The sequence below is a fragment of the Chiloscyllium plagiosum genome, unplaced genomic scaffold (assembly GCF_037043375.1).
Source record: "Chiloscyllium plagiosum isolate Xiang-an unplaced genomic scaffold, Cpla_swu_hap1 HiC_scaffold_34, whole genome shotgun sequence".
Classification (NCBI taxonomy): Eukaryota; Metazoa; Chordata; class Chondrichthyes; order Orectolobiformes; family Hemiscylliidae; genus Chiloscyllium; species Chiloscyllium plagiosum.
In genome coordinates, this window is record NW_028270172.1 from 13,170,732 (window position 1) to 13,237,284 (window position 66,553).

General features: G+C 43.7%; 1 long non-coding RNA gene across 1 annotated transcript; it reads right to left on the reverse strand.

Annotated features, from left to right (window-relative positions):
• Positions 1-19,973: 19,973 nt before the first annotated feature.
• On the reverse strand, positions 19,974-60,258 carry LOC148141122 (uncharacterized). The gene is made up of 3 exons (XR_015752811.1): positions 59,155-60,258; positions 54,864-54,928; positions 19,974-20,406 (listed from the first exon to the last, which is right to left on the reverse strand). It is a non-coding gene; the product is annotated as an uncharacterized LOC148141122 (long non-coding RNA).
• Between the last annotated feature and the right edge of the window lie 6,295 nt (positions 60,259-66,553).

Sequence of the window (66,553 nt, forward strand, 5' to 3'; positions counted from 1 at the left end):
AGTCAGCATAGTTTTGTGCCTCACAACCTTATTGAATTCTTTGAGAAGGTGACTAAGGAGGTAGACGAGGGTAAAGCGGTAGATGTGGTGCATATGGATTTTAGTAAGGCGTTTGATAAGGTTCCCCATAGTAGGTTACTGCAAAAAATACGGAGGTATGGCATTGAGGGTGAGTTGGAGGTTTGGATTAGGAGTTGGCTGGCTGGAAGAAGACAGAGGGTAGTAGTTGATGGTAAAGGTTCATCTTGGAGTGCAGTTACTAGCGGTGTTCCGCAAGGATCTGTTTTGGGACCATTGCTGTTTGTCATTTTTATAAATGACCTGGAGGAGGGGCTAGAAGGTTGGGTGAGCAAGTTTGCGGATGATACGAAAGTCGGTGGAGTTGTTGACAGTGAGGAAGGATGTGTCAGGTTACAGCGGGATATAGATAAGTTGCAGAGCTGGGCAGAAAGGTGGCAAATGGAGTTCAATGTAGGTAAGTGTGAGGTGATTCACTTTGGTAAGAGTAACAAAAAGACGGGGTACTGGGCTAATGGTCGGATACTTGGTAGTGTGGATGAGCAGAGGGATCTTGGTGTCCATGTACACAGATCTCTGAAAGTCAGGTAAATAGTGCGGTGAAGAAGGCATATGGCATACTGGCTTTTATTGGTAGAGGAATTGAGTTCCGGAGCCCTGAGGTCATGTTGCAGTTGTATAAGACTCTGGTGCGGCCGCATCTGGAGTATTGTGTGCAGTTTTGGTCACAATACTATAGGAAGGATGTGGAGGCACTGGAACGGGTGCAGAGGAGGTTTACCAGGATGTTGCCTGGTATGGTAGGAAGATCGTATGAGGAAAGGCTGAGGCACTTGGGGCTGTTTTCATTGGAGAAAAGAAGGTTTAGGGGTGACTTGATAGAGGTGTACAGATGATTAGGGGTTTAGATAGGGTTGACCATGAGAACCTTTTTCCATGTATAGAGTCAGCTATTACGAGGGGGCATAGCTTTAAATTAAGGGGTGGTAGGTATAGGACAGATGTTAGGGGTAGATTCTTTACTCAGCGAGTTGAGAGTTCATGGAATGCCCTGCCAGTAGCAGTGGTGGACTCTCCCTCTTTATGGGCATTTAAACGGGCATTGGATAGGCATATGGAGGATAGTGGGCTAGTGTAGGTTAGGTGGGCTTGGAACGGCGCAACATCGAGGGCCAAAGGGCCTGTACTGCTCTGTATTTTTCTATGTTCTACATCTATCGCTCTACCCACATCTACCAATTTTTTAAATTGGGGGAGGGGAAATTATACTACTATTAGACAGGAGCTGTGGAATATAAATTAGGGACCATAGTTCTATGGGAAAGGCTCAACAGAAATGTGGAGGCGGTTTAAGGAGCACTTGTTGCAAGTGTTGGAAACTTTGTCCCACTGAGACAGGCAAGGAGTGGAAAGGTGAAGTAGCCTTGGATGACAAGAGCAGAGGAGCTTTGCATCAAATGGAAGAAGGAAGCTTACTTAGGGTTGAGGAAGCAAGGATCTGGCACAGCTTTAGAGGATTACAGCGTAGCTAGGAAAGAACTCAAAAATGGACTGAGGAGAGCTAGGAGGGTGCACGAAGAAGTCTTGGCAGGAAGGATTCGAGAAAACCCAAAGTTGCTCTACATGCGTGATGAATAAGAGAATGATCAGAGAGAGGGTAGGGCCGAAAAGGAATAGTGGAGGGAACTTGTGCCTGGAGTCTGAAGATGTAGGGGAGGCACTAAATGAGATTTAACTTCAGTATTCACTAGCGAGAGGGACCTTGTTGATCGTGAGAACACCATGGACCAGATTAATAGGCTTGAACAGATTGATATTAAGGAAATGGACGTGCTGGAAATTCTGGGAAGCATCAAGACAGATAAGCCCCCAGGGCTGGACCAGATATATCCAAGGTTACTACGAGAAGCAAAGAATGAGATTGCTCCGCCTCTGGCTATGATCTTTGCATCCTCACTCTCCACGGGGGTCAGTATCGGATGATTGGAGGGAGGCGAATGTTGTTCCTCTGTTCAAGAAAGGGAAATCCCTGGGAATTACAGACCAGTCAGTCTTACGTCTGTGGTAAGCAGGGTACTGGAAAGGATTCTGAGAGATAGGACTTATGACTATTTGGAAAAGCATAGTTTGATTAAAGATAGTCAGCATGGTCTTGCCTCATAAGCCCCACTGAGTTCTTTGAGGATGTGACGAGACACATTGACGAAGGTTGAACAGTGGATGTTGTTACAACCATGGGGTAAACCCTCCTGCTTAATTTAAACCAGCAACACAGAAAAGATTTATCCCATGCAGTAATCTGTGAAAATTCGAGAGGCCAAGAACTATTTAAAGTATAAATTAACAACTTTACTTCTTAAAGTATAATTAACTAATAACTATTTACAACTCCTGTCTCTAACCTATCTTTTATCTTCCCCTTCTATAATACTAGTCCGATAAGACCCCCGATTAAGATTTATAAAACCAAACTTATCTCAAAATCTGGCAGCTTTCAGTTTTCTCTGTTTTCTTGTCTTCTTTTGTTCTTCTTGGGGATTCTGCTTCACAGGTTACTGATCGATGCCTTGAAGAGAGTTATTTTTCAGGGCAGTGTTCAGATGTCATTGGTTTGGCAGTTTTCCTCCCAACTATTCAATTTTCCTCAGTCTTATACCCCCAAAACATCAGATTGGGTCATTGGCTTTTAAGATTGTCAATATACTCAATTCAAACTGGATTGGAATTTGATATTTTGGGGTATATTTTAAACTGATTGGCCGAATTTGAATTTGTTTTTTCATCTCATAGCAACTCAGCCAGTTCTATCTGTTCTGAACCAAATGTTACATCGTATCTAATTGAAAACACGGTGCTGTGCTAGCTTTTAACTCTCTTAAAGGTACATACACCCACATCTTCATGACAATGTGGTGTATATGGATTTCAGTAAGGCATTTGATAAGGTTCCCCATGGTAGGCTTATTCAGAAAGTTAAGAGGTATGGGATACAGGGAAACTTGGCTGTCTGGATACAGAATTGGCTGGCCGAAAGAAGACAGCGAGAGTTAGTGGATGGAAAGTATTCTGCATGGAGGTCAGTGACCAGTGGAGTCCCACAGGGATCTGTTCTTGGGCTTCTGTTCTTTGTAGCTTTTATAAATGTCTTGGATGAGGAATTGGAAAGGTGGGTTAGTAAGTTTGCCGATGACACAAAGGCCGGTGGTGTTATAGATAGTATCGAGGGCTGTTGCAGGCTACAACAAGGCATTGACAGGATGCAGAGCTGGGCTGAGAAGTGGCAGATTGAATTCAACCTGGATAAATGCAAATTGATTCATTTTGCAAGGTTGAATTTGATTGCTGGATATTGGGTTAAAGACAGGATCCTTGGCAGTGTGAAGGAACAGTGGGATCTTGGGGTCCATGCTATCTAATCCTGTAGATTCTGTGCAGAATTCATAATTTTAGCAAAAAATGTGCACGGAGGAAAGGTGGTATGAACTTTTTAATTCAATCATGGGATCACTAGCTAGACCAGTATTGATTGCCAATCCCAAATTGACCAGAGTCAGAGTCAATCATATCACTGTGGGTCTGGAATCACATGTAGGGCCAGATCAAGTAAGAATGGAAGACCAGATGGGTTGTGAGCAGCAATCAACAGTGGTTGCAATTAGACCACCATCTGTCATTGTGGGATTTGGACCAGCATCCCCAGAGCATTTGCCTTAGGTGCTGAGCTATAAGGCCAAGACGTTACCACTACACCATACCACTACACCATAAAGTGAAGCAAACCAGAAAATGCTAGTGAAACCGAACAGGGCAGGTAACATGTGTCGAAGGAGAAAGAGAGTAAATCTTTCAACATGCTCCCACATCCCATGAAAGAATGCATTTAAAAACACTTCTCTGCAGGAGACCTATGGGTCATTTGAGACTTTCCTTTCTGCTTGTTTTTGTCTTGAATCATGAACGATGGATAACAGTCAATCTTTTCATTCTCTGAGCCATCTCGGTTATGTGACACTTATGGAATAGCTAAAGGCATCAGCTAGAGTTTGGTGTGCAGCTGTAATTTCAATACTGGCTTCCCTATCAATATTTAGAAAGAATAGTTTCCCGAGTCTGAGTCTATTGGCAGAGTGTCCATTCACTGGCATCACAGATCAGATATTCCGATAGTGACGATTAAAATGAGCAATTGGAAATCCAAGTCAGGCTGTTTCAAAACGCTGGTGTGTGAAGCTCCCTTGTACATGCTGCAGAAACTGAACATGACCTCCCTGTGTCATCCAAAGAGACTTTTAAAGTTGAAGCCAACTGAGTGACAAAATTGCATTTGGCAGGTAGTATGGACCAGAAGTAATTACTTCCGTTAATACGGATCAAACAATTTCTGCAGCTCCCATGGATCAAAATACATATGTATTGTTAAATAGTGAAACTTAATTTGAATTTTAATTGATTAGAAACAAAAAAAAATTCTGTTTCCTTTCTTGATTCATCCATGGGATGTGGGACAGCTTTTATTGCTCATCCCTTCAGGAGGAGGAGGTGGTGCCTTCTTGAACCGCTGCTCTCGATGTGCTGTCGGTGGACCCACAAAGCTGGTAAGGAGGGAATTCCAGGATTTTGACCCAGCAGCAGTGATGGATATATTTCCAAGTCAGTGATTTGGAGGAGAAATTGCAATTGGCTGTGTTCCCATATGGTTTCTGTATTGCTCACCTTGTTCTTCCAGGTATTAGAAGTTGCAGGTTTGGAAAGTGCTATTGAAGGAGCCTTGGTGAGATGCTAGAATGCACCTTGTAGTTTGTATGCACTGTGGTGGAGACATAAATGATTAGAGGTAGTGGTTGGTGTGCTAATCAAGCAGGTACCTTTTTCCTGCATGGTGCTAGATTTCCTTCCCTCAGAACAAGGAAAACATTTAGAAATGAAAAGGCTATCTACTCAAAATGTTAATTGTGCTTCTCTCTCCACAGAGACCTGACCTGCTGAAGATTGAGAATATTCTGTTCTTCCTTTCGCATACACAGAATTCTGTTTTTCATAGAATCCCTACTGTGTCAAAACAGGCTATTTGGTCCCTCAATTCCATATCGATCCTTTGAAGAGCATTCCGCCCAGACCCACCCCTCTACCTTGTCGCTGTAACCTGCGTTCCCTGTGGCTAATCCAGCTAACCTTCACATCTCTGGACACTATGGGTCAAACCCGGGTCTTCACATCTCTGCTGAGTTAACCACTGAGCCACAGTGCTGCCCTAGTTCAATTTGCAAATATTGTGAACTGCCCTTTCCAGGGCTTTAAAACTTAAATAACACAGGAATTCCGATTATCTCTTGGCCAAAGTCCAAGTCCAAACTGTAGTGAAATCCTATGGAATCCTCATTCATCCAAAAGCACCCCAAGACCACTGTCACCAGTGAGCAAAATCACAGGGATTAGGTACTCACTGATACCAGTGTTCAAATCTAAGGTTAATGTTTTTTCAGGAAATATTCAGAGGATGAATAGAATATTCTGGGCTGTTCCAGAATGATGAATCTGTGATAATATATCCACCCTGATGCCAAATCCCTTTATTCCCATCCCCAGGAGCCTGAAATGCAGTAACATTACCACTACATCACTATGGTTGCCATATGTACCAATTTGTAATGGCAAAACTATCAATGCAGTTTTTAAAGACTGAATAATAGAAATTATGTCCGATATAGTTTAGCAAACCTCTTTGCAGGAGATCAAACGATATTTAAGCTATAAAATAAAGTGCTGCTGTGCAACATTTTGGAATTACTGGTTAATCTAGCCATTGTACAAAAGCTGAAAATGTGTTGCTGGAAAAGCGCAGCAGGTCAGGCAGCAACCAGGGAACAGGAGAATCGACGTTTCGGGCATAAGCCCTTCTTCAGGTGAAGAAGGGCTTATGCCCGAAACGTCGATTCTCCTGATCCCTGGATGCTGCCTGACCTGCTGCGCTTTTCCAGCAACACATTTTCAGCTCTGATCTCCAGCATCTGCAGTCCTCACTTTCTCCCCATTGTACAAAAGGTCAGGTCTGCCAGTCAAGAGGATTGCTTGTCAATCTAAAAAAGGTAATCCACACAATTTCAACATTGCCATTCGATCAATCATCTCTGAAAGATTTTTTTTTGCATATATATTTCCTGTGCAGAACTGTTTCTGGGCTGTGAAAGAATGGGGTCATTACAAACTTGAGCTGACTTGTGGTTTGCCTCTTCTGTCAATCAATTTATAATAAACTGTTGCTGAGACACTGACTCAGAAGAATTAATCATGGTCTGGGATGAGAGATTTGCAATGATCCACACAGCTCAGTCAATCTGACTGATATCCTTGAAACCACTGAAAGATTATAGAACATTCCAGATGGCACCAACATTACCATCTGGAGCAGGTCTAAATAATCACCTGATGTACTTTACTTGCCACTTGTGATAACCATGGCTTTCTAATTAAAACAGAATGCTCTTAATTTTTTTGTTTGATGACCAGTATCTAATCTATCATTTATGGTCCATTTAAAATGCGCCACATTTTCTGATTGTACTGTCAGTTAGGTTCCTGAACTCTGGAAAAAGATTTATTTTCTCCAGTACTGAATCACCCAAACAGTTTGTGAGAAACCCTGATTGCAATGAATAACGAAGCAGCAGTCCAGTTACTCCACACGGGCCCTATTACTCCGCATGGATGTGTTACTCCACACCATGCTGTTATTCCGCATGGGTCCTGTTATTCCACATAAGGCTGTTACTCCAAATGGGTTCTGTTACTCTGCATGGCTCTTGTTACTCCACTCCAGGTCTTGTTACTCCACACGGGCCCTATTACTCTGCATGCACCCTATTACTCCACACGGGGCTTATTACTCCAAATGAGCCCTGTTGCTTTGCATGGGTCCTGTTACCACACACAGGCCTGTTACTCTGCATGGGCCCTGTTACTCCTCACCAGACCCTCTTACTTCAGGTGGGCCCTGTTACTCCACCTGGGCCTGTTACTCTTCATGGGCCTGTTACTTCTCACAGGGATTTGACTGCTGAATGTTTCTTTGTCTCATTGAAATTAAGTAGGTTAGTGTCAGAAGGTTGGAGTTTGCTAACAGGATCAGTTGTATAAGGTAATGGCTGCAAAGGGGTTAATGCTCATGTTACATTGGCTCCACCCATTATACAGATGTCACACATAGTCTGTGGGTGAGATAAGGAGTTCTACACTTACTTTCAGACAGAGCAGATGTATTTATACCAGCTCCTTAAGATTCTAGTAATTATGCCTGACCAAATGTCATTGTATTTATTGCCATTATGCAACAAGCCTTTCTTGTTATCAAAAAATAGTAACTCGTCTGTAGATACTCTCCGGTGGTGTATCCTCTACCATCAATCATTATTTGGGTTCAAAACAAAGAATAGTCAAATGAAGATTGAAGGCAGTGAATTATCTCAAACAACCTTTGCCCAGAACAACATGGGTGGCTAATACCACAAGGTATGAGGAGTGGTGATCTGGGAAAATACCACAAGGCTGACCAATCTCTCAGATCTGTAGGTCCTCTCCCAGACCATGGTGGAGCTGCAGTTGTATTCTTTCAAAGTGCTAATAGCTCTGTGGAAGTGAGGTGATTTTCCTACCCAGCCTTAATTTCCCAGAGCATCCCAAGACTGGCCCAGACTATCACCAGGATAGCAGATAGGATTGACCCAGCTCCAAGCGGCTGTGGTGTTCCTGGTGCCTGCGACACTCTGGGCAGTTTCTCATGGCTGGGTGAAGGAGGGCCGGTTCCCTTGATCAGTGTGGGGATGTCTTCCAAGTATCATCCCCCAATCTTGCTTCCAATGCCCCTACACCCCCCTCTCCCAATGACTCCCAACATCAGAACCCCAGGCTCCAATTCATTTACCTGGATCTTGAGTCTTCAGTGATTCTGGAAAGTTGTCTTTCCAACAGCAACCATCGCTCCTCCAGACATTTGATCACAAGATCTGCTGGCCTCTGATTGGCTGGCAACTGTCATTGGGTGGGGTCCTAATTCCAGGGGAAGGCCTTTCCCCTGCCTGATCAGCTTCTGGTCATGAAGTTTTCCCCAGAAAAGACAGCATGGGTGTGTGGAGGAGGCAGGTTCAACTGAGGCATTCAAGAGGTTGATTTGGACAGAAGTAGTGTGCAATAACACAGTGAGAAAGCACGAGATTGGCGCTGGGTAAAAGGGTGAGATGAATAGCCTCCTCCAGCACTGTAGCAGTTCTGTGACTCTGATGAGTCTCTCACCTGCTCTGCAGCCAGTGGGTGGAACGCTGATGTCGCTACCTGATCACATATCATTAAGAAGTTCCTGTTAATTTCTCAGGGCACCTTGAGAAACAACCGTGAATCAGCACAAACGAAAATCTGAAGGCAGGGGAAAGCTCATCCTAACAATCATTACCGGATGTGCATTTTAATGATCTTGGATCAAGTTTTTTTTGTCTGATTATGCCTCTATGAGTTGCCTTGAGATGCCTTTCCACAAAGCACAGTGTCAGTTCAAATTGTTTTTCTTTTGATATGCCAATACCTAATGAAGGGTTTATTATCTTCCCTTCTTAAATAGCTGACAGACCAACCATGTATTCCCAGCACTCTTGGTTTGTGAATGATGGCTCTGCTTCTGAGGATCAGCACTTGAAGACAGAAGAAATCACTGAGTAGGGATTTTGAACACAAGGAAACATTAGGCACGCAGTAAGGAGACAGGAACAATTACCTCCACTGCCTACAGCAGCCGAATGGGAGCAATAGACCCCGTGCCTCATACTGTGAATTGACAGAGACCATTATCTTAGATAACCCTCTGCTGGAGAGACAATCCTCTGGTTACTGACAACTGGAGAGTTTACTAAACTGATTCTGAACTTAATTGGAAGTTGGAGCATTTTTTTATTGGAGCTGCCAAATCAGGCTTGCAACTATAATAAAAGGCACAACATGAAGGAAGCAAATTAAGGAAGTGGCGATGAATTGGAATAAACATGACCACCATTCAACATGGAGAAGATGTAAGCATCGACAAGGACTAATACTCCAGAGCTTGATTTTTCCTATTGGATCTTTCACCCAGTTTTACCTCTAACATTGATAAAGGGTGGGGGGTGGGGGGGTGGTGTTAGGAGGAGTGTAGGGTATAAGGAGGGTTTAAGATACTTGCTGGGAATATAGTCAATTATAAGGCTCATAGCCAGAAATATGCTCACTTGCAGCAATATCTCTCAAATGTGTATACTAAAGAGTGATAACTATCGAACAAAAAATTAAAAATTAAAATAATGAAAGTGTATTTTGGCCAAAACAGAAAAAGGGTTAAACAATGTTGATTTTTTTTAAAGTTCTTAGAAACCAGCATTATATGGGTGCATGCACAGTCTGCAAAGAAAACTAAACATGAGCATATGAAATCGGTATAGAATTGTTAGGGTCAACACAATTTTTTTGTTCTTTACTCACCAAATCTCCCTAGACAGCACCTTCCAAACACACAACCACTTCCATCTAGATGGATAGGGGCAGCAGGTACATGGGAACATCACCCCCTGCAAGTTCCCCTGCAAGCCACTCACCATCCTGACTTGGAAATATACTGCAGTTTCTTCACTGTTGCTGGGTCAAAGTCCTTGAATTCCCTCCCTAACACCACGGTAAGTGTACATACACCAAATGTTCTGCAGTGTTTCCAGTTCACTGCCACCACTTGCTCCAGGGCAGTTAGGGATAGGCAATATTTGCTGGCCCAGCTAGCGACACCCACCTCCCATAAGTGATTTCTTTTTTAAATTTTTGGAAAAGTTATTTGACACAATTTTGAAAATGTAGGGAATTGGCATTTTATCAGGTAGTATGTCACAACTTTGGCTGAAATTTCTACTTGGGCTGAATCCTAGTGGGGATGAAATTTGATCAGAACAGGTATGTGTTCCTGACCCTGGAGAGTAAAGGAATTATATCTTTAAGGATATCTTTAAAGTACAGTGGCTCAGTAGTTAGCACTGCTGCCTCACAGCGCCAGGGACCTGGGTTTGATTCCACCCTCGGGCGAATTTGCACATTCTTCCCGTGACTGTGTGGGTTTCCTCCCACAGTCCAATGATGTGCAGGTCAGGGTGGATTGGCCACACTAAATTGTCTGTACTGTCCCGGGAGGTGCAGTCTAGGTGGATTGGCCCTGGGAAATGCACAAACACCGGGATAGCGTAAGGGGCTGAGTTTGGGTGGGAGATGCTCTTTGGAGGGTTAGTGCAGACATGATGGGCCGAATGATCTCTTTCTGCATTGTAGGGATTCTCAGATACCTGCGTGAAAGAACATGTCTTTGCACTTGGGTCTGTTAGGCTGGAGAAGATGTCCTCTTTTACCATCCTCTGCACGGTGCCTCTGGGTGGCACGATGGTACAGTGGTTAGCACTGCTGCCTCACAGCGCCAGAGACCCAGGTTCAATTCCTGCCTCAGGCAACTGTCTGTGTGGAGTTTGCACATTCTCCCTGTGTCTGCATGGGTTTGCTCCGGTTTCCTCCCACAGTCCAAAAATGTGCAGGTTAGGTGAATTGGCCATGCTAAATTGCCCGTAGTGTTAAGTGAAGGGGTAAATGTAGGGGAATGGGTCTGGGTGGGTTGCTCTTCAGAGGGTCGGTGTGGACTTGTTGGGCTGAAAGGTCTGTTTCCAGACTGTAAGTATTCTAATCTAATCTAATATTGTTACTCTCCATTGAACATGGTACTGTTCATTCACAAGAGTGTGGACCTCATGTTACTGCAGAGCTCAGCCTGTTTTCTGGAGCTTGGTGTATTCTATGGTGAAGCAGCTGCCCAGTCCTGAGCTGGAGGTCCCAGCCAGGAGTAAGAAGAACAGCCGTAATGGCCAGAGTTGCTTCTGAGTTGATCATACAGTGACCAACCTCCTGGTGAATTCACGTTGGGATAATCGTCTCCCAGAATAGGCAGCAATGTGGGTGTTCTTGTTCAGTGGTGTACTGTTGAAGGTTGTGCTGGTGAACAACACCATTGGCAGATGTGGTTGTATGCACGCCTGTGCATAATCAGAGGGTGGCTTTTAAACACACACCCAGCAACAACTCACTGAACATTTTAACTAAATATAAATGAGTTCACCTTGGTTCTAAAGAAACAAAAGTTTATTTGGGAGGCTCCATTTACCCCATCTCAACATTTTCAGTTTTAATTTTCTATCTGAAGGCTAGTTTCATTTGTGTTGATATCTTACCTTGCAGCAAATTATTGGCATTAAAGCTTTTCTGAGACAGGTTACAGCTATGCACATGTGGCCATTTTTAATGGTTGGGCCCTTTCTCCTGCATTGGGAATAAACAGCCAGAACATTTAAATTCCCCTGGAACTGACAGTCCTTGTGTTGTCGAGATGCAAATATGGGGAAAATGCATCTTCTGGTAATGACATCTAAGCAACTTCTCCTCACCCACAGTTGGCATGTGCATGATACAACTGATGCTACTTAAGTGAACTTACCACTGGCCTGATACCTTTTATACAGGGTGTCCCTGATTGACAAATATCTGACTTACAAACACTGGTCCTTGCGAATGAGCTGCCTTACAGATGTGTATTAATATTAATTTTAATGATCCAATACATGAAAATTTCCTTTGACCAACGAACGGCTATTTTGCATTTACCAATATTGCGTTCAGACATTTGTACGAACGAATTGACAAACATACTCAAGAAAGGAACCCATTTACACCCTGGGGATTAGATTAGATTAGATTACTTACAGTGTGGAAACAGGCCCTTCAGCCCAACAAGTCCACACCGACCCGCCGAAGTGCAACCCACCCATACCCCTACATTTACCCCTTACCTAACACTACGGGCAATTTAGCATGGCCAATTCACCTGACCTGCACATCTTTGGACTGTGGGAGGAAACTGGAGCACCCATAGGAAACCCACGCAGACACGGGGAGACTGTGCAAACTCCACACAGTCAGTCGCCTGAGGTGAGAATTGAACCCGGGTCTCCGGCGCTGTGAGGCAGCAGTGCTAACCACTGTGCCACCGTGCCGCCCACATGATGTCTTGCACCAAACTGTGGAGGCGTGTTACGACACACCTCTGGAGTAGGTGGGACTTGAACCTGGGCCTCCCGATCGCTCCTACCACTGCAAATTCCAAATCTCTCCACTAGGACAGCCTCAACAGAGAAAAAAAACACATTCCTTTTTACATCAGCACTTGCAGCAATTAATTTTCTTTACTGAAGGATATTTGTCTTTGTGTAGTTTATAAACAGCGTAAGATACATTATGAATATTGATGGTTATTCACCCTTAATGATAGCAGCCAACGATTGACCTCATTCTCTGATTGCAACAACCTAAATGAAATGGCCAGGTTTGGAAAGTGATTGGGAGCATAGGAATTGCTCGTCACTAAATTCTTGAAGGGGCCATTCACGCCTGGATGCAGAGGATATGTGTCAAGATCTCCCTCCAGGATGTAGCTGATTGGAAAGATTGTCGTGAAGATTCTTGTAACAGTAAAAGTTTACAGCAACAGCTTAAGCTGCGGTTTAAGAATGATGATGGGCAGAAAGAAGATGAGATGCAAATATTCTGTGTATTTAGAGTCTAATCCTTGACAAGGTTTCTAAAATCTTTGCATGTCAGGTAGAGACAAGGCAGAGGCAGTGCTAATTATCCCTCATGTTGCACCAATTACTGATCTAATTTCATCAATGTCAGACTGTCTATATTTGATGCCTGCCTCTTTACAGAAGAGGATTAGAAATCGAACTTTGAAATGAGTTGGACAGAGCGCTAGTGTTTTGATTCGTGTGGATATGGAGCCACGTATCAACAAGCTTCTTAATCAAAAAAATTAGTCCTTATGTTCCAATAACTTGCATGACATGATTTGCTTGGAGGTTTTAATCAACTTAATAGTCTGTACCAATCACTTAGCATTCCTATCCTGCTGCTTGGGCAGTCTATAAAAGTAAATTTACAAACCCTTCTTTGGCTTCCTGTTGGAGAAATGGGAGATCTTGCTGCCATGCCTTTCTGTATTGATTTCCATCCACACTTAAAAACATAAGAAATAAAAGGTGGAGTTAGCCGTTGCCTCGTTGAGCCTGTTTGACAATCCAGCAGGGTTATAGCTTGGATATTTTATGACTCAGACTCAGTGAGAGGTTTGCAAATGGGAGGTGGATGGGGGAGGGATTGTAATGTATCACAGGTACTGTGCCTATCACCTACCTCTCTACCCCATCCCTGATAGTGCCACCACTTTACCCAGCATCAAGGGGGCAATCAGATGGCCTGCACAGCCAAGGGCTAATTGCTGCCCTTAGGTGATCATGTCAAGACCACTTCAGGGTCTCAACAAGGGGAGGCGCCTACCTAGTGGTATTATCATTAGACTATTAATCCGGAGATTAAAAATGTGTTGTTGGAAAAGCGCAGCAGGTCAGGCACCTGGATTCAAATTCCACCATGGTTGATGGTGAAGTTTAAATTCAATAAAAATCTGGATTTAAGTGTGTCAAACAAAAATCACGAAACCATTGTCAATTGTGGGACAAACCCATGGTCCTTTAGCAAGGGAAACTGCCTTCCTTACCTAGTCTGCCCAACATGTGACTCCAGACACACAGGAATGTGTTCGACTCTTGACTGCTCTCTGGGCACTTCAGAATGAGTAATAAATACCAGCCTACCCTGGGATGTTCATGATGATTGGAAAATAATAAGCTGCCATGCAACAGACCCATACCAAGCCCTTGTTGGGCAGATTTCAAAGTACGTGTGAACAAGGCAAAGGGAGTGGGGATTGGTCTTGCTGAACAAGATCCTTGGCCTTTCTGAAGGCCATCTCAAGGAGTTCTCCTCCCCTCAACCTGTCTACCCTATTCACCACCCCATCCCCCACTCACCAGGACCTTCTGCCCTGACCATGACTATACATTCCAACCCTTTCAGCCCCATCCCCCATTTCCTTCTCATTCCAGCTCTGGCTTCAGCTCCTCAGTGATGGGGATTGTTGTAATCCCAGCAATGGCCAGTATATCCACTGGCGCTGCTGCTACTAGAGGGCTGCCAGGCAACTGATTGGATGGCATCTCTCTGAGGCAAAGTGGGGACGATAATTCTGTTTTCAACCAATTGACTCCCCTCTGAGCAACACATCCCTGGGCAGGGAAGAGCCAGTGTCATATAGTGAGGGCATCCCATCATTATCCCATTAAATCCAGGCCCATATCTAATCTACGTCCAGCCCACCTATGTGCTGTATCCCCATATCCCACAACTTTCAAAAATCTCATTTGGAAATACACAGTGGCTTAACAACCTCAACTTTCTGCATTGGATAATTCCAAAAGTTCCACTGTGTGCACTGGTACAGATAGATATTATATTTTTCAAAGTAGTCCACATTTATTTACTTACATTGACATCTCTTGGCTGCTGCAGGGTTGACTGGAAAACAATCTAGGGTGAGAAAGAGAGTGTGTGTGTGTGCGTCTGAGCTAATTTAATCCTGAACAGATTGTTTTTGATTCTATTATAAAATCTGAGTACAATGGGTAGGTCAGGTAAGTATCCCTCATTTTCATTGTCATCATTGTGAATCCCACAGAGGAAAATCTTTATTTTAAATGTTTACAGAGAATTAAGTCATCAGTGTTTTCCTAACAGGGGAGATCTATTGGGCAGAAGTTGGTCATGCCCTTTGTTTCGGGTGTCCTTGTATCGTGTGTGTTGACCATCTTGAAGTTTACTTTGCGAGAGCTCCTCATATACGATCCACTTGGGGGTTCGGCAATCATCCATATGAGGACTGCCCATCTAAACAGAGTTATCTGGAGGGCGGTGTCCTTCCTGGTGGGTCCACCATATGGCCGTAAGTTCCAACTCAATAAATATGATGGAGGTCTTCGTTATTTTATCCTGTCATTGAATTCTAATGATCGAAGCATTCTGGAATATCGATGGGATGCCTACAGCAGGCACAGGTAGATCTGGAATTGGAAGTCTAGTGTAACCATGTATCCATTATCGACTGTTGCAAAAACTCTTCAGGTCTGGTAATTTTCTTGAGAGAAGGAAATCTGCCATCCTCACCAGCTCTGGCCTACATGGAACTCCATACTCACAGCAATGTGGTTAATTCTTAACTATCTTCTGGGCAATTAGAGATCAGCAATAAATGCTGGGATAGCCAGTGACATCCAAATCTCATGAATTAATAAAAGAAAAAGATGCATTAGGGTGGTAAAGACAGTAAATGGATGGAGTTTAATTTTAGTCATCATCTTAATTCCATACTGCTCTTAGAGATGATCATGGAGTCCACCAAACACAGAACGTCTAATGGTCCAGATTATAGTTTAGGGCCTTACAGTAGTCTTTGTTCCTTCTCGGAATCCTAGGAAATGTACCATAGAGCCATAGAACTGTACAGCATGGAAACAAACCCTTCGGTCCAACTCATCTATGACAATCAGATATTCTAAATTGATCTAGTCCCATTTGACAGCACTTGGCCCATATCCCTCTGGACTCTTCTTATTCATATACCCATCTAGATGTCTTTTAAATGTTGTAATTGTACCAGCCTCCTCTGGCAGCTCATTCCATACATGCACAACCCTCTGTGTGAAAAAGTTGCCCCTTCGGTCTCTTTAATATCTTTCCCTCTCACTTTAAACCTATGCCCTTTACTTTTGGACTCCCCACCCCAGGGAAAAGACCTTGGCTGTTCACCCTATCCATGCCCGTCATGATTTTATAAACTTCTATAAGATCACCCCTCAGCATCCGATGCTCCAGGGAAAACAGCCCCAGCCTATTCAACCTCTCCTTATAGCTCAAACCGTCCAACCCTGGCAATATCCTTGTAAATCTTTTCTGAACCCTTTCAAGTTTCACGACATATTTCCTACAGCTGGGAGACAAGAATTGAACAGCGTATTTCAAAAGTGGCCTAATCAACATCCTGTACAGCTGCAACATAACATCTCAACTCCTCTTCGCCAACCAATAAAGGCAAGCATAATAACTGCCTTCTTCATTATCTTGTCTATTTGCAACTCCACTTTCAAGGAACTGAGGACAACCACAGCCAGAGCAGGTCTTTCAATCTTTCAGAGTGGTTACTGCCCCTTTCAGCCTCTCTGTGGATATTCTATCATAGCAGTAATCTTCCCTTTGGAACTTCCTCACTGGCTTGGACAGTCTCTTTCCCAAGTTTGTAATGGGCCAGGGTTGGGGGAGACCTAGTGGCGTGGATGCCAGTAGTTTAATTGCCTCAAGGAATACCCAAGACATTGAGTTTCAAGGAGGCATAAGAGGGAAAATCATGATTTCAGTGGCATTGGATTGGGTGCAGTAGAGGCAGGGGATACTGAGGAATTAGGTTGCCTTGGTGATAGACAGGATGTGGTATCCGAAGTACAGACAGAAGCTGACAAGCTGTTGAGTTCTGGACAGCCAGTCACAGCCTGAGTTCATGGTCAAGGGTTATGTTGGAGGGGAAGGAGTGGTTGATGATGAAAGCAGTGGCAGGAATCATTATTGCTGGATATTTGACTAAATTAGCATAAGGAAGCACACTAAAAACAGACCAAAATAGCCTTCAACGCAATCACTTGTACCTGCTCCTCATCTTCTCCACTTCCTTTTAATTTGAGAATATCCACACTCTTCTAAATGGTTGATTTACTAACAAGTCTCTCAGGAACTGAAGTTGCTGTATTCCTAAATTAAATCTGTTCCACTTGAAGGAGTGTGAACGCATAATGAATTCACTGCCATCGCCTTCAGTCCCAAAGCTATCAGCTCCATTCCAATGCATTGTTTACTTGGATTTTAGTAAAGCCTTTGACAGCGTTGCGCATGGTAGACTAATTATTAAAGTTAGATCACATGGGATTTAGGGTGAGTTTTCCAATTGGATACAAAATTGGCTTAATTTCAGGAGACAGACAGTAATAGTGGAGGATTGTTTTTCAGACTGGAGGCCTGTGTCCAGCGGTATTCTGCAGAGGTCGGTGCTGGGTCCACTTTTATTTGTCATTTATATAAATAATTTGGAGGAGAATATAGAAAGGATAGATAGTAAGCTTGGAGATTATACCAAATTTGGTGATATAATAAACAGTGAAGAAGGCTATCTAAGATTACAAAGAGATCTTGATCAACTGGGTCAATGGGCTGAGGAGTGGCAGATGGAGTTTAATTTGGATAATTAAATTCCAAATTTAATTTGGAGGTGTTGCATTTTGGTAAAACAAACAAGGTCAGGACTTATACAATTAAAAGTAGGGCCATGGGTAGTTTTGTATAACAGAGGGACCTAAGGGTTCAGGTGCATAATTCTTTGAAGTGTGCAGCACATGCAGACAGGATGGTTAAGGTGTCATTTGGCAAACTTGCCTTCATTGCTCAGACCTTTGAGTAGAAGAGTTGGGATGTCAGGAACCTGAGGGGTGACCTTATAGAAGTTTATAAAATCATGAAGGGTGTAGATAAGGTGAATGGCGGGTGTCTTTTCCGTCAGGCGGGGTATTTCAAGACTAGGGGCATATTTTAAGGTGAGAGCAGAAAGATTTCAAAAAGACATGAGGGGCATTTTTTTATTTTACTCAGGGACTGGTTTACGTGTGGACTGAACTCCCAGAGGAAGTGGTGAATACAGGTACATTTACAAGGTATAGAAGGCATTTGGATAAGTTCATGAATAAGAAATGTTTGAGGGGATATGGGCCAAGTGCAGGCAAGTGGGACAAGTTTAGTTTGGGAATGTGGTTGGCATGGACTGGTTGGACAGAAGGGTCTGTTTCAATGCTGTATGACTCTGTCTCTATGACTATGAGTGGGGAGGAATGTAAAACGAACAGCATCAGTCTTGTGCAGAGATGCTAGATAAGAGGGCGCTCCTGATTCTGAAAACGTGGCCAATCTGACTTTTTAAAAAATTTATTCTGTAACAGTATGAGGGCATTCCCGGCTTGGCAGCATTTATTGTCCAGAGGGCAGTTAAGAGTCAACCAAATTGCTATGGGTCTGGAATCACACATATGCCAGACCAGGTAAGGATAGCAGACTTCCATCCCTAAAGGGCATTAGATGAATTTTTAGTTTCTTAATTCTAGATTTTTAATGAATTCAAATTCTACCATGGCAGGATTTGAACCCAAGTCCCTAGAACATGACTTGGGTCTGATGGATTAACAGCATAGTGACAATACCACTAGGCCATCACCTCCCCTGAGATACAGTCCTGTTGCTCAGGTCCCACAGATCATGCCTGATGCAGGGTTCTACAGGAAGGTGATTGCTGCTGTAATCCATCCCAGCCAATGGAAACGAGGGTGAAGGAAAACTGATTCCCCTTCCACCTCATCTAATCACAACTCCTGGCAATCAGGAGGCTTGGTCCAAGAAGCATGAGTGTACATTCCTGTAGCCAAGGATAAGACTGCAATTTGAGAAACTTCAAGCGCAAAAAAGACAAAAATTTCAGGTGCTGGAATGAGGCTGAGTGTATAAGTAACTGCCTTTCCTTGTGGTGAATTGGGGAGGGGGGAGGGTGGGGGGTAGCTGGTATTTAATCAGGTAAGGGGTGCCCACCTTAACCTCCATTAAATCCCTGACCTGAAGCCTCACTGCCAATTGAGGGCCCTGAGGGGGAAATTAATGCCTGCAGTTTTAAACCAATGGCTGGGAGGCGACATGCCCAGTGGACCCTGTAAGCAAACCCTTTTGGACTAACCTGGAGGCTCCTGGTGGAGTGAGTGTGAGGAGGAGAGCTCCGAGAGCACAGAGGGCTTACAGTGCAGGAGGTGGCCGTTCAGCCCATCATATCAGAGTCGGATCTCTGAATTATGACTTAGTAACATCCTCCTGCCTTTTCCCTCCAGCTCTGCAGACCAATTTATTTTCAGACCTAACTTGCAGAATCTTCTGTCAAGGAAGTGCAAAGCAATCTGAGAAAGTACATTGAAGTGCAATCACTTCAGTTCACTTACTCACGTTAGGAAGCCACTTGAATTCAGTTCACAGGAAGCATGTTGTATGTGTCAGCTGTGGCTCTGTGGGGGGGGCAAACTTGCCTTTGAATTGCAAGATCCTGTGTTTAAGTCTCACTCCAGGGCTGCAGTGTGAAAATCAAGGCTGAATCTCCAATGAAGAAAACAGCATTGCGTTTTTGGAGATCATGGGCTGAACTTTAAGGGATTTTTGCCATGAGGCCGAGCAAGTTCTCTTGCTGTATCTTACCAAACCCTTGCCCAGTAGCATCCCTCACATCTGGTTCCAGATCCATCTAACCACACATTGTTCCCACAACAACTCGCCACTTAGCAGACATCCCAGAATTCATTGGCATATCTTCCCTCCTCTGCCATCATTGAAAGCCCATTGGATACCCAGACAAGCACCATCAGTCCAGAACTGCCTTGCAAGTTCCTGATTTTTGCCTCGGGCATAGCAGACAGGGGAAATTGGCCTTTCGTTTTTTTGGGCGGGTCTTGCTGGACAGGGTGGGGCACAGGCAGGGCTGCCTCTTACCCCAGGACCAGCAATGGAGGCCTCAACACCTGACTATGCCAGCCTGGTCTGATGTTGCTACCCAGGCTAAAGCAGTCTCAGGCATCTGCAGGGATGCCCAGCACTGCAGGAAGAAGGTCAAATATTCACTCCATCTCAGCAACTGTGCCCACCTCCCACCAAGGCTCATGCTCGCCTCCCACCTCTCACTATTGTCTGCAACACCTTCCCTCACTTTCCCCCCCCCCACCCTTGGCACCATGAACCATGTGTGCCCTCTGAGCTGCTTACTCACTCTGCCAGACACCTCTTATCCAGCACCAAAGGCAATAGCTTTCAACTTTCTTAATACCTGCCGCTTTGTCATTCCAGGAGAAGCAGCACCCATTGGAGCAGAGCGAGCCAAGATGGTGTTGGGCTGCCTAACATCCGTTATGAGGAGAGAATGCTGGCAGTGACCACCTGAGGTGTTTGCTTGGCAGTGCCCTGGACTGGTATCGGAAGCTGCCCTGCACTTGCACAGCAGAGAGTACTTCATGGGTGAGAAAACATTTTGTATTTGGAGTGAGTTGTCACATTTGCGATGTAGCAGAGGAGAAGAGAAGCTGAACTTAGGAGAGGATTGACAATGAGGTGATGCATTCCTGATGAAGAGTTTATGCCCGAAATGTTGACTCTCCTGCTCCTCGGATGCTCCCTGACCAGTTGTGCTTTTCCAACACCACACTTTTTGACCCAGTTTTATTGAACCAGGAAACTTGATTTCCAGCATCCACAATATTTCACTTTTCTTAAATCATTTTGAGACATCTGCTGGTCAAGAATACAATGAGTTATTTTAATTTTTTCTGTTTGCACAGCATTCCTTGCACCTCATTCGTTATACTGGTGACCCTGATGTAGAGTTCAGTCTTGGTAAGGATCATAAAATAAAATCGGCCTCAGTCACCTCTAGTGTCTTTGGAATCCAATGCCGATAACACAGGGACCTAGCTTTGGCAGACAAATTCGGGAATATGTCCCCTGAGCTCAGAAAATCCACTGATAACAGTATAAGAGGATACACTATCCTGCACATACATCACATTGTCCTCCATTCTGGATCCATGTGATATTACCGGTTCAGAGATTCCACACAAAAGGCAAACCACTGGAATAAATTTGAATAAAAAAACTGTAACTAAAGAGTAGGGATTGGAATGAGGTTGGCCAGGTGGGATCTCATTGGGTATGAGTTCCCCGATTGGGATTGTTAACCTAGGCCAATCAGGGAGCCCTGGCTGACAGACATTAACAGGAGTCTCAGAGATTCTCCACACTTTAGGAACTGTTTCTGAGCTAGCTGGTTATTACACTGTGTACCTGTAATAAAAGTCAAAACGCTAGAAATGTACAGCAGGTCAGGCAGCATCCGAGGATCAGGAGAGTCAATGTTTTGGGTCTTTCATCAGGAATGTGGGCAGGGCCCAAGGAGGCTGAGGGAGAAGGTAGCCTGGAAGGCGATAGATGGTTGCAGGTTGGGAGCTGATGGTGATAGGTCAGAGCAGAGGGTGGAGCAGATAGATGGGAAAGAAGATGGACATGTAGGACAGTTCAACAGGGCAGTGCTGAGTTGGAAGATTGGATCTGGGATGAGGTGGGGGGAGAGGAGATGAGGAAACTGGTAAAACTAACATTGTTGCCGTGTGGTGGGACAGTCCCTAGGTGGAGGATGAGGATGAGGCATCAGGTGGCTAGGATTTGGTGATGGAGGAGGCCCAGGACTTTCATGTCCTTGGAGGATCGGGAGAGGGAGTTTAAGTGGTCAGCCACAGGCAGTGGGGTTGGTTAGTGTGTGTAACCCGGAGATATTATCTGAAACATCTGGGCACCAACTTTCAGAATGTTTCAGGGAACATCTCTGGGACACACACACCAAACTACCCCACTGCCCTGTGGCTGACCACTTCAACTCCCCCTCCCCAACTCCACCAAGGACATGCAAGTCCTGGGTCTCCTCCACCGCCAAATCCAGGCCACCTGATGACTGGAGGAAGAACGCATTTCTTATGCCATGGGATCCTCCAACCACACAGCATCAATGTCAGTTTCACCACTTTCCTCATTTCCCGGCCCCCACCTTATCCCAGATCCAACCCTCCAACTCATCACTGCCCTCTTGAATATCTCCTCCTGTCCATCTTCCTTCCCACCTACCTGTTCCACCTCTAACCTATCACCATCACCCCCACCTGCATCCACCTATCGCCTTCCTAGCTACCATCATCCCCCAGCCCGACCTCCTCCTATTTATCTCTCAGCCCCCTTTCCCCTCCACATTCTTGATGATGGGCTTATGCCCGAAATGTCGACTCTCCTGCTCATTGGATGTTGCCTGACCTGCTGTGCTTTTCCAGCACAACACTTTTTGACTCTGATCTCCAGCATCTGCAATCCTCATTTTCTTCTAGTATGTAATAAAGGATAACTTGATGACAGAATATCAGCTCCATGGAGTTATTTCATTAAGAATAAAGTAATTAATGCTGTTTGGTATTGAACTGGTGGACAAGCCCTTTTCAAAGAAGTGAACCTACGTCTGTTGCACTAAAGAATCTTTGACAGCAATTTACAGCCAAAGTATTACCCTAGAATTTCAGCAGCTGCACTCTAGGTTTGAAAGCTGTCAAGAGGGGATGGAGATGTTGTCATATAAATCCAAACCATCAGTCTCAATAAGCTGCATGGTCAGAGAAGATTAGAAAGTCTGAACTTGGAGTCCATTGTGAATGACTGTTATTATTGTTAATGGAAATATGTTCCTGTGGCCTTAGATGCTTTTTATATATAGACATCCAAACAGCACAACATACTTCAGAGTACAATTTTTTAAAGAACCATCACCTTTGTGGGAAACAGTTTGAAAGGCCTTTTTCATTTGTTTGCAAACATATCGGCAAAAAGTACAGTTTGCATTTATCTAGTATCTTTCATTAACTCAGGGCAACACAAAGCACTCATAATTAATTCAGTAAGTTGTTGTAATATAGTAAACGTGGCTGCCCACAAACAGCATTGAGATAATATTGAGATGCCAACCATTACCAGCTTGTGGGTGGGTGGGGTGAGTTACTGCCACTAACTGAATTTTAATGAGAAGAGGCTTTTATTATCTATTATCTGTAGGTTAGTGCATTTCAGTAACATTAGTAAGACAGGCATTATATTACATTAGTAAGTTACATTACATTGGTCTTACATTAGTATCGAGACAATGAAAAGAACGAGGATCCTCATTCTGCGAGATTCTAAGGTGTTCTGTCTTTCTTTCCCCATCCAAATGCCTATAACATCATCACATTGAATGGAACTTATGCAGCCTCTGATATTAACCCTTCCAGAACCATTATCCTACACACATGCAATAGCAGATAATCTGTTGTTGAAAAATGTTAGTTGAGGGTTAAATATTGGTCAGAATACCAGGGAGAACAGTTCATCTCTTGCAAATAGTGCCATGGCATCTTTTGTAACCAATGGCAAGGATAAACGAGACATATTTTTAACAGTTCATCAAAACAAAAGGGCAGGCCTGGCAGTATATAGTCCCTCAGTACTGCGGTAAAGTGTCAGCCTAGGTTACATGCACAGGTCTCTGGGTTGGGACTTCAGTCCACACCTTTTTAACTCAGAGGGAGGTAAAACAGGCGAAGAAGGAGTTTAGTTAGCTCAGTTGGCTGCACAGCTAGCTTTTGATCCCTAACTTCATAGCTTCAGTTCCCATGCTGGCTGAGGTTATCCTGCAGGACTCTCCATCTTAACCTCTCCCTTCACCTGAGGTGTGGTGACCCTCAGGTTAAACCACCGCCAGTCATCTCTCCAATGAGAGAGTAGGACTATTGTGACTTCACCTTTTCACTGATGGTGACAGGTGATTCAAATTTCTTCAGAAGGTTTCACTAAACAACCTTTTTTATATGCAGCAAAGCAGCGATACCTGGCGTGTTTCATAATAATGTGAACATGTGACTTGATGTTGGGATCAGAAGTTGCACAGGATCTGTCCTGATCTTCCTCATAAATATGGCAGAAGGTCATTCAGAAATCCTGGAGAAACTATGTAAGAGATCACTCAGGCAGTCTCAGTGTGAGAACCACCCTGAGTACGTTTCAGCAGAAAACTTGACAACCATCCATGAAACTCAAAGTCAAAAATCACACAACACAGGGATATAGAGCAACAGGTTTATTTGAAGCCACTTGGACTACAACCCAGTGTCGTTTATTTTTGACTTTGTCCACCCCAGTCTAATATTGGGAGCTCCACATCATGAAATGCAAGGCCTTTATGCAGCCTTTAATATGAAGGAAGGTTTTCCAAATTCCTGAATAGCTCAATCATCACAAGGTGTTCTGGATCATTACAAATGAGGAAAGTCATTCATACATTCATCAGAGACAGTCCTCCATAGTACGTTTTTAGATATTCAACAGCTACATGCTTGCTAGACCTGCTGAGTTTCACCAGCACTTTCAGTTTTTGTTTCAGATCTCCAGGGTCCACTGTTCTTTGTTTTATTTTAGTAAGCTAGAGCTCCAGGCTAATATCTATGGATATGGGTTCAAATCCCAGCACAAAACTGAAATATATATTTAGTTAATAAAATCTAGAATATAAAACTAGTCTCAGCAATGTTGCCTTGGTACGTAACAGCTATTAATGACTGTCATAAAAAAATCCATCTGCTTCACAAATATTCTGTAGGGATGAAATCTGGCTTGGTCTATGCATCACTCCAGACTGACAGTGATGTGGTAGATGCTTAACTGCCTCCCAAAATGGTCAAGAAAACCACTCGATTCAACTATAGCTTGGGATGGGCAACAAATGCTGGCTTAACAGTGACACTCACACCCCATGAATGAAAACAGAAAGAAATGTCTGATGATCAACTTGAAGGAACATATATTGAACAGTTGAACAACAGTTCATCGAGATGCCTGTGATGTTTCCAGTTTTCCCAATGTCTCTTTCCAATTTTTTTTACAATCTATTTTCTGACTGTTACAATGAATGGTGAATGTGGAACTGATGTGTGTGCAAAGAAAGATGATGATAAAGAACATTAATAATAGAAGCTGGGTAGCCAATAGACCCTTCCTGTCTGCTCTGTTGTTCAATAAGATAATGGCTGACCTTCCATCTCAGTCCTGTTTTACCCTCCTGCCTCCTCCTGGTCTCTGTGTCCCTCAATATCCAAAATCTATTATGCTGTGTCTTGAATATACTCATTTATTCACCATCAGTGGTGGTAGAGAACTTTGAAGATTGAATAAATTCTCAGCTGATCCGAAAATGAATCATTTTCTTGCCCACATTGAGCGAAAAGATTTCTCATTACCTCAGTCTTAAATGTCACCCAATAATATTCAGAAACTGTAATCCCCTTTGTTCAAGGTTCCCCAGCCACAGAAAATAATCTCCAGGCATATGTATTTGTCAAGTTCATTAAGAATGTTATACGTTTCAATGAGACCATCTCATTGACTCTAAAGTTCTTGAGAATGCAAGCTTAATAAGGATGCATGTTTTTTGAAGTCAAGCCACTATTTACATATATATATATAGATACATTAATATAATATTAACTAAGGACTTATTAAACAAAAAGCGTTGTAGTTGCCATCTCTCCACAATAATGTTTATTCACTTCACAACTGCTGCAGTCTCCTATGGATCAGGTAGTACCTCTAGGGCATTTTAAAACATTGTTCATTGGATATGGCCATCACGGGCAGGACCAGCATCCCTAATTGCTAACTGAACAGAATGGTTTGCTAGTGGTACTTCTGAGGGCTGCTAAGAGTCAGCCATATTGTTGTGGGTCTGGAGTCACACGTCGACCAGGCTGGGTAAGGATAACAGATTTACTTCCCTAAAGGACATTAGTCCACTAGATGAGATTTTACAACAACTGACATGGTTACCACTAGACTAATGTTGAATCCCAGATTTACATTGATTCAAATTTCCCTGCCATGTGGGATTTGACCTCATACCCCAGAGCATTATTCAGAATCTCTGGATTGCCCTTCCTGTGACAATACTACAACAACACCATCTTCAACAGATGAGCCTGTCTTTGACAGCAGGATAAGCAATTGGGACAAATTACTTTAAACCCCAAAAGCAGAATGAAACTTCCTTCACATTAGAGTAACTAAAGGCAGTAATTCCTTGCAATATTTGTTGCAAATTTGACTGAAGTGAACCAGGAAAGGTGCACTATCTGACCTTGTTGAGGGCAGTGGGACAAGTTATATTTGTTTCTCCTTTATTCTTAAAAAGACTTCAATTTGCATATTTTAACACATTGATGCATTTATTGCACATCAATTCCAGGCACAGATGGTACCTAATGTAATCTTGCAGTGGGACTTCATTTACAGTAAAAAGTATTGTTGCAAACATCAGGTTCAGGGTAATATTTTAGAGGCAGTGTTTGGTTCTGGGAAAATTATTGATGCGCAAGGAAGGTCATTACAATGCTGGATGTAAGCGATTGCCATAACACTGATAGAGAAAACAGTTTAGGAGGTTGTCCTTCAGTCAGAATAGAAAAAAACAGAGCTCTATAAAAACAGCAAGTGAGCTTGCTCAGTTGGATGACTGAAGATGTGATGCCTATAATGTTTGCAAAGAAGTGCAATCTAGAGAGATGTTTCTGTGCTGGGAATTAGGGGTACATTTGCTTAAAAATAGTCAGTCAACCTTGAAGAGTTGTTAAACTCATTTTCTTCATCTGATCAAAGAATAAATTGCAAAAGAGAGTAACTACCTTAAAGGTTAGGTTTCAGGAGAGTCCAGAACAGGCCATGTGTTCAGGGAGATGGGTGGAACTTAAAAAGGCTCTCTAGTTTCAATTTATCAATGTGTTTACTAGTGGACATTTATAATTGCAGCTTTGATTTCATATATAGTTTGCAGCTCATTGAGAGAAGTTAACTAATCTGAATGACAGTCAAAAGGGCCTGCACTATAAGCAGAGTAAAACATTAATTTGTGAAGAAGGTGGGTAAGGCTTAATCTTTATTTGAACCTTGTAGAAGAGTCTCTGGAAGATTGCCTAGTTTGAAGCTAGTGGGAGGATCTATAGTGGACTGCATAGTGCCTTATTGTAAGGGATAGTAACCAGAAGATTATTTTGGAAGTATTAACAAGTAATCAGTTAGGAACTGATCAATGCAAATTGTATATCTAAAAATAGCTGGAACTGAGGAGAATCCTCCGGAGGAGTGAGACACACATAAGGGTGGACCTTACAAATAAAAATAATTTTAGGATTTTGGTGTCATATGGGATAATTCGTAAGGGAAATAAAAAGTAAACTTCATGTACAAAGTTCAAAGGCACGTTGTTAAGTTTGATTAGGTTAGATTCCCTACAGCATGGAAACAGGCCCTTCAGCCCAACAAGTCCACACCGACTCTCCGAAGAGCAACCCACCCATACACGTTCCCTTACATCTACCCTAACACTATGGGCAATTTAGCATGGCCGATTCACCTAACCTGCACATCTTTGGACTGTGGGAGGAAACTGCAGCACCTGGAAGAAACCCACGCAGACACAGGGAGAATGTGCAAACTCCACACAGACAGTTACCCAAGGCGGGAATTGAAACTGGGACCCCTGATGCTGTGAGGCAGCAGGGCTAACCATGAGCCACCATGTGAGTAGTGCTTATTTTATTTAATTATTTTATGTAATAATGTTTGATCTTTTCAAAATAAAGTAAAATCTTGTGGGGTAGTTCTATCCATTCCAAACAAGACATTCGGATTTTTATTAAATGTTACAATTACCATATTTGCTTTGTATATCATGCCCTCCCAAATTCCATTTTGAATTCAGTTTGAGAAAAGTCAGTTTACAAATTGCCTTAATGTATTTGAAGCCAATGGCTGCAATAACCAAAACATTTATTTCAGTGACCAACAGGCCTAACTCCTAATTTCAGGTCACTGAACGCGGTAAAGGTTGGACACAAAATCTGCAAGTTGTCTGATTATATTTAGTTAAAGCAAATACTTCAGCAGTGATCCAAGTAAGGCTTTGAGTTAGTTTTGCTACTACTAAAATTAGAACCAGGGTTTAGAACAGCAATAATTGAATTTTACTCCTTTATACAAAAGGAATCCATATAGATATGTTGTAACACAACTCAAGAGCAAATGGGACTTTAACCCAGCAGAAGGGACCACTGCACCACAAAAACCCTATACTTAAATTTTGTCCTTATTTGGGTTCTGCATTTGGAGTTAATTAAGTCCTTTGTTGGATTATAATAGATTTATCGAGACATAGAGTTGTACAGCATGGAAACAGACCCTGGGGTCAAACTCTTCCATGCCAACCAGATATCCTAAATTAATCTAGTCCCATTTGCCAGCACTTGGCCCACATCCCTCTAAAACCTTCCTATTCATATACCCATCCAGAAGCCTTGTATATGTTGTAATTGTACCAGCCTCCACCACTGGCAGCTCATTCCATACACATACCACCCTCTGTGAGAAAAAGTTACCCCTTAGGTCCCTTTTAAATTTTTCCCCTCTCACCTTAAACCTATGTCGTCTAGTTTTGGACTCCCCAGCCTGAAGAAAAGACCTTGTCTATTTTCTCTAACTGTGCCCATCACGATTTTATAAACCTCTATAAAGGTTACCCCTCACCCACTGACGCTCCAGGGAAAACAGCCCCAGCCTATTCAGCCTCTCCATATAGCTCAAACCCTCCAACCCTGGCAATATGCTTGTAAATCTTTTTTGAATCCTTTCAAGTTTCCCAACAACCTTTCTATAGATCAGAATTACACACAATACTCAAAAAGTGACCTAACCAATGTCCTGTACAGCCACAACATGACCTCCCAACTCCTATACTCTATGCACCAGTAAAGGCAAGCATACCAAACGCCTTCTTCACTATCCTATCTACCTGCGACATCACTTTCAAGTTAATCTGGGCTGTTCTTCTCACTGCCATTTGCAAATTGAAATTAAACTCTCAACCATCATAAATTGTGCACGTGTGCTTGCAACATTTTTGATAATGGCAGTATTGTTGCAAAGATCTTGACCATTCTAATAAATACTGCCTATGTTAAATATACCAGCCAATCAGTTATTAAAATGGAGTCACTCAACAAGAACTTAAATGGCAAGAGCAGTCAATGCATAAAAATACAAGGCGTCAATAATGATTTTTAACTCATTCTCATTACTTTATGTGAATTATGGTCATGTCGACCCAATATTGGCCAGACCAACTTTCATTAATTTGAATTTGTGTGTAACGATGATGCTAATGTTAAAATGAGTGTTCAAGATTCAGCTTTCTAACTGATACCAATGGATATATTTAAGTAGTGTTGTCAGAGAATAGGAAGACGTGTGTCCACAATCTCAAACGTGCCCCCAAGGGAAATGCTGAACGTAAGATTAGGGCCAAACTTTCAGTTGTAAAGGTCTCGGCAAGAATTCAATGTTTCTGCAGCCCGAGTTGGGAACAGATTGTAATAGCCAAAATGCAAAAGATAAAGATTTCCATGAAGGAACGAATTGACAATGAGGAATTAAAAATTATGCTAGATCACAGCCTTCACTGAACAGTGGCATTAAGAGAGCTTCATGAACTGCCATCCATTCATTTCTCATGGTCATAAAACATGCATGATAAAGGGTCAATAATATTGATGAAGAGAAGATCAAGAAAAGTAAACAAACTGCAAAGGTAATGATTCAGCTGTCAGAGAAAATTGAGAAAACAGAAATCAATATTGGTTTTTATTTCAAATTAAATACCCTTTGAATAGATTCCATTTACAAACCCTCAAATCCGGGTGGACTTAATAGCACACAGGGATGTGCATTCGGAAGAAGTTCAGCTGGTGTCTCCTGTTTCTGAAGTGAATCCAGTGTGCAAACCGAGAGTCCTCTTGAAGAGTGACGAGACAACTTCCCTTTGATATATTTTTTGAACAAGCTGCATCTGCCAAGAGCATAGATACAACATCCAAAGTTTGGTGACTGCTGGCTACACGTGCCAGAATATCACATCAGCAGTCAATTAAAATTCCAAAACCTTATCCCTCTTGCCTTCAAAAACTAAAGGCAGAATCTTATCAAGAATTAGATCAGCATTGACTTCAGAAAGTTTCTAAGGGTGGAATTTTGTCAAGAATTGGCTAAATGTTGATTTCAGGAAGTTTTGAAGAGCAGAATTTTATCAAGAATTGACTAAGAGGGGATCTAAGATGGCAGCGATCTGAGAAGATCACACTGCAGAGCTTCGCATCGCAGCAGGAGCAGGACAGTCCTTTAACCCACCCAATCCAGGTCATCAGGATTTCTTGGGGTGTTGGAAAGATTGTGGAGCCCCAAGAAACATTTAAAAATTGACTTACCTATACTTTCAGCTGTCCAGAAATGCCTAAAAAGGGAGGAGGACCATCTGAGGCCGGGCCTGCAGCAGCCTCAGAGCAGACTAATCTCCAGGACCTGGTGAACCTGCTCTCAAAGTCTCGTGAGATGTTGGGGAAACAGATTGAAGACAAGCTGGCTCCAGTCTCTCTCATTCTGCAGAAGCATAAGCAGCAGCTGGGAGACCTGGAGAAGAGGACGGATGAGGTGGAGCACAGGCTCACAGTGGTGGAAGCTGATGCCAGTTCATTCAAGGAAGAGATCCAAACCCTGAAGACGCAGGTTCGTAATTTGCGTGACCAAGTGGATGATCTTGAAAACAGGGGCAGGAGAAAAAACATTCGGATCATCGGTCTGTCCGAGGGTAAGGAAGGTGAGCAGCCAGCGGAATTTGTTGAAGATTGGCTTCCAAAATTCCTTGACTTGGAGACTGGCATGAGAGGATTGAAAATAGAGAGGGCTCACCGGGTCACAGCACGGAGGTTGGGTCTGGGTCAACGCCCTCGTCCTTTCCTGGTGCGGTTCCATCATTACCGGGATAAGGAGAGAGTCATGGAGGCTTCCAGGCTCCAGGTGAAGGATCCAAAGGCCCTAATTTACAAAGGGTCTAAGATCATGTTTTCTCAGGACTTTTCAGCGGCGGTGATCCAGAAACGAAAATCGTATGATGGTGTCAAGAGAAGATTGAAGGAGCTTGGGATCCAGTACTCCCTGAGATATCCGGCAGTGCTTCGGATCACATTAGATGGATCCATGCATCTCTTTGACACATCAGAGAAGGCAAGAGACTTTGTGGACAAACTAACCTAATTTAAACAATTGTAGTATGTATAAATATTGTTGCTTGGGTATGCGTTTATCATTCTGTAAAAGAAGTGGAGGAAATCCGGTTGGAGCTTTGTTTTTCCCTTTTTTTACCTCTATTGATAATAATTTGGTTCAAACTATGTCTGGCAGTGGTTAAAATGTACATTTTAAATTTCTAAGTTAGGACATACCAAAGGATGGATGGGGTATTTATTCCCCCTTTTTTATATAAAAGAATGTTTTTTTATTCAATTGATATTCTATGGGGTGTTTACTCTTTTTAGCTTGTGCTTGCGATGCGGCTCTAGCTCGGAGAAGTGAAGGTAGTTGAGATGGTTAGATGCCTATTTATGGGCAGTTCGGGACGGGTAGTTGCCCCCTCCGGGCAGGGGGTGAGTTCCCCTACTCAGCACTATTGGCACTTTATATGTTGGTTTGTTTTCTGGTTTTTGTTGTTTTTTATTTTTAATAATTTTGTATGTTTGTTAAATATAGTGGTTTTAGTTTATGTAGTTTTTATATTTGGTGGATCATGCGACACTAAGGCTCAGCAATTTGTGGTTCAGGTGCCTTCTCTCTGGAATTTAAATGTAATTGCAGAAGATTATGGCTAATGATTTGATTAAATGGTGTACCTGGAATATCAAGGGAAGTCACTCACCAATTAAGAGGAAGAAGGTACTCTTGAGTCTTCGAAAGGAGAAGGTGGATACTGCTTTGTTACAGGAGACACATTTGGATGACAAGGAACATCTGAAATTACAGCAGAATGGCTTTGACCGAGTTTATTTTTCATCATTTAATACCAGAAGTAGGGGAGTGGCTGTATTGGTTAGGAAAAATCTCTCATTTAAATTGTTGGAATGTGTTAAAGACACATACGGGAGGTTTGTAATTCTTAAAGCCTTGATAAATGGGGAAGAATATGGCATTTTAAATGTTTATTGTCCCTCAGCTCATCCTCTTAAATTCTTGGTAAATGCTTTTTCTAAACTGATAAGTCTCAAGTCTCGGCACATCATTATAGGGGGAGATTTTAACTGCCTCATGGACGCCACAGTAGACAGGTTGCCTAAAAGTCCCTCGATACCCTCTGCACAAACTAAACAGTTATTGGGTTTATGTGGGGAATTAGGATTGGTGGACGTCTGGAGGTGTCTCCACCCTACAGGTAGGGATTTCACATTTTTTGCCAATCCGCACAGATGTCACACGAGGATTGATTTTTTTTCTGACCCCTGCGGTAACCCTGGATTTGGTGGCATCCTGTATGACTGGTAATATTGCCATCTCTGATCATGCTCCAGTGTACCTCATGGTTAAAATTAAGGATGTTACAGTGGATTCAAGGTACTGGCGAATGGACCCCTTTATTCTCATGGACAGCAAGTTTGTGGAGTATTTCTCTAGGGAATTTCGAGCATTCCTAGACATCAGGGTGGTAAAAACAATGACTGCAGATGCTGGAAACCAGATTCTGGATTAGTGGTGCTGGAAGAGCACAGCAGTTCAGGCAGCATCCAAGAAGCAGCGAAATCGACATTTCGGGCAAAAGCCCTTCATCAGGAATATTCCAGCATCACTAATCCAGAATTCCTAGACATTAACATAGGCTCGGTTGATAGCTCATCTGTTCTCTGGGAAACTGCCAAAGCTTATGCCAGAGGGTTAGTTATTTCATATTCCACAAGTAGGAAGCGGCAGAAGGGTGAGCAGCAACGTCTCCTTGAAGCACGTTGAAGGCAGCCGAGAAGGCCTATTTTGACAGACCCTCATTAGTCAAACTACAGAGGATTACAGCACTGTGGTCTACACTAAATTCCGTGCTCACGCAGACAGCAAAGAAGGAGCTGGCTTTTGCAAAGCAAAGGTTATACGAGCATGGTGACAAGCTAGGCAAATACTTAGCATACCTTGCCAGAAAGAGAAGTGCCCCACAAACCATTACAGCGATTAGGGAAGGGTCTGGGAACCTAACATGTGATTCTAAAAAGATTAATGTGGCATTCCAGCAACTCTACTCTAAATTATATCAGTCTGAGAATTGTGAGGAGGGGCAGGCCAAAATGGAATCCTTTTTTAGAGATCTGAAGCTCCGGGGTGTGACTCCCGAACAACAGTCCTTTCTCAATGCCCCAATATCAGAGCAAGAAGTGCAGGAAGCTGTGAGGCAACTTCAGAGTGGAAAGGCGGCCGGTCCTGATGGACTTCCCAGTAAATTCCATAAAGAATTTATAAGTATACTGTCAGGCCCGATGCTGAATATGTTTAATGATTCATACAGTCATGTTTGTCTCCCACCATCTCTGAGAGAGGCCAATATTTCACTTATCCTTAAAAAAAGGGAAGGATCTGGTAGACTGTGCTTCATACAGGCCCGTCTCGCTCTTAAATGTGGACTTTAAGATCCTTTCTAAGGCTCTCGCGTTAAGGCTGGAGACTATGTTACCTTCTATTATTAAAGAGGATCAGACAGGCTTCATAAAGGGTCGCAGATCCTCCAATAACGTTAGGAGGCTGCTTAACATAATTAAGCATGCCAACAGCAGTTAATACAGGGATTGGTGATTTCTTTAGATGCAGAGAAGGCATTTGACCGAGTTGAGTGGCCGTACCTTTTCTATACTCTAGACCGGTTTGGTCTGGGCGAAGTTTTCATAAGATGGGTAAAGGTTCTCTACAGTGTACCTCTCGCTGCGGTCATTACCAACGGGGTACGATCAGGCAATTTTAATATTTCTAGGGGCAGCCGGCAGGGCTGTCCCCTTTCATCATTACTTTTTACGCTGGTGATTGAACCATTGGCAGAGGCCATTCATGGGGATCTCAATATATCAGTTCCAGAAGTGGGGTCAAAATTACACAAGATCTCGCTGTATGCAGATGATGTTCTAATTTTCTTGACAAATCCAGCAGTTTCAGTGCCTTGCCTGATACAATGCATTCATGCGTTTGGTGCTTTTTCAGGGTATAAGGTTAATTTTGCTAAATCAGAGGCTATGCCTATGGGTGGTCTTACGAAAGAGTTGGCTCTTGAGAGTGACTATAGATTCCCATTTAGGTGGTCACATGGGGGTTTGTGTATTTGGGCATATTCATTACTCCAGTTCTGGATTGGCTGTTCAAAGCCAATTTTACTCAATTATTTGAAAAAATTAAACAAGATCTCCAAAGATGGGAGGCACTTCCAGTCTTATGGTTGGGTTGGATAGCACTTATTAAGATGAATATTCTCCCTCATTTGCTATACCCTATACGGATGCTCCCCCTGATTTTCAATAAACAAACACTCAGGAGACTGAATGGTTGGTTCAGCTCCTTTATCTGGCACCGTAAACGGCCCCTCATTAAATTAGCCAAACTGCAGTTGCCTCACAGATTGGAGGGAGTAGACCTTCCGGACATTAAAAATTACCAATTAAGCTCACTTTTGACCTACGTAAGTGATTGGGTTTGTGGGGACCCGCTTTCAATATGGCTAGATATTGAAGTCTCCCAGGCAAGGTGCCCCCTTACCAGTTTGCTGTTTTTGGACAAGGTGAGCTCAGTTAGGGAATATTGCCATAACCCAATAGTCATCAATAGTGTTAAAGCATGGAGGGCAATTCGGCAGAGGGAAGGTAGTATTGGCAAAACATCTTTGTTTACACCTTTAGTGAGTATGCCGAGTTTTCAACCAGGTATGATAGATTCAGGATTTAAACATTGGGCAGCTAGGGGTATATCTGGCATGGTGATTTATTTGAAGGAGATATAATGATGTCCTTCGATCAGTTAGTACGGAAGTGCAAGTTACCTAATAGAGACCTCTTTCGTTTTGTTTCAAGTTAGGGATTTTATTCAAAAAAAGACCACACATTTGACTGATCCCTACAAATCTGACATAGAAAGAGGGGTACTAAGGGCTAAGAGTACATTCTCTGTCAGTACTCTATATCACCAATTGGGGGGTGCCACCTCAGACGAGTCTGATCAACTCTGCAAGATGTGGGAAAGAGAGCTGGGTGTTGAAGTTTCTTCAGAGGCATGGGAGGATATTTGGGAGAATGCAAGGAAGAATGCAATAGGACCCATGCTTTACAGTTGGAGATTCTCCACAGGGTCCACTTAGCCCCAGACCGTTTGTCAAAATTTAAACCAGGGGTATCTTCAGCATGCCCCAAGTGCAAGGTCTGTACGGGTACTCTTACCCATTGTCTTTGGTCTTGTGACAGGCTTCAAACATATTGGAGCGCTGTGGTGGGTGCAATTGAGAGGATTTTAGGTATAGGGGTGGAGAAGGACCCTATTTCGCTCCTTTTGGGCCTACCCATTGTATTTCCTGCAGACTTGCATAAGGCAAAACATTTCAATATTCTTACATTCTGTGCAAGGAAGAATATCTTGCTAGGTTGGACATCAGAAAACCCCCCAGGCCTGTCAGGTTGGCGGAAGATTGTTATGGAGCAATTCCCCTGGATTTTCTCACAAATATGGTACACCACAAAACTGAGAATTTTTACAATTTATGGCAACCCTTTTTGAAATACCTGGACACAGATTTATCTGCCACACTAACAAGGGCTTTTATATAGCCGTAACGATTATGTTTCATGAGTCCAATATCCAGGGAGGAGAAACTATGAATGTATGAGTGTTTTGTTTGGCTGGGCTGAGTTATTACTATTTATTTGTTTGTTGTTAGGTATTTATTTAGTTCGTTAAATAGCTAGTTTAGGTTTTTGTTTAATTTTATACTTCTCTATATATGTTTATACATTCGTATAGGAGGGTGGGTTGGGGAATTTTTTTATTATTTGGGTTTAGTTTTGTACTATTTTTGTACTGTTTTGAATTGCATTGTTTTGTATTTGTTGTAATATTTAAAAATCTATTTTTTCTTTATAAAAATATATTATTAAAAAAAATTGACTAAGTGTTGATTTCAGGAAATTTCTAAGGGCCGAATCTTATCAGGAATTGGCTGTGTCGATTTCGTGGTGTTTCTCCCCATGAGCTCTAATGTGTTTCCTCAAACAATTCTCTGCCGCTCACCTCATTATATCTGTAGCGTCTAGATTAGAGTGGTGCTGGAAAAGCACAACGGGTCAGGCAGCATCCAAGGAGCAGAAAAATCGATGTTTCAGGCAAAAGCCCTTCATCAGGAATTTTAGCCGAAACGTTGATTTTCCTGCTCCCCGGATGCTGCCTGACCTGCTGTGCTTTTCCAGCACCCCTCTAATCTTGACTCTAATCTCCAGCATCTGCAGTACCCACTTCGCCTCATTATATATGTATCCCGTCTTTACGGAGCTGCAGTCTGCTGTGTTGGAGTCACTGCTGCTACCTTTCAGGATTGCCACCACTGCTGATGGATTTAAAACTCATCAGTGTAACAAGTCAAACATCCCCAACCACAAATACTCTTTCCACAGTGTGCGTCGTCAGTGGGAAATGGAAAGGAAATGCTTTTAAGGGCACATAGCTGACATGTGAGGCTCATCATTGAAAATATTATGGCATATTATTCATAAATGCCATACAAACTTTATATTATCACCCAACTGATCAACATTCATTGTAACTGCAGCTAGAAGGATCCAGCTACCCAGGCTATCTGTCCTCAGAATTATGTCATCTTAAAACCCTCTCTAAGGGAGTGCCTTAGATTCTCTACAGCGTGGAAACAGGCCCAAGGAGTCCACACCGACCCTCCGAAGAGCCACCCAGACCCATTCCCCTGCATTTACCCCTGATTAATGCACCTGACACTACGGGCAATTTAGCAAGGCCAACTCACCTAACCCACACATCTTTGGACTATGGGAGGAAACTGGAGCACCTGGAGGAAACCTATGCATACACGGGGAGAATATGCAAATTCTACACAGACAGTTGCCCGAGGCTGGAATTGAACCCGGGCCCCTGGCGCTGTGAGGCAGCAGTGCTAACCACTGAGCCACCGTGCTCCCTAATAGTGTAATGTCTTGTTATTGTTAAATGTGGGAGCATTAAATATTGGAATGTTTGGAATAAAATATTCAGAACCTTCAGCAGTCTGATTCTGTTTCACAATCATTGAGAAAGAATCTGTTTGACAATGGAATCATCTTTTCTCTCCACTTATACAACTGCTAGAGATTTGATCCTAATATCCTTTTGTGTTACATTATTTTCTCAGGATTTCTTAGGTATTTTTATTTCCACAACATGTCTTCCATTTAATACCCAGCAAGTAGCTTCAGTACATCCAGTCTTCTTGTTATTTTATTTATACCACTATTGTATTCAAGGATTTTCCTTTATTATTTCAGCATCTTTTCGCTTTCTTTGAAAAGATAATTCCATCTTTAGATCATCTAACCCTCTATGTTTCCTATATGAATATTTCCCCAAATGTAACTAATCACAGAATTTCCTACAGTGTGGAATCAGGCCATCCAGTCTATACCAATCCTTCGAAAATCATCCCACCCTTGTAACCCTGCATATCCCATCACTAATCCATCAAGCCTGCACATTTCTGGACAGTATGGGGCAATTTAGCATGGCCAATCCATCTAACATGCATACCCCTGGATGCTTGGGCATTTTAGCATGGCCAATCCACCAAACCTGCACATCTTTGGATTGTGGGAAGAAACTGGAACATTCGGAGGAAACACACACAGACACAAGAAGAAATGTGCAAACTCTACACGAGCAGTCACCCAAGGTTGGAATTGAACACCAGATCCCTGGTGCTGTGAGTCAGCATCCAAGGAGCACAAAAATCAATGTTTCAGGCAAAAGCCCTTCAGCAGGTCAGGCAGCATCAGAGGAGCAGGAGAATTGACATTTCAGGCATAAGCCTGATGAATCTCAATGATGGGCTTATGCCCGAAACATCGATTCTCCTGCTCCTCGGATGCTGCCTGACCTGCTGTGCTTTTCCAGCACCACACTCTCGACTCTGAGCTCCAGCATCTGCAGTCCTCACTTTCTCCTCTGTGCTGGAGGTTTGAGCCTGTGATTGACCAAAGACCTTTGTCTCATTAGAAAATGCCTTATGCCTGTGCCTAGGGCAAGTGTTAAACGTATACACACACCAGATATGGTAGAGAGCGAAAGCTACTAGTGAGAGATATGGAAGTTTTAATGCATTGATCTCTAACGCTTCACAAACTATTCTGTGACTCTATAGCTAAAGGGAATTTGCAGAACATCCCACAAAAATGCATTTGTCGTTACAAAAATGCATCCCCATTTTGTCGTTACATAAAACAATGTTTGAGCCTCAGTTAGAATACAATTTTGAGCATAATAATCAGTACCTTCAGCACACCTACTTCCACCTTGCTGCCATGTATATTAAAGTGCAGAAAGGGACCTGCTGAAGCTGCACACTATGTTGCTGCTGGAGATTCAGCCCAGGCCAATTGATATCCCAACTCATTGACTTCCCCTTTTGCAAACCATTGCTGCACAACAGCTTCAGCTCCCACACTGCAGAAATAAATAATGAAAAAGAATGTTGGGAGGACACACAAAATTAATCCCTAGCTTAAAAGCAAATGTTATCCTGATAGGTTCGAGAAGTACTGTGTTTCAGAGAAGCATAGACCTTTGAATGATTTGATCAAGGTTGACTTTGATTCACAACCAGTCACAGTGAATATTGCTTCTTTATCAATTTATGTAGCTTTGCCTAAATATTGTTTAATATTTTGACATTACATTTATCAGATTATTGTTATATATGATTTGGTTCACCCATACATTGTTTTACCCTCATACACTTATGGCATTTTCTCCCATATTTCCAGTAATGCATCATGTACATGTGATTGTGTGCTGAGAGTGTAGGTGGGAATAGCTGCGGATCTATCTCCCAAATATGAGAACAACCAGTGAGGATAGACCATTACCTTGACGCAAGGCATGTAGATTTAACAACACTATCTGAAAATCTTGGCAAAGTGCTTTTCACTTTGTGATCATGAATTTATTGTACAAACAGTGAATGCTTTTGAGACCGCAAGGCTCAGGGTAGTGATAAGAGATAATAAGTTGAAATACCCATTCCCTGTATATGTCTTGGTTGAGTGTCCTCCTGTACTGCAGACTGTTGTCAGACATAACTTATTGAGGTATTCTGGCCCAAGCGACATAGCGGTCAATGTGTCAACAACCATTGCACTAGTCGCATGTGCAATCTCTCTCTCAAACAGAGATAGAGTCAAATCACCAGAACGTAATCCAGTCTTGGCTCAGTCACAATCTGGCTCAGAAAAATTCTGTGTGCACTGAAAAAATCGTTCAGTTGTTAAGGTTGATGGAATTGACATATGACTTGATTACATGATCGATATCTTTACTGAGGCAGGGCCAACAGATGCATTTATATGGAAATCTTTTGGCTTTTGCCTGTGCCCATGTGACCTATACGTATGGGTCTGGCATGTCTTGATGGAGAGCTTGTGGAATTCTCATTTATTTGCCTTTAAAAACAGATTTCTAGACAGTCTTAGTTCATTTGTGAATGGCCAGAAAGAATGTGCTTGCTTGGGGATCTGCGGGATGCGTTCAGGCCACTCACTGATAATGAACCTCCCGCATTGTTACAGCTTGTCATTATCTGATGTCACTTGCTGAATCTGCTCTGCTCAGGAATGACCAAAATGCAAAAGACTAATATTGAGGCTATCTTCTAAATCAATACATGGTGGCTCAGTGGTTAGCACTGCTGCCTCACAGTGCCAGGGACCGAGGTTCAATTCCCACCTCAGGTAACTGTCTGTATGGAATTTGCACATTCTCCCTGTGTCTGTGTGGGTTTCCTTCCACAATCCAAAGGCCAGGTGAATTGGCTGTGCTAAATTGCCCAAAGTGTTAGGTGGAATAGTCAGAGGTAACTATAGGGTAGGGGAATGGGTCTGGGTGAGTTACTCTTCAGAGGGTCGGTGTGGACTTGTTAGGCCAAAGGGCCTGTTTCCACACTGTAGGGAATCTAATCTATCCACTCATAGATCTAAAGAAATTTCTTTGTTCTTAAAGGGATTTGGAATTTAGCTAAGACCACTGAGAGTCGTCATTGAGAATTTGCTTTGTGTCATATTTCTAAATCAAACCCTTGGATCTTCATAAGGAGAAATTGGAGTGGTAGAGATGCATTTGTGAGTGGCTTTTAACAGGTCATTTGTGAAGATTTTGGTCAGTATGGACAATTAAATCCTTGCCAAATAAACACGTGGGGAATGGCTGTATTCCAATAATTAAAGCAAGAATTTCCCTCTCAATGTTGGAGTCATTTGCTGAACTTTCATAAGGTGCTCAGAACCAAATGAAATAGGCTTGGCATGGAACCATCAATTCATACAGTATAGAAGAGGCCCTTCTGCTCATCAAGTCTGCACTGACAAAACCTACTCGAAATCTACACTATTCATACTCTCCAGCATTTGGTCCATAGCCATGAAAGTTAAGTGTTCATCCAAGTTCTTTATAAAGGTTGTGCGGTTTCCCACCTGAACCACCCTCTCAGCCAGTTCATTCCAACTTCCCGCCAACCTCTGAGTGAAAACATTTTTCCTTAAATCCCCTCTAAACTTCCTACCTTTAACCTTAAAATTGTGTCCCCTTGTTATTGACCCCTCAATTAAGGGAATTTCTATCCACTCCTTCCATTCCCTCACAATTTTACATCTCAATCAGGTCCCCTTTGTGTATTCTCTGCCCTAAAGAGATAAGCCTGTACTTACCCAGCCTCTCTTCATAGCTATGCAACATCCTGGCGAAACTTCTTTGTACCCCGTCCAGTGTTATCACACCCTTCCTACAGTGAAGCACTCAGAAAGGCATTATATAAACTCAAATCTTTTTTTTCTGACCTGTCCTTTAACATCGTTTAAAAGTCTAAAAAAGTCTCTCAGTTGTCCATTCAAATCTTCATTGAGCTGTCAGAAGTCTTTTTCCAATGCAACTGCAATTAACCATTGACCTCTGAGTCAGTAGCAGCCTTTTTACTATACCTGAGTACTTACCTATTTTTATTCTCTGTGTCAAACAAGTTTATAATTTCTGGAAATATTTGTGTTTACATCTTGTCTTTGCAAATGGAAAGTCAGTCACTTTGCTTTTTTCCTCTCACATTTTCTTCTTTCGAATCTAAGCACGTAAGTCTGCCCTGTGTTTTATTATTGCTCTTGAAAACTCCCCATTTATATTCTGGATCAGTGTCTGGCGTAGAAAGCTTGGTGTAAGCAACATTAATAATTCAGTCAAATGGATAGACTACATGAGCCAGTACAGTAATTTCCTCCTCATTTATGATCCTCTATCTTATAGAAATTATAATTAACTGCAGTTAGGGTAACTCACAAGACTTCTCCGTCGATGAGGTGCACAGCAAAAAGCCCAATACACATGAGGGAGTTTTCAATCATTTGAATCTGTCAATTCTATCAAATCTCCAATTATTTAGCAACATCACGGTCTGACTGCTAAGGATCCTTCTAACAAAAGTGCTAAAACTGTTGTCTGTAGCAAGAGCACCCTTTGGTTACACCAGCTTGTTCCTTTATACCCATGGTCTCCTTTACAATAGTTGAGCTCAGCATATACAAATCATAATTTCCTGCACCAGTGTTGCAGATGACAAAGTGGGATCTAACCTTCATTTGGTATTCCTACTGACATTGCAATGTGGCTGTGTCATTAAAAGCTATTAAATAGTGTTTAATAATCTATTGTGTAGACATTAAGAATACTTGAGTCGACATTTATGCTTAGCAACCTTCTGTGTCTCATACTACACCAGAAATCCACTCAATGTGTTATTAACCAGTACCTGTCATGAGTGATTGATTGTTATTAACCAATAGTTTACTGGAATTTTTTTAAAAATTATTTATTTCAAAAATTTCATTGACAAATGGACCATTGCTCAACTATGGGGCACGGTAGCACAGTGGTAAGCACTGCTGCCTCACAGTGCCAGAGACCCGGGTTCAATTCCTACCTCAGGCAACTGTCTGTGTGGAGATTGCACATTCTCCCTGTGTCTGTGTGGGTTTCCTCCGGGTGCTCTGGTTTCCTCCCACAGTCCATAAATGTGCAGGTTAGGTGAATTGGCCATGCTAAATTGCCCGTGGTGTTAGGTAAAGGGGAATGGGTCTGGGTGGGTTGATTTTTGGAGGATCGGTGTGGACTTGTTGGGCTGAAGGGCCTGTTTCCACACTGTAAGTAAACTATATATTTCGCTTTCAGCATTACGCATTGACATATGTTGCAAATGCACATTTTCGGGATAGAATCAAACCCAAGTAAAATTTCAGGATCAATGTTTCTTATCATAAGGCACTACCATTGCCGAATTCCCCATTATCAACATCCTGGTGATTACCATTAACCAGAAACTGAACGGGACTAGCATACAAATACAATTGCTACAAGAGTAGGTCAGAGGCGAGGATTTCTGTGGCAAGTAACTTACCTCCTAACTCTCCAAAGACTGTCCACTACCTACAAGGCTCAAGTCAAGAGTGAGTTAGAACACTCCCCACTTGCCTGGTTGGGTGCAGCTCCAAAAACACTCAAGAAACTCAATACCATCCAAGGCAAGCAGTCCACTTGATTGTAACCCCATCTCCCATCTTCGGTACTCACTGCCACCACCCCTTCTCCCATCTTCAATACTCACTGCCCACCACCCCATCTCCCATCTTCAATACTCACTGCCTCCACCCCATCTCCCAACCTCAATACTCACTGCCCATCAACCCACCTCCCAACCTCAATACTCACTGCCCACCACACCATCTCCCATCTTCAAGACTCACTGCCCACCACCCCATCTCCCATCTTCAATACTCACTGCCTCCACCACACCTCCTATCTTCAATACTCACTGCCTCCACCCCATCTCCCATCCCCAATACCCACTGCCCACCACCCCACCTCCCATCTTCAATACTCACTGCCCACCACACCATCTCCCATCTTCAATATTTACTGCCTCCACCCCATCTCATCTTCAATACTCACTGCCTCCACCCCATCTCCCATCTTCAATACTCACTGCCACCACCCCAAATCCCATCTTCAATAATCACTGCCACCACCTCATCTCCCATCTTCAATACTCACTGCATCCACCCCACCTCTCATCTTCAATATTCACTCCATCCACCCCATCTCCCATCTTCAAAACCCACTGTCCCCACTCCATCTCCCATCTTCAATACTCACTGTGTCCACCCCGTCTCCCATCTTCAATACTCACTGCGTCCACCCCGTCTCCCATCTTCAATACCCACTGCCACCACCCCACCTCCCATCTTCAATACTCACTGCCTCCACCCCACCTCCCAACCTCAATACTCACTGCCCACCAACCCACCTCCCAACCTCAATACTCACTGCCCACCACACCATCTCCCATCTTCAATACTCACTGCCCACCACACCATCTCCCCTCTTCAAGACTCACTGCCCAGCACCCCATCTCCCATCTTCAATACTCACTGCCCACCACACCATCTCCCATCTTCAAGACTCACTGCCCACCACCCCATCTCCCATCTTCAATACTCACTGCCTACACCCCATCTCCTATCTACAATACCCACAGACTCCACCCCATCTCCCAGCTTCAATACTCACTGACACCACCCCATCTCCCATCTTCAATACCCACTGCCACCACCCCATCTCCCATCTTCAATACTCACTGCCTACACCCCATCTCCCATCTTCAATACCCACTGCCCACCACCCCATCTCCCATCTTCAATACTCACTCCCTCTACCCAATCTCTTATCTTCAATATTCACTCCCTCCATCCCATCTCCCATCTTCAATATTCATTACCTCCACCCCCTCTCCTATCTTCAACATCACTGCCTCCACCCCATCTCTCATCATCAATATTCACTCCATCCACCCCATCACCCATCTTCAATACTAACTGCCTCCACCCCATCTCCCAACCTCAATACTCACTGCTCACTGCCCACCAACCCATCTCCCATCTTCAATACTCACTGCCCACCACACCATCTCCCATCTTCAATATTTACTGCCTCCACCCCATCTCATCTTCAATACTCACTGCCTCCACCCCATCTCCTATCTACAATACCCACAGACTCCACCCCATCTCCCAGCTTCAATACTCACTGACACCACCCCATCTCCCATCTTCAATACCCACTGCCACCACCCCATCTCCCATCTTCAATACTCACTGCCTACACCCCATCTCCCATCTTCAATACCCACTGCCCACCACCCCATCTCCCATCTTCAATACTCACTCCCTCTACCCAATCTCTTATCTTCAATATTCACTCCCTCCATCCCATCTCCCATCTTCAATATTCATTACCTCCACCCCCTCTCCTATCTTCAACATCACTGCCTCCACCCCATCTCTCATCTTCAATATTCACTCCATCCACCCCATCACCCATCTTCAATACTAACTGCCTCCACCCCATCTCCCAACCTCAATAATCACTGCTCACTGCCCACCAACCCATCTCCCATCTTCAATACTCACTGCCCACCACACCATCTCCCATCTTCAATATTTACTGCCTCCACCCCATCTCATCTTCAATACTCACTGCCTCCACCCCATCTCCCATCTTCAATACTCACTGCCACCACCCCAAATCACATCTTCAATAATCACTGCCACCACCCCATCTCCCATCTTGAATACTCACTGCCTCCACCCCATCTCCCATCTTCAATACTCACTGCCCACCACACCATCTCCCATCTTCAATATTTACTGCCTCCACCCCATCTCATCTTCAATACTCACTGCCTCCACCCCATCTCCTATCTACAATACCCACAGACTCCACCCCATCTCCCAGCTTCAATACTCACTGACACCACCCCATCTCCCATCTTCAATACCCACTGCCACCACCCCATCTCCCATCTTCAATACTCACTGCCTACACCCCATCTCCCATCTTCAATACCCACTGCCCACCACCCCATCTCCCATCTTCAATACTCACTCCCTCTACCCAATCTCTTATCTTCAATATTCACTCCCTCCATCCCATCTCCCATCTTCAATATTCATTACCTCCACCCCCTCTCCTATCTTCAACATCACTGCCTCCACCCCATCTCTCATCTTCAATATTCACTCCATCCACCCCATCACCCATCTTCAATACTAACTGCCTCCACCCCATCTCCCAACCTCAATACTCACTGCTCACTGCCCACCAACCCATCTCCCATCTTCAATACTCACTGCCCACCACACCATCTCCCATCTTCAATATTTACTGCCTCCACCCCATCTCATCTTCAATACTCACTGCCTCCACCCCATCTCCTATCTACAATACCCACAGACTCCACCCCATCTCCCAGCTTCAATACTCACTGACACCACCCCATCTCCCATCTTCAATACCCACTGCCACCACCCCATCTCCCATCTTCAATACTCACTGCCTACACCCCATCTCCCATCTTCAATACCCACTGCCCACCACCCCATCTTCAATACTCACTCCCTCTACCCAATCTCTTATCTTCAATATTCACTCCCTCCATCCCATCTCCCATCTTCAATATTCATTACCTCCACCCCATCTCCTATCTTCAACATCACTGCCTCCACCCCATCTCTCATCTTCAATATTCACTCCATCCACCCCATCACCCATCTTCAATACTAACTGCCTCCACCCCATCTCCCAACCTCAATACTCACTGCTCACTGCCCACCAACCCATCTCCCATCTTCAATACTCACTGCCCACCACACCATCTCCCATCTTCAATATTTACTGCCTCCACCCCATCTCATCTTCAATACTCACTGCCTCCACCCCATCTCCCATCTTCAATACTCACTGCCACCACCCCAAATCCCATCTTCAATAATCACTGCCACCACCCCATCTCCCATCTTGAATACTCACTGCCTCCACCCCATCTCCCATCTTCAATACTCACTGCATCCACCCCACCTCTCATCTTCAATATTCACTCCATCCACCCCATCTCCCATCTTCAAAACCCACTGTCCCCACTCCATCTCCCATCTTCAATACTCACTGCGTCCACCCCGTCTCCCATCTTCAATACTCACTGCGTCCACCCCGTCTCCCATCTTCAATACCCACAGCCTTACTCACTGTCACACCATCTCCCATCTTCATTACCCAGTGTCTCCACCCCATCTCCCATCTTCAATACTCACTCCCTCCAACCCATCTCCCATCTTCAATACCCACTCCCTCCAACCCATCTTCTATCTTCAATACGCACTGCCTCCACCCCATCTCCCATACCCACTGCCCACCAACCCATCTTCAATACTCACTGCCCACCACCCCATCTCCCATCTTCAATATTCACTGCCTCCACCCCATCTCCAATACTCACTGCCACCACCCCACCTCCGATCTTCAATACTCACTGCCTCCACCCCATCTCCCATCTTCAATACTCACTGCCCACCACCCCATCTCCCATCTTCAATATTCACTGCCTCCACCCCATCTCCAATACTCACTGCCACCACCCCACCTCCCATCTTCAAGACTCACTGCCCACCACCCCATCTCCCATCTTCAATACTCACTGCCCACCACACCATCTCCCATCTTCAAGACTCACTGCCCACCACCCTATCTCCCAACCTCAATACTCACTGCCCACCACACCATCTCCCATCTTCAAGACTCACTGCCCACCACCCCATCTCCCATCTTCAATACTCACTGCCTCTACCCCATCTCCTATCTACAATACCCACAGACTCCACCCCATCTCCCAGCTTCAATACTCACTGACACCACCCCATCTCCCATCTTCAATACTCACTGCCACAATCCAATCCCTATTTGCAATTCTCACTCCCACCACCCAATTTTCCATCTTCGGTACTCACTACTTTCACCCCATCTCCCAACCTCAATACTCACTGCCCACACCCCATCTCCCAAACTCAATACTTACTGCCCACCACCCCATCTTCCATCTTCAATACTCACTCCGTCCACCCCATCTCCCATTTTCAATACTCACTGCCACCACCCCATCTCCCATCTTCAATACTCACTGCCCCCTCCACCCCATCTCCAATTTTCAATACCCACAGCCTCCACACCGTCTCCCATCTTCAATATTCACTACCTCCACCCCATCTGCCATCTTCAATATTCATTGCTTCCACCCCATCTCCAATCTTCAATACTCACTGCCTCCACCCCATATCGCATCTTCAATACCCACTCCGTCCACCCCATCTCCCATATTCTATACTCACTGCCACAACCCCATCTCCCATCTTCAATACTCACTGCCACCACACCATCTCCCATCTTCAACATTTACTGCATCCACCCCATCTCCCATCTTCAGTACCCAGTGCCTCCACCCCATCTCACAGCTTCAATACTCACTCCCTCTAACCAATCTCTCATCTTCAATACTCACTGCCTCCACTCTATCTCCCATCTTCAATACTCACTGCCTCCACTCCATCTCCCATCTTCAATACTCACTGCCACCACCCCATCTCCCATCTTCAATACTCACTGCCACCACCCCATCTTCTATTTTCAATACTCACTGCCACCACCCTATCTCCCATCTTCAATACTCACTGCCTCCACCCCATCTCCAAGTTTCAATACCCACAGCCTCCACACCATCTCCCATATTCTATACTCACTGCCACAACCCCATTTCCCATCTTCAATACTCACTGCCACCACACCATCTCCCATCTTCAATACTTACTGCATCCACCCCATCTCCCATCTTCAGTACCCAGTGCCTCCACCTCATCTCCCATCTTCAATACTCACTCCCTGCACCCCATCTCCCACCTTCAATACCCACTCCCTCCACCCCATCTCCCATCTTCAATACTCACTGCCTCCACCCCATCCCCCATCTTCGGTACCCACTGCCTCCACCCCATCTCCCATCTTCAATATGCACTACCTCCATTCAATCTCTCATCTTCAATATTCACTCCCTCCATCCTATCTCCCATCTTCAATAGTCATTGCCTCCACTCCATCTCCTATCTTCAATACTCACTGCTTCCACCCTGTCTTCAATACTCACTGCCTCCACCCCATCTCCCATCTTCAATACCGACTGCCTCCATTCCATCTCCAATCTTCAATACTCACTCCATCCACCCCATCTTCCATCTTCAATATTCACTCCCTCCACTTCATCTCCCATCTTCAATACCCACTGCCTCCACCCCATCTCCCATCTTCAATACTCACTGCCTCCACTCCATCTCCCATCTTCAATACTTACTCCATCCATCCCATCTTCCATCTTCAATATTCACTCCCTCCATCCCATCTCCCATTTTCAATATTCACTCCCTCCACCCCATCTCCCATTTTCAAAATTCACTCTCTCCACCCCATCTCCCATCTTCAATTCTCACTCCCTCCACTCCACTGGCTGCCATGTGTACCATCTAGAAGGGCATTGCTGAAATTCACCAAGGCTTTTTGGAAGGTTTCTTCAAAGGTGTGGCCTCTACCATCTGGACGACGAGGGGAGCAGGTGTAGGAGAACATCATCACCTGCAAGTCTCCTTCCAAGCTGCACGTCAACGTGACTTGGAAACATATTGCCTTTCCTTCGCTGTTGCTGGGTCAAAATCCTATAACTCCCTCCATATCGGCATTATGGGTGTCCCTGCACCAAATGGACTGAAGCAGTTCAAGAGTCAACTCATCAGCATGAACGACTTCTCCTGTTCCTATTTCTTTGGGATTGTATAGTCTTCTTACGGTTCTTATTATGTTCACAGTCTCAGACTCCTGACACCCCACTCCTCACACCACCACTTCCCCATTTCATCCCACTTATCTGTGACCTCGACAGTGACATTGTGATAATATCACAGCACTAGCAAATTAGAGCTCCAAACTAATGTTCTGGGAAAAGGAGTCCAAATCCTACCACAGTGGATGGTGAAATTTGAGATCAATTTTCTTAAAAAAACTGGAGAAAGAAGGTCATTACGTAACAACCCGTCTCATTCCCTAATGTATTTTGGGGGAAAGATTTTCTGTCTTTACCTGGTCTGGCCTACATGTGACTCCAGACCCACAGCAATGTGTTTGAATCTTAACTGCCCTTTGAAATGTCTGAGAGAGCCAATCCATTCAGGGACAATTAGGGATAAGGTATTAATGTTGGCCTAACCTGCAATGCCTAAGTCTCATGCTTGGATAAAAACAAAATCTCCAGTGTTGATCTTGGAGGGAGTCCTTGTAAAGTTACTGGCAGTGGGTGCCTCTCATGGAAGGAGGGCATGAGTGCTGCCCCTAGACTCCTCAATCTGACAGGAAGACTGATGCTGGCCAGTTTGTTGCTTGAATCACATCAGACTCCCTACACGGATGGAGAGTGGGGTTCTCATCCAGTGGACAATTTATGAAGAGCAGTGGTATCTCATGAAGAAAAGTCCCAGCAAACGCTCCAGTCCTGAACGCTTCAGTTCCATGACCTCTCAGTAGAACTTCCTGGATGAAGACCTTTTGGTCAATCAACCACTGACTAATGTTGACCCAGGCACTGACACGCACATCCCATGAGTGAACAAAAAGATTTCAGTTATTGTGAGCATCCATCCACTGTTAAAAGTCCTCCAAAGGAAGTAATTATTCTGGGTCATTTCCATACTATTTCAACATCTGTTCGAAAAACACATCAGCTTGCCAAACTGTGAGTTTGGCATTCATGGGCAGCATGGTTGCTCAGTGGTCAGGTGAATTGGCCATACTAAATTGCCCATAGTGTTAGGTGCATTAGTCTGGAGTAAATATAGGGTAGGGGAATGGGTCTGGGTGGGTTAGCCTTTGGAGGGTCGGTGTGGACATATTGGGCCCAAGGGTCTAATCTAAAAATAGCAGGTGATTGCCCAAACAGATCCATTTGGCAGCATGAAATAACTAGTATAATGGCAGCTTTAATCTATCGATCACACCATCTATATTTTTGACTTAAAGTTCCCTCTGTGGAATTTATTTTGCAACACAACACGAATGGTCCCTTGGGCCCATCTATTGCCTCGCAGTGACTAGTCACACTTGGGATGTGGGATATCTGGGACTGCTGAGGAATTCAAAGAACTTGCAGCATCCAATTATACAGAGCTTTTTTTTCCCCTGCAGCATTCCCCTTTGGCATCCCAACCCTTGTCCATGCTGCAATGGGAAATAGGCTTAGAAACAGGAACTGCATCAATAGCTTTAGGCAAACAGGGCCCTAGATCTGCAAGCTTTCATTATGTCCCTGGATTGCTGTACCATATAGTGATTGATCCTAGTCAGAGAAATGGAAAGTGATTATAACTCACTGGAACATACAAGGGAGAACTTTAGAAGTGAAATAAGCTGCTCCCATCAGCGATTCCTGCCAACAAAAGTGAAATTGCATCAAGATTGCACAAAGGGTATGCAATTTTTTGCCTGCAACGGTAGTAGATTCGCCAACTTTAAGTACATTTAAGTCGTGATTGGACAAGCATATGGACGTACATGGAATAGTGTAGGTTAGATGGGCTTCAGATTGGTATGACGGGTTGGCGCAACATCGAAGGCTGAAGGGCCTATACTGCGCTATAATGTTCTATGTTATATGTTCTAACCTTCAGTTAACATCTTAAATTTATATTGTGCTATAACATAGAGATATGACTAGAAGAAAGACGTAGCCACTAATAGGAATACAATCATGGAGACAGTGACAGGAAAAGGGAATTTAGTAGCTCAATACAGAGACAGATTTTTAGAAACGGAATAAGAATAAAAAGGTGGAAGTAATTAGAAAAGAAACTCCAGGCAATAAGGTCGAGTTGGCTGGGAGTCAGCGTGGCAAAGTGACTGGGGGAAATACACAAAGGTCAGAAGACAGAAGAGTGCAAAAATACTGGAAAGCGTTGCAAAGGTATGACATGATGGGTCCCTAGACTGTGTGATGAGTGAAATATGGGTTTTTCAGTGTGACTGAAGGGTGTAGCCAGGGTGACTTATCTTAAAAACATCTGGAGGGAGCAACATTCAATACTATCGCGTCTTTATTTACTTTAGGTGGGTTTATGACTGAACAAGATAAATAACTGTGCCACAAGGTTTTTGTTAAAAACTTCTGGATTTTATTTTGTTAAACTTAAGAGAAGCATCCATACTAGAGTCATAGATTTGTACAGCATGGAAACAGACCCTTCGGTCCATCCTGTCCATGCCGACCAGATATCCCAACCCAATCTAGTCCCAACCGCCAGCACCCGACCCATATCCCTCCAAACCCTTCCTATTTATATACTATCCAAATGCCTCTTAAATGTTGCAATTGTACCAACCTCCACCACATCCTCTGGCAGCTCATTCCATACACGTACTACCCTCTGTGTGAAAAAGTAGCCCCTTAGGTCTCTTTTATATCTTTCCCCTCACACCCTAAACCTATGCCCTCTCGTTCTGGACTCCCCGACCTCAGGGAAAAGACTTTGTCTATTTATCCTATCCATGTCCCACATAATTTTGTAAACCTCTATAAGGTCACCCCTCAGCCTCCAACGCTCTAGGGAAAACAGCCCCAGCCTGTTCAGCCTCTCCCTATAGCTCAAATCCTCCAACCCTGGCAACATCCTTGTAAATCTTTTCGGAACTCTTTCAAGTTTCACATCTTTCTGATAGGAAGGAGACCAGAATTGCACGCAATATTCCCAAAGTGGCCGAACCAATGTCCTGTACAGCCGCAACATGACCTCCCAACTCCTGTAATCAATACTCTGACCAATAAAGGAAAGCATACCAAACGCCTTCTTCACTATCCTATCTACCTCCGACTCCACTTTCAAGGAGTTATGAACCTGCACTCCAAGGTCTCTTTGTTCAGCAACACTCTCGAGGACCTTACCATTAAGTGTATAAGTCCTGCTAAGATTTGCTTTCCCAAAATACAGCACCTCGCATTTATCTGAATTAAACTCCATCTGCCACTTCTCAGCCCATTGGCCCATCTGGTCCAGATCCTGTTGTAATCTGAGGTGTAACCCTCTTCGCTGTTCACTACACCTTCAATTTTGGTGTCATCTGCAAACTTACTAACTGTACCTCTTATGCTCGCATCCAAATCATCTATGTAAATGACAAAAAGTAGAGGACCCAGCACCGATCCTTGTGGCACTCCACTGGTCACAGGCCTCCATTCTGAATAACAACCCTCCACCACCACCCTGTTTTCTACCTTTGAGCCAGTTCTTTATCCAAATGACTAGTTCTCCCCGTATTCCATGAGATCTAACCTTGCTAATCAGTCTCCCAAGGGGGACCTTGTCGAACGCCTTACTGAAGTCCGTATAGATCACATCTACTGCTCTGCCCTCATCAATCTTCTTTGTTACTTCTTCAAAAAACTCAATCAAGTTTGTGAGACCTGGTTTCCCATGCACAAAGCCATGTTGACTATCCCGAATCAGTCCTTGCCTTTCCAAATACATGTACATCCTGACCCTCAGGATTCCCTCCAACAACTTGCCCACCACTGAGGTCAGGCTCACCGGTCTATAGTTCCCTGGCTTGTCTTTACCGCCCTTCTTAAACAGTGGCACCATGTTAGCCAAACTCCAGTCTTCCGGCACCTCACCTGTGACTATCGATGATACAAATATCTCAGCAAAAGGCCCAGCAATCACTTCTCTAGCTTCTCACAGAGTTCTCAGGTACACCTGATCAGGTCCTGGGGATTTATCCACCTTTAACCGTTTCAGGACATCCAACACTTCCTCCTCTGTAATCTGATAATCAGAGGGTTGGATAGGATGGACAGCGAGACCCCTTTTCCTTGGATGGCAATGGCTAGCACAAGGGAACATAGCTTTGAATTGAGGTGTGATAGATATAGGACAGATGTCAGAGGTAGTTTCTTTAGTCAGAGGATAGTAGGGGCACGGAATGCAATGTCTGCAACAGTAGTAGACTCACTAACTTTAAGGGCATTTAAATGGTCATTGGATAAAGATATGGATGAAAATGGAATAGTGTAGGATAGATGGGCTTCAGATTGGTTTCACAGGTCGGTGCAACATCGAGGGCCTGGATTGCACTGTGATGTTCTATGCTCTATTAACAGTGCTCCTGAGAAAGGGAGAAGATAGTAAATCTAGATTAGAGTAATGAATTTAGTGATAGATCCAGACTAGAGGTATTTGGATAAAACCTGAAGAGATTGATTAAAGCTGAGAACATTTAAATTCAAGTGTATGAGAAGTATATCAGCTATTTCCAGACTGAGAGTTGAAGGTCACAGTTAACATAAGTTAAAGTGTCAGAAAAAAATAAACAATTCTCTGCTGTGAGTCCTGTACTTTGGGGTACTATCAAAGTGTATTATGTGGGAATAGTTTGGTCTATCTATTTTACCTTCATTTCTATTGTACATTAACCTTTAGTTTTATTATTGAAGCTAAATATGCAATATTGTGTGTTTGTGTTTCAGTGAGAAACCACCTTGATAAAAACAACAAAATAAAATATGATCTATTAAGATAGGTTTTAGTCTGAAATCTAACTTTTCCAATAATACCATCAACTGGGCTCATAACACTGGAGAGCTTTGTCTCTGAGGATCAGTAATTTGAGGGTAATTACAGAGGAGATGCACAATGGACAGGTGGGACAGTACATGATAGCTGAGTTGGTCCTTATGCAAGGTGATAAATCCTAGATTGGCAAGGACATCATTGGAGAATTGAGTCAAGAGATGGCAGAAGTATGTCCAAACATCACTGGAGATGAGATAAAGGCAGAGCTGGGCAATATTGTCGAGGTAGAAATAAGTAGCCATGATGGTAGATGGGCTGTGGAACTTGAAAACAATTTGGGTTGAACTGAGTTCCAGGCTGATTTAGTTGAATGGCTACATTGGGTAAGATATGAAGTTAGTCCAAGGGAGGAGACAGTACAACAGTAGCTGAAGATCACAGCTTGGCAACACAATGATGCAAAGCTATTTCTCAAGTACAAATCAGGTGCCTAAAGATCTGCTACAGAAGGCAGGGCATGTGACCTGGAATACCAGGAGCTCCCTGCTCACAGGCAAATGTAGATAGACAGCTGGCTGCCATCCTACATATGTCTCTCGATGAAGAAAGTTTTGCATTCCACTTGTAACAGAATGGAAGAAAATAACTACCTAATTAATAGTTGTCCATGAACCTAGGATGACCACAGATTACCTAAGTACCCCAGTCAGAAAATTGGAAATCTAGCAGTCGATTTGCATGCAGAAAGCTCCCACAAACATGATGGGATAATTACCAGGAATATACCCTCTGTTTTTTGGTGTATGAACCTCCAAGGTGCACACTATTGACTTTCAGAACTGAAAGTTAACATGTCAACTCAACGCACCAATCAGTGTGTGTCAAATTTAGGCGAGACCTCTGACTGGCTGCACAGCTTAGAGGAAAAGTAAATGACCAGATAATCTGCTTTTTTGTAATATTAGTAGAGGGATAAACATTGGCCAGGACACCATCCCCTATGCCAACTGTCTTGAGGTGTCTCAATGCATTACACTGGTACCGAGGATACAATCTTATTGGATAGTTGAATCCTCATAGTTCCTACTTACCATGAGGACTGGGTTGTGCCCTGCAATGTAGAAGCTGCTCTCCTGGACTAGACACTCCCTATTCAGGCTCCACTCATCTCTGTCTTTGCCTTCTCTAAGAGTGACTATTGTATCAATCTCAGGAAAACTAACAAACTCTGATCTTTTGTTCCTGTATATCCTGAACTCAGCAGTGCAAAGACTTCATCAATTAACAGCACAGCCATCTAGTTAAGCATTTATTAAGTCACAAACTTTCTTGAATTAGGCCACTTTTCCAAATGATGTTCTGATCTCTCAAAGTAAAAGTTACCTTCATAGAACAAAAACAAAATCCAAATGATAATGAAATATGTTATACATTTTTATCGGCATACAGAATACTAACCTTTGTATTCCAGCTCTGTAGTAGAGCTTATCCATTTCTCTCTTCTGAGTCTTGACAGCATGTGACTGTTGATGTCAGAGTTATATCATCATTTCATTAACATATATGCTCCCATTATACCACACCAACCACACTGCACTTATTACAACAAACAAAGAAAATTTGATTAATTAATTAATATAGTTGTAAAGCAAAATTGTAGATATGGCTTTACTATGGGATCTTTAAGGTCAGTACCATACTATGAGTACTATTCCACACAATAGACATTTTCTAATTAACCTGCTCAGAGATGTTATTGTACATATCAGAAACAGGTAGGATTTGCATCAGGGCCCCATGGGTCAGAGTTAAGGACATGACCACGTCACCACAAGAATCCCGACTGCAACTGTGAGTTGTGTATTCTATACTACAGTATACGCAGGAGTGGGACTTGAATACACAACATTCTGACCTCGAGAGAACAGTGCTCCAAACTGACCCACAGTCATGTCAAATTTGCAGATGTAAGCCTCAAATTAGCTCAAGATGTATTTTTGGTGTGTTTATAGTTCATCTCAAGGTTCCTTACAAGGGTGGGGGGGTGGGGTGGGGAAGTATTTGTTAATAAATCCGCTATCACAACAAATTCAATGTACTCCCTTCCATAGCTTGCTGAGCAGTATCATCTTGTGGAAACACTGATTTTCAAGAAGAGTACTTTCAATAATCAAAGCAACAATGAATTATGAATGACAATAATAAATGTAAAATAGTGAATGTGGTGTTGTCTGTGGTTGATGGACAATGACAGCTTTGCAGCATTATATCAAGGCATTTGCAGTCAATCTAAAATTTATGCATCTCTTTCTCCCTTGATAATAAACGCTGCTTTTTTTTCATTTCTCAGCTAACCTGTTATGGATGGGAGCTCTCTCACAATTACGTTAACCATACCCCTAATTTACAGCAAATCCTGCTCTAATTTATTTATGCCTTCATTCAATCCAAAAGCATTTTCATCAATGTTCCCCAGTACTATTACCATCAATGCTACAAAGGCACTTGCAGAAATAACTGCATTGCCATATGTAATGCGAATTTGTCTAACATTAAAAACATCAGTGTGCTTATCCTTTTAAAATTTTAAAACTTCTCATTTGCATGTGCTCTCTTTCCATTTCATTCCCTTAAAGCAAGAGTCAATGAAACATCTGCAAACCAGCTGTTTAATAGAGCATTTTCAGAGCCTGGAAACTGAACTGCATCATACATCCTGCTAGGAGAGGTTTTAATTTGACAAAATAAGATGATTAAGATATTTGCACAAACAATACCAACCAGTAACTGACTACGATTGTTGGAAGGCAACATGAAATAGCCAAATTGACATAAAGCATGTAAAGGAATTAGAGAGAATGCAGCAACGATTCATGAGAAAGGCTCCAGGGATGAAGAACTTCAGTTATAATGAGAGATTGGAGAAATTGGGACTCATTTCCTTAGGGAAGGCCAAGAGGAGGTCAGATAGAAGATTTCAAAATCATAAGGGCATTCAGTGATGGTAGTGTCACGGTGATGGTGGTTAGATTGTCTCTTATCGGAGATGGTCATTGTTTGGCATTGGCATGAACGTTACTTGCCACTTGTCAGCCCCAGCCTGGATATTGTCCAGATCTTGTTGCATTTAAACATAGGCTGCTTCATTGTCTGAGGGATCACAAATAGTGCTGAACATAGCGCAACCATTGGTGAACATCCCCTCTTCTGACCTTATGATAAAGGGAAGGTCATTGATGAAACAGCTGAAGATGGTTGGGGCTACGACACTACCCTAAGTAACATGGAGCTGGGATGACTGATGTCCAACAACCACAGCCATCTTCCTATGCACCAGGTATGGCTCCAAACACTGGAGAGTTTGCTCCGTGACAATCATTGAATCAAATTTTGCTTGGGCTCTTTGATGCCACACTCGGTAGAATGCATCCTTGATGTCAAGGGCTGTTACTCTCACCTCACCTCTGGAATTCAGCTCTTCTGTCCATGTTTGAACCAAGGCTGCAATGAGGTCAGGAGCTGAGTGACCCTAGTGGAACCCAAACTGGGCATAACTGAGCAGGTTATTGCTGAGCAGGTGCTGCTTGATAGCACTGTTGATGACACTGTCCATCATCAATATGAAAGATTATCTGTCAATTGTTGACTAGCTGGCCTGAGATTGCACAAGATGGTACCATTTTTAAGGGTAAATCTTTTGACATCTTTGTTCTGCAACATTCACCCATTTGCCCACATTTTCTTTCACCCTTCCAGGATAATGTGGCAATGATCTGGGGTCATACATTGTGTTCACATGGTTAATAGCACCTCTCCAAGATGGCGCCTGGTCCAGACAAGCACCTGAACTATTATCTGTCTGTATCTGGCATTAGACATGGTTGTTGGCAGAAACTATGGTCTTCTCAATGAGATTCAGTCAAAGGATGCTTGTATCTCAGGGCTACATTTGTGGTGATGCAACTGGGAGAGGTCAGACAAGACAAATTGATACACGATACATAGGAGGCTACTGAGAACTACAGAAGAAGTGAGGAATCTTAGGCTATGGATGTGGGTCAACAGATCTCTGAAGATAGCTGGTCAATTGGAGTGGGGGTTAAGAAGGCACTTTGAATACTTTCTTTTCTTAGCTGAGGCATAGAACAAAAAAGAGAGAAAGTGAGGACTGCAGATGCTGGAGAGTCAGAGTCGAAGAGTGCAGTGCTGGAAAAGCACAGCGGGTCAGGCAGCATCTGAGGAGCAGGAGAATCAACGTTACAGGCATGCCCTGCAAAAGCAGGGAGCTATGTTAGTTTCTGGCGTCACTATGCAGATTTTGGAGGTCCATACATGGCATTGACTGCTGGAATTGCACAGTCGCACCCCGTACTCCCTCGAATTTCTTCTCTCGGTGCTCGGACCTCTGAGGTCACTTAACTTAGAGGGGACACTGGTCCACACACTGATAGGCGTGTAGAGCTCAGAGCAGTTACATGACCGTGCAATTTCATGGGAACACTGGCAGTGAGTCATACTGTACTCCACACAACACTAGTCAGGCCACAACATGAGTACCTGTACTAGCTGCATCCTGGTCATCTCATCACTGAGATTTGTCCACCAAACGACGAATTTGTTTTACAAATTGAAACAATACTAACCATTTGCTTAGTTATCTAAATATTGTACCTCCTCAATGTAGTTCACTACGAAAAGCAATCTGCTGCTCTCTTTATAAACACTACCCCAGGTTTTGCCTATGCAAAACTTACTTGAACATGGAACTTTTCACTGAAGACCCACATATATCAGTTAGTACAACACATAAATACAATGATTCTGATACACAAGTCAAAAGCAATCAGCTAAGCCTGGATGACATTTTTTGTTCAAAATAAAATTTATTGTATGAGATGCCTAGGGGGTAAGATAAGATATCAAATGTGATCAGTTTCTAATCAAAGTGACAGAGAGATTCAGTCTGAAATATCGGTAACTAGATGAAGGCCGAAGGTCATTCGAACTAATCCCATTTCTGGAGTCATCAGCATTACACAAATCAGACAACTATGAGTATGTCACCTTCAATAAACGTCTACAACTGAGATATAATTATTCTCTGAGTAATTGCGAAGTTATTTGGAATTATACTTGAGATTAAAACTTGCCTTTAGGATCCAAATCCAGAATTTACATCTACACAAATTGTAATAAGAGTCCAATGACCTTCTCTGAACATTTTTCTGGTTTAACTTGCCAGTATTAATGAGACCCGCAATATTGGAAATACTAATTAATTTGTGACTGTCAGACTTGGTCAAAACTGCCAATTTGACTAAAGGTTACTCTAGAATTACCCAGAGGTTACTACAGAAATTATTCTTGCAGCTTGCAAGCAGTTTATATTTATTATCCAATGATTTGAATTAAGCCGTGTATATAACATGGCAAAAATGGGTAATTGTGCTAAAGTTTTGAATTATCAGGTCACTGAAATTAGAAATGTCTGAATTCTGGTGGGAAATGCACCTCTGTAATGAAGCTGCTGCCCACAGGGGGATTGAACCATCAGTTCCTTTGCCTGCAGTTATGGGGTGTACTACATCGGCATCTCCTCTATGTGGTAGAAGCAGCAAAATCAGAGCCATGCTGTCATCTCACACTCCCGGTCATTGATGGGAGACGCCCCCCCGCCCCCACACAATCCTCATTATGTTGTGTGAGACACGTTGGTGTGGTGCCTGGGAGACATCATACATTCACTGACCTTGACTACCCTTGTGAGGACATTAGACTTTAGTAGCATTGCTGCCAGGGTCCTGGAACCAGATCCTGTCCATTCACTTCCTCTGTCATCCAGTCCAACGGTCTTCTCCGGGTAGTCCTTGAAGATCTCCTGATTCCCAGTAAAAGCGTAACATCGTTACTAATGTTCACTTCCCCCATTAAAGTCTTTGTGAGTGCAGCTGTAAGCTCAGAGCTTTTTACCTGCCCTGGTTTGGGGGAATTTTCATCTGCAAAGCCCCACCTGGGTATTGCTTGAACATGATGAGGAAAAGAGGTTCCTGTTCAGTCAGAGGAAATGCCTACAGGCTCTATCGAGTGATTTTGGCGAAGGGACTGAGAGAAATCAGGAAGGGAAAATCAGAAGGTTAATGGAAAAAAGTAGCAAAATTGTCACGTTACTATTGTAAGATCAAGAAAAACCATTACTTAGAGTAGAAGGTTGTCATTTATTCATGTGGTCTGGGGTGTGCTGACAAGGTCAGCATTTATTACCCAAATCTAACCAACCTCAGGAAGGTACTGGTGAGCTGTCTTCTTGAACTGTCACTGTCCATGTGGTGTAGGTACACCTGTGGTACAGTTAGGTAGGGAGTTTCAAGATTGCAATGATAAAGTAAAGGTGACATAATATGCAAGTCAGGATGGTATGTGACTTTGAGGAGAAACAACAAGTAGCAATTTTCTTATGCACCTATCACCCCTGGGGGTAAAGGGTGGTATAGGTTTGGAAGATGTTGCTGAAGGAAACCTGTTCAGTTGTTTCAGTGCATCTTATAGATAGTACACATTGTTGCAACTGTGCAATAGTGGTGAAGGAGTTTAAGTTGAAGTTGGTGTGCAGGATGCTAATCAATTGGGCTGCTTTGCCTCAGTCAGTGTTGAGCTTCTTGAGTGTTGTTGGAGCTGCACCCATCCAGACAAGTGGGGAGTATTCCATCACACTCCTGACTTGTATGTGGACATGGTCGAGGAGAAAGTGAGGACTGCAGATGCTGGAGATCAGAGCTGAAAATGTGTTGCTGGAAAAGCGCAGCAGGTCAGGCAGCATTCAAGGAGCAGGAGAATCGACGTTTCGGGCATAAGCCTGAAACGTCTTCCTGAAGCCTTCTTGAAGAAGGGCTTATGCCCGAAACGTCGATTCTCCTGCTCCTTGGATGCTGCCTGACCTGCTGCGCTTTTCCAGCAACACATTTTCAGCTGTGGACATGGTCGGCAGGTTTTGAGGGATTCAGGAAGTAGTTTAATTACATCAGAATCTCCACTGCATAATCCTGTCATGTTATATACGGAACTGATCCAAACTAATTTGTGTTTAATTTGGTAATCCATGCCATGTCAAACCATTTGCCCTGACAATACATTTTCATTTTGAAGAAACCGTTGACAACTTTGCCTCAACCTTGTTGAAGAATGATCAGCTGGTTTGAAAGGGAAGATTTGAAGTCTAGATTCTCAGCTGGGGTATTCCACTAAGCAGCATCCTAATCCTTGTGCTCCTTCTGGCCTGTAGCTCCTCTCTGCAGCCTCAGAACAGGGTTCCCTTATTGGAACACACACTGTCTACCATAGGGACCTTTGTGCTTGGGTTCCTAGAGATGGTCAAGCCAGATCCAAGGACGAAGCACCTGAAGACATCAATCTGAGATTGGGTTTCTTTTCCAATCAGGAGGTTCAGTACTGAGGAGCCTGGCCTGTTGCAGGTGTGACACTGGACTGACCTACAAGGAGATCCTGAATCTGTGCTTGCACTGGAGATAAGGGATTTAATGTTCATGACAACAAGAGAACAATCAAAAGAACTCTGTTCAGGATCTGTCAAAGACAATGGGACAACTTTAATGCTCTTTCCCTGAGGCACATTTGGTGGTTGGGGGCATGCAATCAATTGGGAGGGGTGGGAGTGTTCCTGCCACCTTCTGCCTCTTCTCGTTTATGGCCTTCAAATTCCATTGCGATTTGAGGTGTTTAAATGGAAAGTTGCCAGCCACAAGTGCCTTCACTTCCAGTGATTACTATTCAGGTCCATGCATTTGGGCCCTCAAGATTGGGGAGTGTCTTCCTTAAGAAAATGACTGATCAAGGGATTCAGGATTGTAAATAGGGGCAGGAGCGGGGTAGTTCTGGTGATGTTGCTGCTGACATTCACTTGACAGCCATTGCTGCCAGCCCTCCCCAACAAGACCTAGCCCAGGATCTGCCTCCTGCCAACAAACACTTTTTGTCCAACTGGGATCCCTCAGCAGTTCTGAGCCTCTGCTCACACCAATCATAATCCTCTGGTGACAATGCCTCTGATTGGCTGGCATTTTTCAGTGGGCAGGTATTCCTCCACTGGGGTCTTTTCGATCTTTGGGGAGGCTTGCTGCTGCCCAGCCGAGTGCCTGATTGGCATTTTATGCAGCAGACTTTTTCAACCAGAAGTGACACAAGGATTTCACGAGTGGCTGTCACTAATATATCATTTACCAGACAAAGAGCTAACTTAAACATAGAAAATAAGCACAGGAGTAGACCGTTCAGTCTTTTGAGGATTCCACAAGATTCCCACTCACTTTTCTAAACTCCAGTGAACCAGACTCTCCTTGTTTCACTGCTGACGAAGGGCTTTTGCCCGAAACGTCAATTTTCCTGCTCCTCGGATGCTGCCTGACCAGTTGTGTTTTGCCAGCACCGCACTCTTGACTCTCCTCATATGTCAGTCTTGCCATCCCAGGCATTAGACTCGAAACTCCTGCTCTCTCACCTCTTGTATTTAGAACTTGCATTATGCAGACAGATGGCAATCTGTGGTCATGCTCACAATGGGTGGCCTGTGGAAGCATTTATCTTTGCCTCTGTCAGGCCTATTTATCTCTGATGATATGTAATGGTGCACCAGGTTATCAGAGACGCAAAGACAATCATTATTTATGGCAGAGTTTGGCAGCTGGTGTCAAGCTTCAGTTAGCAGTAGGCAGCAAGGTGAATGCAGCAAAATCAAACAAAACCATTCCGAAACAGTATTGGTGAAACAGTAAAAGTGAATTATTGGTGCAAACTATAAACTAGACATCGGAGAATTCCGCTAGATTATTTGAACCCATTTAAAATGTAATTGAAGCCTCAAAGCAGGGTCTATTGCCAAAGAAAAACATCGTAAAAAATATTTAGTAAATAGTAAATCTGGGTGGCATGGTAGCACGGTGGTTAGCACTGCTGCCTCACAGCGCCAGAGACCCGGGTTCAATTCCCGCCTCAGGCGACTGACTGTGTGGAGTTTGCACGTTCTCCCCGTGTCTGCGTGGGTTTCCTCCGGGTGCTCCGGTTTCCTCCCACAGTCCAAAGATGTGCAGGTCAGGTGAATTGGCCATGCTAAATTGCCCGTAGAGTTAGGTAAGGGGTAAATGTAGGGGTATGGGTGGGTTGCGCTTCGGCGGGGCGGTGTGGACTTGTTGGACCGAAGGGCCTGTTTCCACACTGTAAGTAATCTAATCTAATCTAAAAAGCAGAGGTCATAAATCTTCAGTTGCTCAACTAAACATGTGTATTTATTTTTTCAAAGCTTGCGTATCTCTCAAACATTTTCCATATACCTTATACCCTTCTTCTACCCCAGTTGGTATAAATGATTTTAAGTATTTCCATTCTGATGTGATTTTATGATCAATTCAAGTATATGTTATCGAAACTTGAAAATTAAAACATTTTTATAATCTCTTAACAGTGTGTCAAAATGAGATAGGAGAAAGTGAGGACTGCAGATGCTGGAGATCAGAGGTGAAAATGTGTTGCTGGAAAAGCGCAGCAAGTCAGGCAGCATCCAAGGAGCAGGAGAATCGACGTTTCGGGCATGAGCCCTTCTTAGGAATGAGGAGAGTGTGCCCTGCAGGCTAAGATAAAAGGTAGGGAGGAGGGACTTGGGGAAGGGGCGTCGGAAATGCAATAGGTGGAAGGAGGTTAAGGTGAGGGTGATAGGCCGGAGTGGGGGTGGGGGCGGAGAGGTCAGGAAGAAGATTGCAGGTTAGGAAGGTGGTGCTGAGTTCGAGGGTTGGGATTGAGACAAGGTGGGGGGAGGGGAAATGAGGAAACTGGAGAAATCTGAGTTCATCCCATGTGGTTGGAGGGTTCCTAGGCGGAAGATGAGGCGCTCTTCCTCCAGCTGTCGTGATGCTATGGTCTGGCAATGGAGGAGTCCAAGGACATGCATGTCCTTGGTGGAGTGGGAGCGGGAGTTGAAGTGTTTAGCCACAGGGTGGTTGGGTTGGTTGGTCCGGGTGTCCCAGAGGTGTTCTCTGAAATGTTCCGCAAGTAGGCGGCCTGTCTCCCCAATATAGAGGAGGCCATATCGGGTGCAGCGGATGCAGTAAATGATGTATGTGGAGGTGCAGGTGAATTTGTGGTGGATATGGAAGGATCCCTTGGGGCCTTGGAGGGAAGTAGGAGGGGAGGTGTGGGATTTGAGAACGTGGCTGAAGAGCTTCTGGGCAGAGGAGATGACCTGGGGTGTGCAGTGAGAGAGGGACTCACTGAAATCCTTGTAGAGGGAGGAAGAGAGCTTCTTCAAGGAAGGCATCCTTGCAAGAGGATTCGCAGTAGGTTAAAATCTTCTAAGAGAAAGTGAGGACTGCAGATGCTGGAGATCAGAGCTGAAAATGTGTTGCTGGAATAGCGCAGCAGGTCAAGCAGCATCCAAGGAGCAGGAGAATCGACGTTTCGGGCATGAGCCCTTCTTCAGGAATGAGAGTGTGCCAAGCAGGCTAAGATAAAAGGTAGGGAGGAGGGGCTTGGGGGAGGGGAGTTGGAAATGCGATAGGTGGAAGGAGGTTAAGGTGAGGGTGATAGGCCGGAGTATCCATATCTGCCACAAATTCACCTGCATCTCCACACATATCATTTACTGCATCCGCTGCACCCGATGCAGCCTCCTCTATATTGGGGAGACAGGCCACCTACTTGCGGAACGTTTCAGAGAACACCTCTGGGACACCCGGACCAACCAACCCAACCACCCGTGGCTCAACACTTCAACTCCCCCTCCCACTCCACCAAGGACATGAGGTCCTTGGACTCCTCCATCGCCAGACCATAGCAACACGACGGTTGGAGGAAGAGCGCCTCATCTTCCGCCTAGGAACCCTCCAACCACATGGGATGAACTCAGATTTCTCCAGTTTCCTCATTTCCCCTCCCCCCACCTTGTCTCAGTCCCAACCCTCGAACTCAGCACCACCTTCCTAACCTGCAATCTTCTTCCTGACCTCTCCGCCCCCACCCCCACCCCGGCCTATCACCCTCACCTTAACCTCCTTCCACCTATCGCATTTCCAACGCCCCCTCCCCCAAGCCCCTCCTCCCTACCTTTTATCTTAGCCTGCTGGGCACACTTTCCTCATTCCTGAAGAAGAGCTCATGCCGAAACATCGATTCTCCTGTCAAAATGAGATGTAAGGCCTTTTGTTTGTCATTTACATAAATGATTTAGATGAGACAATAGAAGGCAAGGCTTGTAGGTTTGCGGATGACACCAAGATTGGTGGTATCGTGGAGAGAGAAACAGGTTAATTAAGATTTCAAAGAAATCTTGATCAATTGGCTCAATGAGCTGAGGACGGTCAGGTGGCGTTTAATTTGGATAAATGCAAGGTATTGCATTTTGGTCAAACAAAATTAAAGTTAGGGTCTTGGTAGTCATAGAGCCATAGGGTCAAAGAGTCATACAACATGGAAAGAGACTCTTCAGTCCAACCAGTCTATGCCAAACATAATCCTGAATTAAACTAGTCCCACCTGCCTGTACCTGGCCCATAACCCACCAAACCTTACCTATTCATGTACCTGTCCAAACGTCTTTTAAATGTTGTAATTGTACCCGCATCCACCATTTCCTCAGGAAATTCATTCCACACGTGAACCACCCTCTGTGTAAACAAGTTGCCTCTCATGCCTTTTTAAAATCTCTCTCCTCTCATCTTAAAAATCTGCCCCCAGTCTTGAAATCCCCCATCCTCGAGAAAAGACAATTACTATTAATCCTATTTATACCTCTCATTATTTTATAAACTTCTATATGTCACTTTGTATGCTCCAGTTGAAAACGTCCAACCCTATGTAGCCTTTCTTTGTAACTCAAATCTTCCACACCAGGCAACATCCTGGTAACTCTCTTCTGAACCTTCTGCAGTTTAATAATATCCCAACTATTGTTGCAGAACAGAGAGACCTAGAGGGTTCAGGTACATAATTAATTGAAGTTTGTGTCACATGTAGACAGGGTGGTTAAGAAGGCACTTAGCATGCTAGCCTTCATTGGTCAGACCTTTGCGTATAGGATGTCATGTTGAGGTTATACAGGGCACTGGTGAGGCCTCTTCTGGAGTACTGAGTCCAGCTCTGCTTGCCTGATTATAGGAAGAACATTGTTAAGCTGGAGAGGGTTCAGAAAAGATTAACCAGGATGTTGCCAGGATTGGAGGGTTTAAGTTAGAAGGAGAGGCTGCATAGGCTGAGACTGGCTGAGTCATAGGCATGGACTACTTTCTAAACGGTGAGAAAATTCGTAAAGCCAAAGTACAGAGGGATCTGGGAGTGCTAGTTGAGGATTCTCTAAAGGTAAACATGCAGGTTGAGTCCGTGATTAAGAAAGCGAATGCAATGTTGTCAGTTATCTCAAGAGGGTTGGAATATAAAAGCACCGTTGTGCTACTGAGACTTTATAAAGCTCTGGTTAGGCCCCATTTGGAGTACTGTGTCCAGTTTTGATCCCCACACCTCAGGAAGGACATACTGGCACTGGAGCGTGTCCAGCGGAGATTCACACGGATGATCCCTGGAATGGTAGGTCTAACATATGAGGAACGGCTGAGGATCCTGGGATTGTATTCATTGGAGTTTAGAAGATTAAGGGGAGATCTAATAGAAACTTACAAGATAATACATGGCTTGGAGAGGGTGGACGCTAGGAAATTGTTTCCGTTAGGCGAGGAGACTAGGACCCGTGGACACAGCCTTAGAATTAGAGGGGGTAAATTCAGAACAGAAATGCGGAGACAGTTCTCCAGCCAGAGAATGGTGGGCCTGTGGAATTCATTGCTGCAGAGTGCAGTGGAGGCCGGGACGCTAAATGTCTTCAAGGCAGAAATTGATAAATTCTTGATGTCACAAGGAATTAAGGGCTACGAGAAGAATGCGAGTAAGTGGAGTTGAAATGCCCATCAGCCATGATTGAATGGCGGAGTGGACTCGATGGGCCGAATGGCCTTACTTCCGCTCCTATATCTTATGGTCTTATTTCACTGGTGCATAGGACATTGAGGGTGACCCTATACAGGTTTATAAAATCTTGAGATAAGGCGATGGCAGGTGACGTTTTGAGGGATTTCAAAACTAGAGGCCATATTTTT